The 72089-nt window shown below is 38.3% G+C and overlaps 4 protein-coding genes across 4 annotated transcripts; all 4 read left to right on the top strand.

Annotated features, from left to right (window-relative positions):
- The first annotated feature begins 6341 nt into the window (after positions 1-6341).
- Positions 6342-8054, top strand: LOC100654289 (olfactory receptor 5P6). Its single transcript, XM_064289182.1, has one exon. It carries the CDS (start codon positions 7041-7043, stop codon positions 8052-8054), a length of 1014 nt encoding a protein of 337 aa, XP_064145252.1. The 5' UTR covers positions 6342-7040.
- Positions 8055-33516: 25462 nt separating this feature from the next.
- Positions 33517-34461, top strand: LOC135231949 (olfactory receptor 5P76-like). Its single transcript, XM_064289183.1, has one exon. It carries the CDS (start codon positions 33517-33519, stop codon positions 34459-34461), a length of 945 nt encoding a protein of 314 aa, XP_064145253.1.
- Positions 34462-46743: 12282 nt separating this feature from the next.
- On the top strand, positions 46744-47701 carry LOC100659431 (olfactory receptor 5P76-like). The gene has a single exon (XM_003412033.3). It carries the CDS (start codon positions 46757-46759, stop codon positions 47699-47701), a length of 945 nt encoding a protein of 314 aa, XP_003412081.2. The 5' UTR covers positions 46744-46756.
- Positions 47702-70435: 22734 nt separating this feature from the next.
- On the top strand, positions 70436-71380 carry LOC135231950 (olfactory receptor 5P76-like). Its single transcript, XM_064289184.1, has one exon. The coding sequence runs from the start codon at positions 70436-70438 to the stop codon at positions 71378-71380; it is 945 nt and encodes a 314-aa protein (XP_064145254.1).
- Positions 71381-72089: the final 709 nt, after the last annotated feature.

The following is a 72089-nucleotide window of genomic DNA, read 5'->3' on the forward strand; positions in this document are numbered from 1 at the left end:
TCATTTATTCATTCCAAAATTATACTGGGTACTTCTAATGTGTCTGGTACTGTGTAGGCTATTGGAAATGTAAGTTATAAAAAAAAGGTGTCTGCCTTCCTGAAATTAATATTCTAGCAGAGGAGACAGAAATCAAAACAAATAAGTACTTGATATAGACTATTAGAAGTTCCTGAGTGCAATAGAGAAAGAAAAACCAAAGCAGTCTAAAGGAGACTGACATGTCAGTGTAGACCTTGCTGAGAAGGTAACATCTGAGCAAAGGATAGAGGTAGGTGAAGACACTTCATGCTAGCTGTTGCCTGTGTACACACATACAGTTAAATTTTGAGGCTTCTCTTCTAGCAATGGTACGCCTGGTAATTTTAATCAACTCTCATGATGAACACAACTAAATAAAAGCTTGATAAAATATTAAATATATCATAAAGTCATATTAGATCTTACAGGATAATAAGTGAGAGCCAAAATAAACTGTGATTTCCCAGAGAAATGAGCTGAGTACTCTAAAATTCTTCATAATAAGGATATTTGACAAGTAGGAGAAAAAGCTATGAAGTGGGGCTGTGGATTTAGTGTTCTTTTGGAGTGAGAGAGGCAGAAGTCAAAGCCTAGTGTATGACCAGGTGAGAAGTCTAATTAATACACCTCATATAGACCGTGATGGTAGGGAGAAATATGAAGGAAACAAGTCTTTGCACAGATTTGCATCCCTGGAAATCTAGGAAAATTCAAGCCTGGAACTTGGGTTAAGGTGGTCTAAGAAACAGTGACTCAAATAAATACATGAACACCCTATCTGGAGAAAGATCTTCATTCCAAGCCTTTGTTTTTCCTGTGAATAATTGTGACCCTCAAAGAGCGAAAAATAATGTCCAACACAAAAGGACACAAAAGACTAAACATGGGAACCAATAGGAACAGCAGACTACAGAAACAGAATCACTGAGACTAAGATAGGAAATTAACAGACACTTTATAAAACTGCTAAGAGAGAGGCGGGGCCAAGATGGCTAGTCAGTTGCAAAAGGATAAATATTGTATGAGACCACTATTATACAAACTCAAAAAATAGTTTAAATAGAGAAGAAAATTTTCTTTGATGGTTACGAGAGGGGGAGGTAGTAGAGGAGGGAGAGTACGATTCACTAATTAGATAGTAGACAAGAACTAATTAAGGTGAAGTGAAACACAACACAGGAGAGGTCACCACAACTGGACTAACCCAAAAGCAAAGAAGTTTCCTTAATAAACCGAAGGCTTTGAAGGCCAGTGTAGCAGAGGTGTGGGTTTGGGGACCATGGTTTCAGGAGACATCTAGGTCAATTGGCATAATAAAATCTATTAAGAAAACATTCTGTATCCCGTTTTGGATAGTAGCGTTTGGGGTCTTAAATGCTAGCAAGTGGCTAACTAACTAAGATGCATCAATTGGTCTCAACCCACATGGAGTAAAGGAGAATGAAGAACCCCAAAGACTCAAGGTAAATATGAGCCCAAGAGACAGAAAGGGCCACATAAATCAGAGACCACATCAACCTGAGATGAGAAGAAGTAGATGGTGTCTGGCTACAACTGATGGCTGCCATGACAGGGAACACAGCAGAGAATCCCTGAAGGAGCAGGAGAACAGCGGGATGTAGACCTCAAATTCTCATAAAGAGACCAGACTTAATGGCCTGACTGAGACTAGAAGGACCCCGGAGGTCATGGTCCCCAGACCTTCTGTTAGCCCAAGACAGGAACCATTCCCAAAGCCAACTCTTCAGACAGGGATTGGACATAACTATAAGACAGAAAATGATACTGGTGAGGAGTGAGCCTCTTGGATCAAGTAGACACATGAGAGTATGTGGGCAGTTCCTGTTTGGAGGGGAGATGTGAAGGCTGAGGGGGACAGAAGCTGACTGGACACAGAAATACAGGTAGAGAGAAGGAGTGTGCTGTCTCCTTAGGTGGAGAGTAACTAGGAGTATACAGCAAAGTGTATATAAATTTTTGTAGGAGAGACTGACTTGATTTGTAAACTTTCACTTAAAGCATAGTAAAAATTAAAAAAAAAAGAATCTAAGTAGGAGCAAATTTGGGGACTAACATATGGACTTTGTAGGGATTTATTTTTCAACTCTATTGGCTCACCTGGTACTGGTGTGTCCCTAATATTAAATAAAGCACTCATCACCAAAAAAAAAAAAGAAGAAGAAGAATGTTTACTCAGCTTGGTCTTTAAAAGATGCCTATCTCAAGCATGTCCACGGAGGTTAGGAAATAGGATTAAAATTGATAATGTTGAGATGAAACCTACAACTGTCTTATAACTGTGTAACCAAGATGAGGTAAACATCAATTAACCAAGTATTAATCAAACTACATTTTCACTGACTGGAATCTTCCACTCCATTTCTGCTAACTCTTTGTAAACCTGTAACTAGGTAAAGGATGAGGGAAGATCAAACATACAGCTGTGACTCAAATTATTCCCCCAAAAATGCCTTGTTAAAACAAATATCAAGGAGTAGCAATCTCAGAATGTAACAAATAGACTTACTGGTGTTAAGAAGAACGTCTTGATCAAACATGTTAGAGAGGTTAGAGATTAATGTTAAGAAAGCTTGTAATCTTTTGCCATGTAGCCCTCCCCCCAACCCTCCCACATCTGTAGACATTTGTTTACTCGACCTGACAAAACCTCACTGTTCTCCCTGCAGTTTGGAACATACTGCAGCATCTTGCGTGGGTGCTTGTGTGTTCGTCCGTTTCAAGAAATGTTTTATCCTCCAATAAAATTCTTTGTTCTATTTCTAACGGAGAGAAAATCTGGCATTTCATTATGACACTTCCAAGTTAATCCTGATCCCATGTTACTTCCTTAATAAACCATGTAACTGTGAGTATGGCCTGTGAGTTGTGTGTGGACCTTGCAACAAATTACCAAACCCAGCAGAGAAGTAGAGAGTGCAGTGGGAAGGACAGCTGGTGTCAGAATTAGTAAAAAGTTTGCAGAGTGGAAGTATGTCCGACCTCAATATCATATGAGTCAGCTTTGTGGTGATGCTGATTTTTATTCTCCCTGAAGTTAGACAAGGTCCAACACTATTGCTACGTCATTGCAGAAGGTGAAAGGCTTGTACATAAAACAGTGTAGGACGTTACTAAAAGAAATTAAAGAGGACCTGAATAAATGAAAGGAGAGTATGTGTTCATGGATAGGAAGGCTTAACATAGCTAAGATGTCAATACCACCCAAAGCAATCTACGACTTCAATGCAATCCCCACAAAAATTCCAACAGCCTTTTTTTGCGGAAGTGGAAAACCAATTCTCAAATTTATGTGGAAGGAGAAGAAACCCCAAATAACTAAAGCAATCCTGACAAAGAATGAAGTTGGAGGACTCAGGCTTCCTGATTTCAAAACATACTATAAAGCCACAGTAATTAAGACAGCCTGGGATTGGTATAATAATAGACATATAGACCAATGGAACAGTATTGAGATTTTAGAAATAAAATCATATATCTACGGTCAACTGATTTTCAACAAGGGTGCTAAGTCTACTCAACGGGGAAAGAAGTGGCTCTTCAATAAATTGTGCCGGAAAAATTGGATTTCCACGTGCAGGAAAATGAATCAGAATCCAAGCCTCAGACTATACCAAAAAAAAAAAAAAATCAAAAACCTAGGATCAAACCATAAAATTCTTACAGGAAGATATACAGGACATACTTCTTAATGACAGATTATCAGATATGACAGAAGAAGGATCACTGAAAAGGCCATTCAAATGGCTTAAAAAGCACATGAAGAGATACTCAACATCATTAGTTGTTGTTAGTGCTGACTAGTTGCTTATTGGTATTCGTAAATGGTGGGGTGCTAGGCTATTATTTTTCTTATAAGCCAGTTCCCCACTTCCACCAAGGGGAGTATCAGGAGGACTTTATAAATTGAGAATTAGCAAGAGAATTATATTGAGTCTGTAGGTTGAAGGTACTAGCTTCTACTGTCATTCCCCAGTCACATAAGCCACAAACCAGTACTCATCCCTTTGAGGCACATAGTATGAAAGACCGTCTTATTTGGAAATCATTTTTTTACTTCATAGTTCTCAATCTATACCACTTTGAAGATATTTATTCTATAACTTTTGCTGGAAAAATATGTACATGTCTTAAATAATTTTGTTATTAAAAATTCATGTTTGTATGGTATCCCACCTCTTATTCCCCAAAGTGTCAAATGGAGTCTCTTATACTAACTACCAAATACTTACAAAATGAAGAAGCTGAATGTATGAAGATAAAATTACCTTTTATATATGAACTTTATTTTTTTATATCAAAGTAAATTAAAAACTAATATTTAGTTATGAGAAATTTATTTTATTATTCCCCAATTGTCAAATGAAGTGCACCAACACCTACATGAAAATGAAAATAAATAAACAAACAAATTGATCCCTTGAGATCTGACAGAACCTTAAAGACTAGTCACGTATGTGCGATTTAGCCGCTCAGTTTCCACTGGAGAACGTGATAATGATCTTTGGTGCTTTGAATTCACATTTGAATCTTCAGAGGTTTATCCCCAAGGGCAAACAATAATAGAAAGATAGCAGGGCTGCTGTATAAATACAGGGACTTTGGATTTATCACTGAAAGATGAATGAATTATTTCAAGAGGTAAATTTCGGCATCTGTGAGTGGAACCGCCGTATTGATTATAATTTACCCTTGAGAACACTTTGCTCTCTAAGATTGTGTCTGTGCTCACAAGCCATAGGTGGGTAATCAAGCAGTCAGCTAGCAAGTAACTTTGGTTGAATTCTTAAGTTTCCAGTCAGGTTACTGTGAAAAAATGAGCTTAATTCAAATTACCAGGACTCCTTATTTACCCACCCACAAGTCCAGAAACTCATATAACCTTTAACACTATCCACATGCGACATTCAGCCACAATGCTAATGAATTCACTGGCTTCTAGATTCTTTGGGGATTTATTATTTTAAACACCTTTGCAGAAAGATTGACTTTATTTATGGGTCTGAGTGCTCTAGGATCATGGTCAACAAGACACAATGGACAAAGCCCAGGATAAGGAGTCAGAAAATTTGCAGATGAGGGTCAATCTGGCCACTAGCTGGGTGATCCTGTCTAAACTTCTTAACTTGTGAGGCTGTACTTTATTCAGCTGTGTATTATGTCAATAAAAATATTATTTCATTCTACAATACTCCAGTTAGAAAACATTGTTACAGTAGAAAATGATTTGATTTGTTTGAATAATTGTACTATAATTACATCCTGACTATCAGTCAGATAGTGTTTTGTATGGTGATTAGATTGACATTTCATACTACTTCATAGAACAATATTTTAACTACAAATACGTAATAAATTTATAAAAGGTGACTCTATTCTTACCTAACATGAATTCCTGTGTGATATTAATATCAAGAACAATCGTATTTCTCCTTAAAACATGTTTTTGTCTAACTGATAGACTTCGTGAACTATGTAACAAACTGGGCATCTCTTTCATATATTAGCTGTCGGAGAGCAGAAAAGCTAATCTCTTATCAGCCAATTTGTAAGTGTATTCGACTGCATGGAGATAATCATTTAATTCCATTTACAGCACAGTTACTAAAGAAAAGGACTGGATTCAAACTCTGGGCTTCATATCTTGATTTCCACTAATTCCTATGTAACTTTAGGTAAGTTACTTAACCTTTCTGGTCTCAGTTTCCTGTTCTATAAAATGGGAATAATGAAATACTTAATATTATTTTCTAGAAATTAAAACAGAGCTATGTATATAAAATGCTTAGTCTGTTGTTTAGCCCATTGCCGTTGAGTCGATTCTGACTCATAGCAACCCTACTGGACAGAGTAGAACTGCCCCTTAGGGTTTCCAAGGAGGGCCTGCTGGATTCGAACTACTAACCTTTTGATTAGCAGCTGTAGCTCCTAACCACTATGCCACCAGGGTTTCCAGTATATTATTTAGTAAGCATTAAATAAATATTAGCTATTACGATACTCTCCATTACATAATACTATATTTACACATTTTTCTTTTTTGTTACACTTACCAACCCTTTTGTTATTTGCATGTCTTATGTTTTTTCATCTTTACTTTTAAAGGCACTTGGAATGTATTTTGATTAAAAAAAAATTAAAAGGAAAAAGAAATATATTATTTGAAGCAAGTTATCTAATATTTCTAATAAAAGCAATTAAAAAAAGTAGATAGACTCATCACTGCACATAAATATATATGTTTCTGGGGTTTTAAATAAACACTAAATTTTTAAAAACAAAACTTGGCTGCCTGTGTCTTAAAAGCCTCTAAGCAGCCATCTAAGACACTCCGCTAGTCTCATCCCTTTGGGAGCAAGGAAGAATGAAGAAAACTAAAAATATAACAGAAAGATTAGTTCAAAGGACTAACATACTACCTCTACCACAGCCTCCACCAGACTGAGTCCAGTACAACTAGATGGTGCCCAGCTACCACCGCTGACTGTTCTGACACGGATCATAATAGAGGGTCCCGGACAGAGCTGGAGAAAAATGTGGAACAAAATTCTAACTCACAAAAAAAGACCAGACTTACTGGCCTGACAGAGACTGAAGAAACCCTGAGAGTATTACCCCTGGCCACTCTTTTAGCTCAGTAATGAAGTCACCCCTGAGGATCACCCTTCAACCAAAGATTAGAGAGGCCCATAAAACGAAATGAGACTAAGGGGACATAACAGCCCAGGGGCAATGAAGAGAAGGCGGGAGGTAACAGGAAAGCTGACAATAAGGAACCCAAGGTCGAGAAGGGAGAGTGTTGACATGTCGTGGGGTTGTTAACCAACGTAAAAAAGCAATGTATGTATTGTTTAATGAGAAACTAGTTAGTTCTGTAAACCTTCATCTAAAGTACAATTAAAAAAAAGAAGAATGATAAACTGAAGGAAAAAAAAATTGGCTGCTGGAATGAAAAATTTGTTTATAAAGACTTCCATGTGTGAGTTAACAAAAATGAAACCATGGAATTCATAACTTCTTTAATACAATTTTTTCATCACAGGTCTTTTTTGAACCAGCTACATTGCCTCATGGATTCCCTGGTGGATGGGAACCACACTGCAGTGACAGAGTTCATTTTATTGGGTTTAACAGATAATTCAATCCTTCGGGTCATCCTATTCATGGTCTTCCTATTCATCTACCTAGTGACCTTATTTGGCAATCTCAGCACAATTATTCTTATCAGAATCTCTTCTCAGCTCCATCATCCTATGTATTTTTTCCTGAGCCACTTGGCTTTTTCTGACATAGGCTATTCATCTTCTGTCACGCCCAATATGCTTATAAACTTCCTGTTGGAGAGACGTACAATTTCCAGTCTTGGATGTGCCATCCAGCTTGGTTCAGTTGTTTTCTTTGGGTCAGCTGAATGTTTCCTACTGGCCTCCATGGCCTATGATCGCTTTGTAGCAATCTGCAATCCACTGCTTTATTCAACTAAAATGTCCACGCAAGTCTGTGTCCAGCTGTTCTCTGTGGCTTATGTAGGTGGTTTTCTCAATGCTTGTTGTTTCACTATTTGCTTTGATTCTTTATACTTCTGTGGACCAAATCAGGTCAATCATTTTTTCTGTGACTTTGCTCCTTTAGTTGAACTTTCCTGTTCTGATGTCAGTATCCCTGCAGTGGTCCCCTCATTTTCTGCTGGCTCCATCATTGTGGTCACAGTATTTGTCATAGCCATCTCCTACATCTACATCCTCATCACCATCCTGAAGATGCGTTCCACTCAGGGCCACCACAAGGCCTTCTCCACCTGCACCTCCCACCTCACTGCAGTCACTCTGTTCTATGGGACCATTACATTCATTTATGTGATGCCCAAGTCCAGCTACTCTACTGACCAGAACAAGGTGGTATCTGTGTTTTACATGGTGGTGATCCCCATGTTGAACCCCCTCATCTACAGTCTCAAGAATAATGAGATTAAGGCTGCTCTCAAGAGACAGATTGGTAGGAAAATATTTTCTTAATGAATTCTTTTATTTTCTAGTGTTTGATGTAATAATATATCACAAATAAAAGAAAATCGATTTCTGTGGTTAAAATACATCTACATACCAGTCGCTGGTGTAGAGCCTTGTAGTATATGTGGGGGTGAATTTTCCGGTATCAAATAGTAAATCAGGCACAACAGTGAGTTACTTTTAAGGAAATTAAATTAAATTTATAATTAAGAAATATAAATTGGTTCACATGAAAAAATTCTTAAACTCCTGAAAATCCTTTTAAGTTTTATTCATGTATTATTTTTCAAAAACAGCTCTATGTCATAAAGTTATTATTCCTATAGACTTTTAAGGCTGTGTTCATTATCAATAGCAGCTTGGTATTATCAATAGCTGAGATGAGCTTGGTAACCTTAGTTATGCCTTGATTGAGTAGATTCTGAGGGGAAATAGCAAAGTGGAATCAGAGAGTAAAATTGCCAGAGGCGTTCTACTTGCAGAAAGGTTATGTGCTGGGGTGGGCTTTATGGAATCATAAAATTTTGACCTGTGTCTATGGGCTCTGACTCTGGCCTTTGTTGGGAATTCTGGGCACCCCCACAGAAGAGTATGAGACCTCCTTGACTAACCTGTAACTTTCTCAATCAGGTCATAAGAGATAACTTCCTCTGTGGGAATGAGCAATGTACCTGAAATCTTTAGTTGCTCAATGGATAAAACTCTTGAAATGATTTGTTTATGTCAGACACATCCTGCTCAGGAAGCTCCAGGGGACTGGACTACTTTCCTGGAGATAGTTGATTAACCTCTATATGCTGATGACCATCACATTTATTTTGGTTTTCTTGCCTCTCTTCAGTGTTTTAGACCAAAATATTTTTGTCAATTGACTCTCATGCACAAAGTGCTGAAAACTAATCATCTCCCTTCACCCTCAACCTGTTCCCTTCAATGTTTTGTATCCCAGTTAGAGGCTCCTTTGTGCAATTCAAGGAAGTTTTGTTTTTAATCCTTATTTTACAGAGGATGTAACTGAGGCACAGAAATATTAACTAAAATGATTAGGCTGTAGGGCCCAATAGGGTGATTATCTTATACCCCCCACTGGGAAACCATTAGGAGATATCCCACTTACACTGGGGAACTGTCAAAGGGGCAGGAAAGGGACCTAGGTTTCCACTTCACCTGTCTTTAACAAGGTGATTTGAATCAGTGCTCTGCTTTTGCAGTGTGGTATTGGAAAGACCAACAGGAAGCTGAATATATTCACCTGGCCCTTGCTCTACACCCAACAGGGTGACTGCTGCTAAAAAAATTGATGATGATTGCACAACATGGTGAACATAATGTCACTGAATTATAGATTTTAAAATGATTGAAACAGCAAATATATTGTTATACGTATTTTACCACAATAAAAATTAAAAGAAAAGAAGATTGAATAGTATCCACAAACTCATAATATAATATCCAAAATGTCTAGGACACGATAAAAAATCACTCATTGTCCCAAGAACCAGAAAAATTACAACTTAAATGAGAAAAGACAACGAACAGATGCCAACATCAACACCAAGATGAATCAGATGTTGAAGTTTTCTAATAAGGATTTTAAAATAGCTATAAAAATGTGTCAACAATTAATCATGAATTCTTTTGGAATAAATGAAAAACAAAAAAACCAAAACAAAATCTTAGCAAAGAAATGTCATTGTTAGTTGCTGTCAAGTTAATTCTAACTCACGGAGACCCCATGTGTGCAGAATAGAACTCCTCTATAAGGTTTCCAAAAGTGCGACTTTTCGGAAGCAGACTTCCAGGCCTTTGGATACCAGCCAAAGAATCTAAAACCTGAGGAACCAAAATCTCAGATAGGAAAAAATTGTAAAAGGCAAGCTGATATTCAGCAAGCTATTTTACCTCTTGGGACATTTGCAAATTCTTAACAAGTAGTATAATGGTGAGACTATGGGTAGTGGGTTGAAGCTATGAGGCAGAGAAACAAACAGAGCTATTGACAATTTTATAAAATTGAAGAAAAAACACTGGAGTTTTGGGATGGCCAGACAATCAGGACCGAAGGGATCATGATACTAGAGAAAAGGGAGTGGCAGAAAAATGAACCTGACACTCAGAATCTTTCTTCTCCCATGCATATGTTAGACTCTTAAACTCTGCTAAACAAGAGGATAAGATGCTAAGCAGATATACACTAAAAACAGAGCACAAATTTTAACAGGCTCACAGTACTAAGGAGACAATCAGTGATCAAAACTCACTATGAACTCACTATGAATTCCTAAAAACACCTGAAACTCTTAGTTGGAACTTCTGGAGAGCTACACCAAAAAAGACAGGTGAATTAGAGGTATACTGAGACATACAAACACTGCAATGCAGAGTCAAGTTAGACAAGTCACTGATTGTATTAATGTGACATGTGGCATGTCCCAAATCCAGATATCTGCCTCTTTTAAAAACCTGTAACAATATCCAGAGCCTTTACACTCATTTCATATAAATTGTCTGGCATTTATTAAAATTACCAGGCTTTTTGAGCATAGTATATAGAAATCTAATATGGTCCTTATGTTCTAGATCTACTGGTGTTCTGCACAGGAAAATCCCCACCCCTTGAGTGTGGACAAGACTTGTGACTTACTTCTAGACCACTGGAAGCCCTGGTGATGTAGTGGTTAAGATCTACATCTGCTAACCAAAAGGTTGGCAGTTGGAATCCACCAGGTGCTCCTTGGAAACGATATGGGGTAGTTCTACTCTGTCCTAGAGGGTTGCTATGAGTCGGAATCGACTCAATGGCAATGGGTTAGGTTTTTTGGACTTTCCAGACAATAGAACATGGTAAAAGTGATGGGATGTCATTCTCATGATTCAGTACATTACATTAGATTCTATCTTAGCAGACTAGAGAGATTGAGAATCTCCTAATAGCTCTGAAGAAGAAAACTGACATACTATGAACATGGAAAGGGAAAATAAAAACAGAGAATTAATTGCCAATAGACTTAAACTAAAATAAATTCAAAAGACAATATTTTAGGCAGACAAAAAATGATTCTACATGGAAACGTGAAAATTCAGGAAAGATGAACAATAAAAGAAAGATTAAAGGCATTAGTAGACATAAATGGATGTTGACAGCACAACACAATAAAAATACGTACTATACAGTCTAAAACACATGTTGAATTCAAGTGCATAAAAAAGCATAAAATGCAGAGAAGGTTAATGGATTTATAATTTAAAAAATTGGAGGGCGGGGCCAAGATGGCTGACTAGGTAGAAGCTATCTCGGATCCCTCTTGCAACAAAGACTCGGAAAAACGAGTGAATCCATCACATACATGACAATCTACGAAATCTGACCATCAAACACAGATCTAAAGAGTTGACCTGAGTGACAGAAACTGAGAACGAACAACCACGGGGAAGCAGCGACTGTTTTCGGTGCCTGGAGCCAGCGTCCCAGTCAGGAAACCTTGGTGCCGCTCTTTGGACTGGGCACATGGGAGCTGAGCAGAGCATCCTGAGATGGCACAAACACAGGACGCAGCCCTAGCCCCTAGAATTGACCACGGGGGAAGCCCAGCCAGTGCATGCAGGCAGTGCAGCGACACGGCTGACAGGAGGAGAAGTCACCGGGAGGCAGCAACTGGTTTTGGAGGCAGGAGTGCGGAGTTCCAGCTGGGGAACCTTGGCACTGGGCTTTGGACTGGGAGCGGAGGAACTAACCACAGCTTCCGAGACAGCGCAAGCACGGGACGCGGGCGTGACCCTCGGGGGCAATCTCTACCCAGCCAGCGCACACAGTCGATGTGCCCCTTGGGAATCTCAGATAAAACAGTCATCCCAAGCAAGATAAGTAACTTTGTCTATATTCCAGGGTGCTACTCTCTCCTATTTATCTGAACCCTCTCCTCCCTTTCCCAGGCGGCTTCATTAACATTGGAATTTCCTGAGCTAGAGAGTAAACTGTGCTGCGGTTTTTCTTTCCTTTTTTTTTTTTCTGGTCTTTTCCTAACCCGTTCTGCTGGCCTGAGAGAAGCAGCTACAAAAAACTCAGGGACCAAAAATCCTTCCCTAATTGGACTAAAAACACAGAACCAGCTCCAGACAAGCATATGTGATCCACAGTCTTGGGCTTTCATCTCCACAGGGAACAAGGTGGCTATTATAATGCAAAGGCATTTCTGATAGGGATCTGACTGTAACTGTTTTAGCAGATTACTGGAAAGACAGGTTTCCCAGGTCTGATATCTCTGCATATTCAACAGAGCCCTCACTGACCCACAACAGGGAACTGAGGGCTGAAGCTCCACCCAGACCACATAGTCTCCTGCCTTAGGGGTCTAAGGAGGGTGACACCTACCAATCTGTACAGGTACTTGCACTGGGGGCCTAAGGTACAGCTGCAGAGCCCACCCACCAAAGTGCTTTAGGAATAGAGACACACCTACCTCACTGAGACTTGGGGGAAGCCTGTCAGCATCCTGTACCCCCTGGAGTGTGAACCCCTGCTGCTACTAGAGTCTGGTGCACACAACTATCACCACTACTCCTCTAAGTGAATATGTGACAGTCTGCATCACACACTTGATGACCCAAAATCACATTCTACTCAAGAATAGTGAATGGACTCTTAGGCTTATATATCTGGTAACAGCCCAAACCAGCTGGTAATAGGACATAAGTGATTCAAGGGCTAAAACAATCAAGACAGCGCAATCTAGTAGCCCATCTACGTATATTGAAAGAAAACAAAACAAGATAAGACTCAGTGAGCAAATATAGAATAAATCACTACAATATCTTAGTAATGGCTCAGAGACAGCAGTCGATATCAAACCACATAAACAAGCAGACCATGATTGCTTCTACAACTCCCCAAACTAAAGAATCAAAATCTTTCCCAAATGAAGATACAATCCTGGAATTGCCACATGCAGGATATAAAAAACTAATTTACAGAATGCTTCAAGACATCAGGGATGAACTCAGAAATGAAATAAGGCAATCTAAGGAAAAAGCCAAGGAACACACAGATAAAGCAGTTGAAGAACTCAAAAAGATTATTCAAGAACATAGTGGAAAAATTAAAAAGTTGCAAGAATCCATAGAGAGACAGCATTCAGAAATCCAAAAGATTAATAATAAAATTACAGAATTAGACAATGCAATAGGAAGTCAGAGGAGCAGACTCAAGCAATTGGAATGCAGAGTGGGAGATCTGGAGGACCAGGGAATTGACACCAATATAGCTGAAAAAAAATATGATAAAAGAATTTAAAAAAATGAAGAAACCCTAAGAATCATGTGGGACTCTATCAAGAAGGATAACTTGCGTGTGATTGGAGTCCCAGAACAGGGAGGGATAACAGAAAACACAGAGAGAATAGTTGAAGATCTGTTGGCAGAAAACTTCCCTGACATCATGAAAGACGAAAGGATATCTATCCAAGATGCTCATCGAACCCCATTTAAGACTGATCCAAAAAGAAAATCACCAAGACATATTATCATCAAACTTGCCAAAACCAAAGATAAAGAGAAAATTTTAAAAGCAGCCGGGTAAAAAAGAAAGGTCTCCTACAAAGGAGAATCAATAAGAATAAGTTCAGACTACTCAGCAGAAACCATGCAGTCAAGAAGGTAATGGGATGACATATATAGAGCACTGAAGGAGAAAAACTGCCAGCCAAGGATCATTTATCCAGCAAAACTCTCTCTAAAACATGAAGGTGAAATTAAAACATTTACAGATAAACACAAGCTTAGACAATTTGCAAAAACCAAACCAAAGCTACAAGAAATACTAAAGGAAATTGTTTGGTAAAAAAAACAATAATATCAGATACCAGCACAACACAAGGTCACAGAACAGAACATCCTGATATCAACTCAAATAGGGAAATCAGAAAAACAAATTAAGATTAATTTTAAAAAGAAAAAATGCTGAAAACAGGGAATCATTGAAGTCAATATGTAAAAGATGACAATAATCAAAAAGAGGGACTAAATACAGGTGGCATAGAACTGCGATATGGAGAGGGATACAAGGCAATATAGGACAATACAAGTTAGGTTTTTACTTAGAAAAATAGGGCTAAATATTAAGGTAACCACAAAGAGGTATAACAACTCCATAACTCAAAATAAAAACCAAGAAAAACATAACGACTCAGCAAACATAAATTCAACTATTATGAAAATGAGGAACACACAATTTACAAAGAAAAACGTCTCAGCACAAAACAGTAAGTGGAACAATGAAACTGTCAACAACACACATAAAAAGGCATGAAAATGACAGCACTAAACACATACTTATCTATAATTACGCTGAATGTAAATGGACTAAACGCACCAATAAAGAGACAGAGAGTCTCAGACTTGATAAAGAAACACGATCCATCTATATGCTGCCTACAAGAGACACACCTTAGACTAAGAGACACAAGCAAACAAAAACTCAAAGGATGGAAAAAAAATATATCAAGCAAACAATAAGCAAAAAAGAGCAGGAGCAGCAATATTAATTTCTGACAATATAGACTTTAAACTTAAATCCACCACAAAGGATAAAGAAGGACACTACATAATGATTAAAGGGACAATTGACCAGGAAGATATAACCATATTAAATATTTATGCACCCAATGACAGGGCTGCAAGATACATAAAACAAACTTTAACAGAACTGAAAAGTGAGATAGACATCTCCACTATCATAGTAGGAGACTTCAACACATCACTTTTGGAGAAGGACAGGAGATCCAGTAAGAAGCTCAATAGAGACACGGAAGACCTAATTGCTACAATCAACCAACTTGACCTCGTTGACTTATACAGAACACTCCACCCAAACGCTGCAAAGTATACTTTTTTTTCTAACGCACATGGAACATTCTCTAGAATAGACCACATATTAGGTCATAAAACAAACCTTTGCAGAATCCAAAACATCGAAATATTACAAAGCATCTTCTCAGACCACAAGGCCATAAAAGTGGAAATCAATAAGAGAAAAATCAGGGAAAAGAAATCAAATACTTGGAAAATGAACAATACCCTCCTGAAAAAAGACTGGGTTATAGAAGACATTAAGGAGGGAATAAAGAAATTCATAGAATGCAATGAGAATGAAAATACTTCCTATCAAAACCTCTGGGACACAGCAAAAGCAGTGCTCAGAGGTCATTTTATATCGATAAATGCACACATACAAAAAGAAGAAAGAGCCCAAATCAGAGAACTGTCCCTACAACTTGAACAAATAGAAAGAGAACAACAAAAGAATCCATCAGGCACCAGAAAAAAACAAATAATAAAAGTTAGAGCTGAACTAAATGAATTAGAGAACAGAAAAACAATTGAAAGAATTAACAAAGCCAAAAGCCGGTTCTTTGAAAAAATTAACCAAATTGATAAACCATTGGCTAGACTGACTAAAGAAATACAGGAAAGGAAACAAATAACCCGAAGAAGAAACAGGATGGGCCACACCACAACACACCCCACTGAAATTAAAAGAATCATATCAGATTATTATGAAAAATTGTACTCTAACAAATTTGCAAACCTAGAAGAAATGGATGAATTCCAAGAAAAACAGTACCTACCTAAACTAACACATTCAGAAGTAGAACAAATAAATAGACCCATAACAAAAAAAGAGATTGAAATGCTAATCAAAAAACTCCCCCCAAAAAAGGCTCTGGCCCAGATGGCTTTACTGCAGAGTTCTACCAAACTTTCAGAGAAAAGTTAACACCACTACTACTAAAGGTATTTCAAAGCATAGAAAATCACGGAATACTACCTAACTCATTCTATGAAGCCACCATCTCCCTGATAGCAAAACCAGGTAAAGGCATCACAAAAAAAGAAAATTAGAGACCTATATCCCTCATGAACATAGATGTAAAAATCCTCAACAAAATTCTAGCCAATAGAATTCAACAATATTTCAAAAAAATAATCCACCACGACCAAGTGGGATTTATACCAGGTATGCAAGGCTGGTTTAATATTAGAAAAACCATTAATGTAATCCACCATATAAATAAAACAAAAGACAAAACCACATGATCTTATCAACTAATGCAGAAAAGGTATTTGACAAAGTCCAACACCCATTTATGATAAAAACTCTCAGCAAAATAGGAATTGAAGGAAAATTCCTCAACATAATAAAGGGCATAAATTTTTCTTTTTTTTTTTTATACAAACCCAACAGCTAACATCACTCTAAATGGAGAGAGCCTGAAAGCATTTCCCTTGAGAATGGGAACCAGACAAGGATGCCCTTTATCACTGCTCTTATTCAACATTGTGCTAGAGGTCCTAGCCAGAGCAATTAGGCTAGAGAAAGAAACAAAAGGGCATCCGGATTGGCAAAGAGGAAATAAAATTACCTCTATTTGCAGATGACATAATCTTATACACAGAAAACCCTAAGGAATCCTCCAGAAAACTACTGAAACTAATAGAAGAGTTTGGCAGAGTCTCAGGTTATAAGATAAACATACAAAAATCACTTGGATTCCTCTACATCAACAAAAAGAACATCGGAGAGGAAATCTCCGAATCAATACCATTCACAGTAGCCCCCAAGAAGATAAAATAATTGGGAATAAATCTTACCAAAGATGTAAAAGACCTATATGAAGAAAGCTATAAAGTACTACTACAAGAAACTAAAAAGGACCTACTTAAGTGGAAAAACATACCTTTCTGATGGATAGGAAGACTTAACATAGTAAAAATGTCTATTCTACCAAAAGCCATCTATACATACAATGCACTTCCGATCCAAATTCCAATGACATTTTTTAATGTGATGGAGAAACAAATCACCAACTTCATATGGAAGGGAAAGAAGCCTCGGATAAGTAAAGCATTACTGAAAAAGAAGAAGAAAGTGGGAGGCCTCACTCTACCTGATTTTAGAACCTATTATACAGCCACAGTAGTCAAAACAGCCTAGTACTGGTACAACAACAGGCACGTAGACCAATGGAACAGAATTGAGAACCCAGATATGAATCCATCCACGTATGAGCAGCTGATATTTGACAAAGTCCCAGTGTCAGTTAATTGGGGAAAAGATAGTCTTTTTAACAAATGGTGCTGGCATAACTGGATATTCATTTGCAAAAAAATGAAACAGGACCCATACCTCACACCATGCACAAAAACTAACTCCAAGGCGGAGCCAAGATGGCGGACTAGGCAGATGCTACCTCGGATCCCTCTTACAACAAAGACACGGAAAAACAAGTGAATCAATCACATACATAACAATCTACGATCCCTGAACAACAAACACAGATTTAGAGACGGAGAACGAACTAATACGGGGAAGCAGCGATTGTTTCCAGAGCCTGGAGCCAGCGTACCAGTCAGGTACGGCACAAGCACAGAGACCTGCTCCACCCCCCTGAACTAACCCCGGGAGGGGGACCAGCTGGTTCCACCGGCGGCGTGGGACGCAGCCGGTAGGAGAAGTCCCCGGGAGGCAGCGACTGGTATTGGAGCGGGGAGAACAGCGTCCCAGCTGGGACACTCGGTCAGGGCACAAGCACGGGGAGCTACTCCACCCATCTGAACTAACCCCGGGAGGAGGCCCAACTGGTTCTCGGAGGCGGCACGGCCACGTGGCTGGAGGGACGAGAAGTCCCCGGGAGGCAGCGACTGATTTTGGAGTCGAGAGTGCACCGTCCCAGTAGGGGAGCCTTGACGCTGGGCGTGGGGCTGGAAGCAGAGGATCTGACCGTGACTCCAGCGGGCCAGATCCCCCGGGGGCAATCTCCACACAGCCAGCACACATAGGCGACGCGCCCGCGGGAATCTCAGATATAATAGTCATTCCAAGCAAGACAAGCAACTCTGGCTATATTCTGAGGTGCTACTCTCCTATCTCTCTGTTCCCTCCCCCACCCTCCCCAGGCAGCTTCATTAACATCCGAATAGCCTGAGCCAGAGGGAGAACTCTGATAGGGATCTGACTGCATTTTTTTTTTTTAGCGGATTTTCTGGAAAAACTAGTTTCCCAGTGATGGCTCGGAGACAACAGTCCATATCAAACCACTTAAAGAAGCAGACCATGACAGCTTCTCCAACCCCCCAAACAAAAGAATCAAAATCTTTCCCAAATGAAGATACAATCCTGGAATTATCAGATACAGAATATAAAAAACTAATTTACAGAATGCTTAAAGATATCACAAATGAAATTAGGATAACTGCATAAAAAGCCAAGGAACACACTGATAAAACTGTTGAAGAACTCAAAAAAATTATTCAAGAACATACTGGAAAAATTAATAAGTTGCAAGAATCCATAGAGAGACAACATGTAGAAATCCAAAAGATTAACAATAAAATTACAGAATTAGACAATGCAATAGGAAGTCAGAGGAGCAGACTCGAGCAATTAGAATGCAGACTGGGACATCTGGAGGACCAGGGAATCAACACCAACATAGCTGAAAAAAAATCAGATAAAAGAATTAAAAAAAATGAAGAAACCCTAAGAATTATGTGGGACTCTCTCAAGAAGGATAACCTGCAGGTGATTGGAGTCCCAGAACAGGGAGGGGAGACAGAAAACACAGAGAAAATAGTTGAAGAACTCCTGACAGAAAACTTCCCTGACATCATGAAAGATGAAAGGATATCTATCCAAGATGCTCATCGAACCCCATTTAAGATTGATCCAAAAAGAAAAACACCAAGACATATTGTCATGAAACTCACCAAAACCAAAGATAAACAGAAAATTTTAAAAGCAGCCAGGGAGAAAAGAAAGGTTTCCTTCAAGGGAGAATCAATAAGAATAAGTTCAGACTACTCAGCAGAAACCATGCAGGCAAGAAGGGAATGGGACGACATATACAGAACACTGAAGGAGAAAAACTGCCAACCAAGGATCATATATCCAGCAAAACTCTCTCTGAAATACGAAGGCGAAATTAAGATATTTACAGACAAACACAAGTTTAGAGAATTTACAAAAACCAAACCAATGCTACAAGAAATACTAAAGGACACTGTTTGGTCGGAGAACCAATAATACCAGATATCAGCACAACACAAGGTCACAAAACAGAACGTCCAGATATCAACTCAAATAGGGAAATCACAAAAACAAAGAAATTAAGATTAATTAAAAAAAAAATACACATAACAGGGAATCATGGAAGTCAATAGGTAAAAGATCACAATAATCAAAAAGAGGGACTAAATACAGGAGGCATTGAACTGCCATATGGAGAGTGATACAAGGCGATATAGAAAATACAAGTTAGGTTTTTACTTAGAAAAATAGGGGTAAATAATAAGGTAACCACAAAAAGGTATAACAACTCTATAACTCAAGATAAAAGCCAAGAAAAACATAACGACTCAACTAACATAAAGTCAAACACTATGAAAATGAGGATCTCACAATTTACTAAGAAAAACGCCTCAGCACAAAAAAGTATGTGGAAAAATGAAATTGTCAACAACACACATAAAATGGCATCAAAATGACAGCACCAAAAACTTATTTATCTATAATTACCCGAATGTAAATGGACTAAATGCACCAATAAAGAGACAGAGAGTCACAGACTGGATAAAGAAACACGATCCATCTATATGCTGCCTACAAGAGACACACCTTAGACTTAGAGACACAAACAAACTAAAACTCAAAGGATGGAAAAAAGTATATCAAGCAAACAATAAGCAAAAAAGAAGAGGAGTAGCAATATTAATTTCTGACAAAATAGACTTTAGACTTAAATCCACCACAAAGGATAAAGAAGGACACTATATAATGATAAAAGGGACAATTGATCAGGAAGACATAACCATATTAAATATATATGCACCCAATGACAGGGCTGCAAGATACATAAATCAAATTTTAACAGAATTGAAAAGTGAGATAGATACCTCCACAATTATAGTAGGAGACTTCAACACACCACTTCCGGAGAACGACAGGACATCCAGTAAGAAGCTCAATAGAGACACGGAAGATCTAATTACAACAATCAACCAACTTGACCTCATTGACTTATACAGAACTCTCCACCCAACTGCTGCAAAATATACTTTTTTTTCTAGTGCACATGGAACATTCTCTAGAATAGACCACATATTAGGTCATAAAACAAACCTTTGCAGAGTCCAAAACATCGAAATATTACAAAGCATCTTCTCAGACCACAAGGCAATAAAACTAGAGATCAAAAACAGAAAAACGAGGGAAAAGAAATCAAATACTTGGAAAATGAACAATACCCTCCTGAAAAAAGACTGGGTTATAGAAGACATCAAGGAGGGAATAAGGAGATTCATAGAATGCAACGAGAATGAAAATACTTCCTATCAAAACCTCTGGGACACAGCAAAAGCAGTGCTCAGAGGCCAATTTATATCGACAAATGCACACATACAAAAAGAAGAAAGAGCCAAAAGCAGAGAACTGTCCCGACAACTTGAAGAAATAGAAAGTGAGCAACAAAAGAACCCATCAGGCACCAGAAGAAAACAAATAATAAAAATTAGAGCTGAACTAAATGAATTAGAGAACAGAAAAACAATTGAAAGAATTAACAAAGCCAAAAGCTGGTTCTTTGAAAAAATTAACAAAATTGATAAACCATTGGCTAGACTAACTAAAGAAATACAGGAAAGGAAACAAATAACCCAAATAAGAAACGAGAAGGACCACATCACAACAGAACCAAATGAAATTAAAAGAATCATTTCAGATTATTATGAAAAATTGTACTCTAACATATTTGAAAACCTAGAAGAAATGGATGAATTCCTGGAAAAACACTACCTACCTGAACTAACACATTCAGAAGTAGAACAAATAAATAGACCCATAACAAAAAAAGGGATTGAAACGGTAATCAGAAAACTCCCAACAAAAAAAAGCCCTGGCCCGGACGGCTTCACTGCAGAGTTCTACCAAACTTTCAGAGAAGAGTTAACACCACTACTTCTGAAGGTATTCCAAAGCATAGAAAATGACGGAATACTACCCAACTCATTCTATGAAGCCACCATCTCCCTGATACCAAAACCAGGTAAAGACATTACAAAAAAAGAAAATTATAGACCTATATCCCTCATGAACATTGATGCAAAAATCCTCAACAAAATTCTAGCCAATAGAATCCAACAACACATCAAAAAAATAATTCACCCTGATCAAGTGGGATTTATACCAGGTATGCAAGGCTGGTTTAATATCAGAAAAACCATTAATGTAATCCATCACATAAATAAAACAAAAGACAAAAACCACATGATCTTATCAATTGATGCAGAAAAGGCATTCGACAAAGTCCAACACCCATTTATGATAAAAAGTCTTACCAAAATAGGAATTGAAGGAAAATTCCTCAACATAATAAAGGGCATCTATGCAAAGCCAACAGCCAATATCACTCTAAATGGAAAGGACCTGAAAGCATTTCCCTTGAGAACGGGAACCAGACAAGGATGCCCTTTATCACCACTCTTATTCAACATCGTACTTGAAGTCCTAGCCAGGGGAATTAGGCTAGACAAAGAAATAAAGGGTATCCGGATTGGCAAGGAGGAAGTAAAGCTATCACTATTTGCAGATGACATGATCGTATACACAGAAAACCCTAAGGAATCCTCCAGAAAACTACTGAAACTAATAGAAGAGTTTGGCAGAGTCTCAGGTTATAAAATAAACATACAAAAATCACTTGGTTTCCTCTACATCAAAAAAAAGAACACCGAAGAGGAAATCACCAAATCAATACCATTCACAGTAGCCCCCAAGAAGATAAAATACTTAGGAATAAATCTTACCAAGGATGTAAAAGACCTATACCAAGAAAACTACAAAGCTCTACTACAAGAAATTCAAAAGGACATACTTAAGTGGAAAAACATACCCTGCTCATGGATAGGAAGACTTAACATAGTAAAAATGTCTATTCTACCAAAAGCCATCTTTACATTTAACGCACTTCCGATCCAAATTCCAATGTCGTATTTTAAGGTGATAGAGAAACAAATCACCAATTTCATATGGAAGGGAAAGAAGCCCCGGATAAGCAAAGCATTACTGAAAAAGAAGAAGAAAGTGGGAGGCCTCACTCTACCTGATTTCAGAAGCTATTTTACAGCCACAGTAGTCAAAACAGCCTGGTACTGTTACAACAACAGGCACATAGACCAATGGAACAGAATTGAGAACCCAGATATAAATCCATCCACGTATGAGCAGCTGATATTTGACGAAGGACCAGTGTCAGTTAATTGGGGAAAAGATAGTCTTTTTAACAAATGGTGCTGGCATAACTGGATATCCATTTGCAAAAAAATGAAACAGGACCCATAACTCACACCATGCACATAAACAAACTTTAAGTGGATCTAAGACCTAAACATAAAGACTGAAACTATAAAGATCATGGAAGAAAAAATAGGGACAACCCTAGGAGCCCTAATACAGGGCATAAACAGAATACAAAACATTACCAAAAATGATGAAGAGAAACCAGATAACTGGGAGCTCCTAAAAGTCAAACACCTATGCTCATCTAAAGACTTCACCAAAAGAGTAAAAAGACCACCTACAGACTGGGAAAGAATTTTCAGCTATGACATCTCCGACCAGCGCCTGATCTCTAAAATCTACATGATTCTGTCAAAACTCAACCACAAAAAGACAAACAACCCAATCAAGAAGTGGGCAAAGGATATGAACACACATTTCACTAAAGAAGATATTCAGGCAGCCAACAGATACATGAGAAAATGCTCCCGATCATTAGCCATTAGAGAAATGCAAATTAAAACTACGATGAGATTCCATCTCACACCAACTAGGTTGGCATTAATCCAAAAAACACAAAATAATAAATGTTGGAGAGGCTGCGGAGAGATTGGAACTCTCATACACTGCTGGTGGGAATGTAAAATGGTACAACCACTTTGGAAATCCATCTGGCGTTATCTTAAACAGTTAGAAGTAGAACTACCATACAACCCAGAAATCCCACTCCTCGGAATATACCCTAGAGAAATAAGAGCCTTCACACAAACAGATATATGCACACCCATGTTTATTGCAGCTCTGTTTACAATAGCAAAAAGCTGGAAGCAACCAAGGTGTCTATCAACGGATGAATGGGTAAATAAATTGTGGTATATTCACACAATGGAATACTATGCATCGATAAAGAACAGTGACAAATCTGTGAAACATTTCATAACATGGAGGAATCTGGAAGGCATTATGCTGAGCGAAATGAGTCAGAGGCAAAAGGACAAATATTGTATAAGACCACTATTATAAGATCTTGAGAAATAGTAAAAACTGAGAAGAACACATACTTTTGTGGTTACGAAGGGGGGAGGAGGGAGGGAGAGGGTTTTTTATTGATCAATCAGTACATAAGAACTGCTTTGAGTGAAGGGAAAGACAACCCTCAATACATGGAAGGTCAGCCCAATTGGACTGGACTAAAAGCAAAGAGGTTTCCGGGATAAAATGAATGTTTCAAAGGTCAGCAGAGCAGGGGCGGGGTTCTGGGGAACATGGTTTGCGGGGACTTCTAAGTCAATGGGCAAAATAATTCTATCATGAAAACATTCTGCATCCCACTTTGAAATGTGGCGTCTGGGGTCTTAAATGCTAACAAGTGGCCATCTAAGATGCGTCAATTGGTCTCAACCCACCTGGAGCAAATGAAAATGAAGAACACCAAGATCACACGACAACTAAGAACCCAAGAGACAGAAAGTGCCACATGAACCAGAGACCTACATCATCCTGAGACCAGAAGAACTAGTTGGTGCCCGGCCACAATCGATGACTGCCCTGTCAGGGAGCACAACAGAGAACTCCTGAGGGAGCAGGAGATCAGTGGGATGCAGACCCCAAATTCTCATAAAAAGACCAAACTTAATGGTCTGACTGAGACTAGAGGAATCCCGGCGGCCATGGTCCCCAGACCTTCTGTTGGCACAGGACAGGAACCATCGCCAAAGACAACTCATCAGACATGAAAGGGACTGGTCAGCGGTGGGGAGAGAGATGCTGATGAAGAGTGAGCTAATTAAATCAGGTGGACACTTGAGAGTGTGTTGGCAACTCTTGACTGGAGGGGGGATGGGAAGATAGAGAGAGAGGGAAGCCGGCAAAATTGGCACGAAACAAGAGACTGAAAGGGTTGACTCAATAGGGGGTGAGAAAGTGGGACAAGGGAGTAAGATGTATATAAACTTACATGTGACAGACTGATTGGATTTGTAAATGTTCACTTGAAGCTTAATAAAAGTTAATTAAAAAAAAAAATCCATATGTCAGGTAAAAGGCTGGAAATTCCAGCAATGCCTTTTTACAGTGTTGAAGCTGAATCCTTCTTCAGGAAACCATAGTTTGCTCATAAGGCCTTCAACAGTTTGGATGAAGCATATCCACATTACGGAGGGTAAAGTTTAAGGTTAATTTATATAATGTTAATCACACGTGAATATCTTTATAGCAACATCTAGACTAGTGTTTGTCCCAACAACTGGGCACAATAGCCTATTCATGTTGACATAAAATTAATCATCGCACTGCATTAATCATTTCATTCATTAAAAAAATTTATACTGAGTGCTTCTGATGTATCTGGTACTATGTAGGCTATTGGAAATATAACTGACAGACAACGGTGTATGCCTTCCTAGAATCAATCTTCTTGCAGTGGAGACAGACAACAAAACTAACAAGTCTGTGATATGGACTGTTAGAAGTTGGCGAGTGCTGTGGAGAAAGAAAAAGCCAAGCAGAGTAAGGGAGACTGACATGTCAATGTAGACTTCACTGAGAACGTAACATGTAAACAAAGGATAGAAGAAGGTGAAGACATCTCATACCAGCTGTGGTGCTGCCTGTGTACACACATACAATTGACCTTTGAAGCTTCTGTTCCAGCAATGGCAGGCTTGGTAATTTTAATCAACTCTCATGATGAACAGAACTAAATAAAACTTGATGAAATATTAAGTACAGCATAAATTCACATTAGAGCTAAAAGGATGATAAGTGAGAACCCAAATAAACTGTGATTACACAGACAAGTGACTCAGCACTAAAAATTCTTTTACAATGAGGAGATTTGACAAGTAGAAGAAAAAGCTAAGAACTGGGGCTGTGGATTTAGTATTCTTTTGGAGTGAGAGAGGTAGGAGTCAAAGCCTGGGACATGTCCAGGTGAGAAGTCTAATTCATACACCTCATACACACCATGATGGTAGGGAGAAACATGAAGTAAACAAGCGTTTGTACAGATGTGCAGCCCTGAAAATCTAGGGACAGTCAAGCCTGGAACTTGGGTTAAGGTGGTCTAAGACACGGTGACTTGAATAAATACATGAACATCCTATCTGGAGCAAGGTCTTCATTCCAAGCCTTTATTTTTCCTGTCAGTAATTATGACCAGCAAAGAGTGAAAAAATAATGTCCAACACAAAAGGACACAAGAGACCAAACATGGGAAACAGTAGGAACAACAGAACACAAAAAATGAATCACTAAGATATGGGAATTAACAGAGAGTATAATACTGTTAAACTTGAAGAATTAAAGGAAACTTAAAAATAAATACAATTAACTCAACAAATACTAGCAAACCAAATGAAAAAACATATTTAAGGATTATACACCATGATGAAGTAAAATTTATCTCCGGAATGCAGGGGTGGTTCAACACTACAAAATCAATCAGTGTAATACACCAAATTAATAGGACAAAGGAAAGGACCACTTGTTCATCTCAATCAGCATAGAAAAGGCATTTGACAAAATTCAACACCCTTTCATGATAAAAACAAACAAGATAGGAATATAAGGGAAATGAGTTTCCATGTGTAGCCTTTTGCCTTGCTTCTGCGTAAGAGAGAGAGAGGAATAAATTAGCTTGGCAGATTTTTCTCCTGGGCCCTGAAGGATTGTTATAATTTCCCTTGTTACAGTTACCCAGGGAAGAAGCCAGTCCCTGCCAGTAGAAAATGTCAGTTATTATGCAAATAGATGGAGCAACTTGAGAGGGGATTGGTCAGTTTAGTCCAGTGAGGGGATTGCTCAGTTATTACACACAAAGAGAGTGTGTAAAATCCGTCCATTAAGATTCAGCCACTTGTGTATACAAGCAATCATCCCACAGAGGTTGAGGGGGTACCTCAATAACCTCAAGAAGAGCCTGAAGTGGAGTGGGTCTTTTGGACTTAGGGTTCCTGTGCTGAGAACATCCTAGATCCAGCAGTGAGAGCTGTAGCACTGAAGACCAGCATGAGACAGCATGGTGGGCTTTCTGGCCCATGGAGTGAGGTGGCTATAGAGCACTTGAGGACCCATGAAACAAGAGAACTGAGGGCAGTCAGGTAGGAGGCTTGCTTGTTGCTGTTGTGGGGTGCCTCCAGGTACTTGTTGGTGGAGCTAATCGGCTCCAGGCCAGGCCTGAGCAGGGTCAGAAGCCAGGCCCAGGGGGAGACAGAGGCCAGGCCAGCAGGGGCAGAGGTAGAGGCCATACCCAAGCCCTGAGAGTGAGGACATGGCAGCAGCGGCCAAGCAAAAGTTGTCCTGATTGAAGAACTATATCCTTAGTTATTCCTGTTACTTCTCTGTATGTGGACTTGACACCTTAAAACTAAGTTACTGGCATATGTGAATGGATGACTTCAGGCCTAAATTAAAACTCTATTCTAGATTAAACTGAAATCTTCACTTCTACTGTTCTAAAGAGAAACTTTAGCCTTTTTGTCAAAATTTAACTACTTGGAACCCAAAGGGAGCAAGAATCAGGGTTTATGGCTCAGATGAGGAATTGTTTGTTGAAGGTGTTTATTAAGAGTGTTTATTCACCTTGTTCTTAAAATAATGTCTTTCTCGAGCATGTCCACAGAGGTTGGGAAAGAGGATTAGAATCGGTAATATTAAGATGAAGCCTATAACTCTCTCATAGCTCTGTAACCAAGATGAGGTAAACATCAATTAATCAACCCTTAATCAAACTACATTTTCACTCACTGGAATCTTCCACTCCATTTCTGCTAACTCTTTTAAAACCTGTAACTAGGTAAAATCATGAGCCTGTTACCTTAAAATGAGGGAAGAGGCAAACATACAGCTGTAATTAAAACGGTTCCCAACAAAATGTGTTGTTAAACAAATCTCAGGATATAACAATCTCAGATTGTAACAAACAGACTTACTGATGTTAAGAAGAATGTTTTGGCCAAACATGTTAGTGAGGTTAGAGATTAATGTTAGGAAACCTTGTAGCTTAAGAAACTCCTTGTAATGTTTTGCCCCATATAACCCTCCCCTCCACACCTCGGGTCTGTAGTCCTTTGTTTGCTCTACCTGATAAAACCTCGCTGTTCTCCCTACAATTCAGAACACACTGCGGCATCTTGCCTGGGTGTTTGCCTGTTTCATGAAATGTTTTATCCTTCAGTAAAACTCTTTGTTTTTATTTCTTAAAAAAAAAAAAAAAAAAACAGAAAATCAAACCCATTGCCATCGACTAGTGGAGTGTAAATCTGGTGTTTTACCATGACATTTCCAAGTTAATCCTGATCCCATGTTACTTACTTAATGAACCAGGTCACTGTGAGAATGGTCTGTGAGTTGTGTGTGGGCATTGCAACAAAGTGTCAAACCCAGAAGAGAAGTAGAGAGTGCAGTGGGGAGGACAGCTGGTGGTAGAATTAGTAAAAAGTTTGAAGAGTAGATAAGTCTGACCTCAACCTCATATGAATCAGCTTTGTGCTGATTCTCCTTCTCCCTGAAGTTAGACAAGGTCCGGTACCACTGATACTTCATTGCAGAAGGTGAAAGACTTGTACATAAAATAATATAAGACATTACTAAAAGAAATTAAAGAAGACCAAAATAAAGGAAAGGACATTCTATATTCATGGATTGGAAGACTTAACATAGCTGTTAATATTACCCAAAGTAATCGAGAAATTCAATGCAATCTCCATCAAAATTCCAATAGCCTTTTTTTTTTTTTTTTTTTTGCAGAAATGGAAAAGCAATTCTCAAATTTACATGGAAGGAGAAGGAACCCCAAATAGCTAGAGCAATCTTGAAGAATGAAGTTGGAGGACTCAGGCTTCCTGATTTCAAAACATACTATAAAGCCACAGTAATTAAAACAGCCTGAGACTGGTATAATAATAGACATACAGACCAATGGAATAGCACTGAGCGTTCCGAAATAAAATCATACATCTATGATCAGCTGATTTTTGACAAGGGTGCTAAGACTATTTAGTGGGAAAGAAGTCTCTTCAATAAATTGTGCTGGAAAAATTGGATTTCCATGTGCAGAAAAATAAATCAGAATCCATGCCTAATACTATTAAAAAATTTTAAATAGATGAAGAACCAAAATGTGAAAGAATAAGATTCTTACAAGAAAATATAGGGGCACAGCTACAGGATGTATTTCTTAATGATGGATTATCAGATATGACAGCAAAAGGACCACTGAAGGGGACATTCAGATGGCTTAAAAACACATGAAAAGCTGCTCAACAGCATTAGTCATTGTTGTTGTTAGTTTCTGTCTGGTTGCTTATTAGTATTTGTGTAGGATGGGGTGCTGGGCTATTATTTTTATGAGCCACTTCCCCACTTCCACCAAGGTGAGAATTGGGAGGACATCATAAATCGAGTATTAGCGAGAGAATTATATTGAGTTTTTGGGTTGAAGATACTTGCTTCTACCATCATCTCCCTAGTCACATAAGCCACAAACCAGTAGTCAACCCTTTGAGGCATGAAGTATGAAAGACTGTCTTATTCGGAAATCATGCATAACTTTTTTACTTCATAGTTCTCAATCTATACAACTTTTAAGGTACTTATTTTATAACTTTTGCTAGAAAAAAAGTTCGTCTTAAATAATTTTATTAAAAATTCAGCTTTACATGGAGTTCTACTTCCTATTCCCCAAGGTATCGAACAGACTTTCTTACTCTCACTACCAAATACTTAAAAATGAACAAGCTGAATGAATAAAGATAACGTTACCTTTTATATATGGACTTCAGTATTCTTTAAGATGAAATATCAAATTAAAAACTAATATTTTGTTATAAGAAATTTATTTTATTACACCCCAATAATTGCCAAATGAAAGTACACCAACACCTACATAGAAACAAAAATAAAAAAATAAAATTGGCCACCTGAGAATTGACAGAACCCTTAAGACTAGTCATGTATGTGTGATTTGAATGTTCAATTTCCATTGGAGAATGTGATAATAATCTTTGGCGCTTTGAATTCACGTTTGAATCTTCAAAGAGATTTATCCCCAAAGGCAAACAATAATAGAATGATAGCATAGCTGCTATATAAATACAAGGACTTTGGATTTATTACTGAGAGATGAATGTATTATTTCAAGAGGTAAGATTTCAGCATCTGTGAGTAAACTGGACTTATTGACTATAATTCACCATTGAGAACATTTTGCTTTCTACGATTGTGTCTGTACTCACAAGCCATAGTTGGGGAACCAGGCAGATGTAATCAGGCCATCAGCTAGCAAGTAACTTTGATTGAATTCTTAAGAATCTAGTCAGGTTAGTATGAAAAAATGAGCTTAATTCAAATTACTGGGACTCCTTATTTATCCACCCATCAGTCCAGAAACACATATAGTCTTCAACACTATCTACACATGACATTCACCACAATACTAATTAATTCATAAGCTTCTAGATTCTTTGGGGATTTATTATTTTAAACATCTTTGTAGAACGATTTACTTTATTTATGGGCCTGAGTGCTTTAGGATTACAGTCAACAAGACGCAATGGACAAAGCCCAGGATAAAAAGCCAGAACATTTGCAGATGAGTGTCATCCTGGCCACTAGCAGGGTGATCCTGGCTAAACTTCTTAACTTGTGAGGCTATGCTTTATTTAGCTCTATGCTATGTCACAAATAATATTGTTTCATTCTATAATATTCCCATTAGAAAACATCATTACAGTAGAAAATGATTTGATTTCTTTGGATAAGTGTACTTTACTTACATCTTGAGTATCAATCATATGGCATTTTGTATGGTGATTAGATTGATATTTCACACTCCTTCACAAAAATGATAATATTTAATTAATATTAGTTAATATTTAACTACAAATATTTAATAGATTTACAAAACGTGACTATTCCCTAATTTGAAATTCCTGTGTTGTATTCAAGTCAAGAATAATTGTATTTCACCCATTAGCACATGTTGCTTGAACTCCTCATTCGCAGTATTCTCATGTGAAAAATAAGCATAATAAAAACTGGTAACCTCACAATATTGTTGTAATTGTGAGGATTAAATTTATGTAAAATGCTAAGCATAGTTCTTGGCACAAAATAAGCTCTGAATGAATGTTGGATCTTATTTTGTTGAAGGAAAACCCTGCTTCACTCATTCTTCAGGGAGGGAGATAAGAGTTTCTAAAATTAGGATTAGCAAGAGAATGAGGATAAGGTTTTTGTCTTCAGATTGCCAACACCTGTTTACCACGACTATCCTCCCTATACTGTAAATTACTCCTCAGGGAGCAACATTTTGAGGCACCGACAGTGAGTGAAAGACTATTTCTTATCTGGAATTCCTCCAAGCCTCTTTTTATACTTATGCTCTCTACCTTAAACAATTTTCAAGATGTGTATTTTCTAACTTTTGCTGTAATAATTAACATACATGTCTTTATAATTCATGTTATTCAAAATTAAACTTTACTTAAAGTTCCACCTCATATTCCCCAAGGTACTTAATGACTTGTCTTGTAATATTAGTAAAAAATGTTTATCAATGAACAATACAGAATGGATAAAGCTAAGTTTACCGTTTTAAATCTGTAGTTTAGCAATGAATATCCCTTAATCAGAAATATCAAAGTAAATTTGGGACCAATATTTAGATATAAAACCAAAACCAAACCAGTTGCTGTCGAGTCGATTCTGACTCATAGTGACCCTAAGACAATTTGTATTATACTCCTAATAATTACTAAATGAAAGTTATAGAACTATGCATGAACATCTATGGGGAAACAAAAGAATAAATTGACCACTTGAGAATTTACAGAATCATCTGTGGAAACCCCGGTGGCATAGTGGTTAAGAGCTCGGCTGCTGACCAAAACATCAGCAGTTCATAATCCACCAGCTGCTCCTTGGAAGCTCTACAGGGCAGTTCTACTCTGTCCTATAAGGTCACCATGAGTTGGAAAGGACTTGCCCCCAATTTTTTTTAGTGGTTTTAAAGACCCCAAACTCAGACTCTTTCAGCACTGGACAACGAGTTGGATACAGGCAGGTGACTCAGATGACGTGGCTCTGGGCATGGGCTCCTCGGGTTTTGTCAGGCGGTGGCTAAGGCTGGGGCTCCGGGCCCTGGCTGCTCCTGCAGTTCAGGCTGGCAGACCATCGGGTCGGGCTGAGGGCGCTCTGCCTCCTCCCTCCTGACACCCTCACTTCCTCTGACTCAGCTCCTACCACCACCTGTTCCACTGGCCTCCACCCGCAGCTCCAGCAGCAGCAGCAGTGGCAATAGCAGTGACAAGGATGACTGGAAACTGGCTCCCTTAATTTATTTAATATACTGTTAGCATAACGTCCACATCACATAACATCCTATTTCACAGAATGTATCATGGACCAATGCACATTTGTATTATGTTAAAAACGATGTCATTTTATTCTTAAAAAAAAAAACAAAAAACCTTACAATGCTCCAATTAGAAAACATTGTTACAGCAGGAAATGATTTTATTTGCTTGAATAAATGCACTTTGCTAATGTCCTGATTATCACTCACACAGTATTCTGCATAGTAGTTAGATTGATATCTCAAACCAGAGGTAGTCCCCGATTTATGAGTTACGGATGAACCACACTCAGGACCGCCTGTTTTTGTTTTATCTTAGCTTTAGGAATATGCACTATATACAATGTTGCAGGGCATAATTTACTGATTTATTATTCTCCAAAGTGCACTCAAAGATGTTCAATGTTATGATTTACTGTTCAAAACACTGCTGTATAGCAGGTGAAGAAAACTTAAGAAAAAATGAAGTACTTGACTTGCGTCAGAACCAATTTACACAGGGTTTCTCAGAATGGAAACTCTTCAAAGCCGGGGGGTACCTGTACTTGAGAAAACAATAATATTTTCATTACAAATGTTAACAAATTGAATAAATTTACAAAGGTGACTATATTCATCCCTGATTTGAAATTTCCTTCTGGTACTATTATCAAAAGCAATAGCATTTCTATTCTTCTTAGATGATTGTATTTAACCAATAAACCAAAAATCAAACCCATTGACTTTGAGTCAATTCTGACTCATAGTGACCCTACAGGACAGAGTAGAACTGCCCCACATGGTTATCGAGAAACAGCTGGTGGATCTGAACTGCCAAACTTTTGGTTAGTGCCTAGCTCTTAACCACAGCACGACCAGGGCTCCATAGTGACCCACGGACATTGTAAAATATGTAATTAATTAGTCTCCTCTCTTATCTATTAGCTGTCAAAAAGCTTAAAGAATAATCTATTGTCTACCTGTTGGCAAGTGAATTGGACTTTGAGGTATTATTATTCTTTAACTGCATTTACACCACAGTGACTAAAGAAATGTCAAACTTCTGGCATTCACATTTTGACTCCACACTTGGTATGTAACCTTGTGCAAGTTACAAAATTTCTTTCACTTGGTTTCCTCGTCTACAAAATAATAATATGAGCACTTACTATTATTTTACAGAAAATAAACTGAAACTGTATGGTGGTGCAGTGGTTAAGAGCTACAGCTGCTAAAGAAGAGGTTGGCAATTCAAATCCACCACCCACCCCTTGAAAACCCTATGGGGCAGTTCTACTCTGTCCTATAGGGTCACTATGAGTCAGAATTGACTCAGTACATAGGGGTTGTTTTCAGATATAAATATATTTTTAGCCCTATTCTTATAATTTACTAAGCTTGTAATAAATGATGGCTTTTTAACACTGTTTCATTAAAAAACCTATGTTTTTCTTGATATTATACTCAGCATTCCTTTTTGTTATTCTAATCAGTTTCCTTTTTTATTCTTAAGCTTCAAAACCACTTAAAATGCATATTTGGAAAAATGTCATATAAAAAGGAAAATCGTATGTTGAATTTTCTGGTATTTTTGTCGATAACTACATATATATATATTTTGAATATCGACATGTAAAGATAAATATATATTTGTCATTACATGTTAATATGCAATGACACTTGAATGATATCTTTATTTATAATGACTTCCCGTATGTGTGTTAATGAAAATGGAGCCATGAAATTTATAAATTCTTTAATGCAATTTTTCATCACAGATTTTTTTTTGACACCAGCTACATTGTCTCATGGATTCCCTGGTGGACAGGAACCACACTGCAGTGACAGAGTTCATTTTATTGGGCTTAACAGAAGATCCTACCCTTCGAGGCACCCTCTTCATAGTCATCCTGTGCATCTATCTGGTGACCATATCTGGCAATCTCAGCACAATCATTCTGATCAGAATCTCTTCTCAGCTCCATCATCCTATGTATTTTTTCCTGAGCCACTTGGCTTTGGCTGATGTAGGCTTTTCATCCTCTGTCACACCCAATATGCTTGTAAACTTCCTGGTGGAGACAAATACAATCTCCTATCTTGGATGTGCCATCCAACTTGGATCAGCTGCTTTCTTTGGGACAGTTGAGTGCTGTCTTCTGGCTGCCATGGCCTATGATCGCTTTGTAGCAATCTGCAACCCATTGCTTTATTCAACTAAAATGTCCACAAAAGTCTGTGAGCAGTTATTATGTCTGTCTTATGTAGGTGGTTTTCTCAACGCTTCTTCATTTATGATTTCCTTCTTTTCTTTATTCTTCTGTGGACCAAATCGAGTCAACCATTTTTTCTGTGATTTTGCTCCTTTAGTTAAACTTTCTTGTTCTGATGTCAGTATCCCTGCAGTGGCCCCCTCATTTTCTGCTGGCTCCATCATTCTGGTCACAGTGATTGTCATAGCCATCTCCTACGTCTATATCCTCATCTCCATCCTGAAGATGCACTCCACTGAGGGCTGCCACAAGGCCTTCTCCACCTGCATCTCCCACCTCACTGCAGTCACTCTGTACTATGGGACCATTACATTCATTTATGTGATGCCCAAGTCCAGCTACTCTACTGACCAGAACAAGGTGGTGTCTGTGTTTTACATGGTGGTGATCCCCATGTTGAACCCCCTCATCTACAGTCTCAGGAATAATGAGATTAAGGGTGCTCTCAGGAGAAAGCTTCATAGAAAAATATTTTCTTAACAATCCTCTAGTTTTCTAAGGTTTGAGGCAATAATATGCTATGAATGTAATATTAAAAAAAAAAATTTCATTTCTAAGAGCAAAATATATCTGTACATAATTAGCCCATATGGAGCTTTGTAGTATATGTAGCGGTGGACCTTCAGATAGTATATCAGAGACAATAGTGAGTTAACTTTAATAAATTAAATTTAGAATTAAGAAACACAAATTGGTTCACATGAAGAAAATCTTAATTTGCTGAAAATACTTTTTAATTTTTACTCATGTATTATCTTTCAAAAGCTATTTTATGTCACAGGTAAAGGTTACTGTACATCTAAACCTTTAAGGCTGTGTTCATTTTCAACAGGAGATTATGCTGAGATGAGTCTGATAATCCTAGTTTTGCCTTCCCTGAGTACCTTCTGAGGGGAAATAACAAAGTGGAACCAGACAGTACAATTGTTATAGACATGGAACTTGGAGAAAGCTTATCTGCTGGGGGTGGTCTTTACGGAGTCTTAAAATTCCAGCCTGTGTTTCTGGGTTCTGACTTTGGCCTTGGATATAAGGGGTCCCCAGAGTCTAAGCGGATGAGACCACCCTGGCTAACCTGTGAATTGCTCAATCAGATCAGAAGAGATGACTTCCTCTGAGAGAGTAAACTGTTCCCAAACTCATCAGGGGCTGAGCAGAGCAAAAGCAAAAAAAAAAAAGATTTCCAGGAGAATCCAGCAAACTGGTGACATTGAGTCTGAGGAAGAAACTCTTGGAGAAATTTATGATCAGGCCCATATCCTGCTCATAAAACTCCAGGGGACGGGACTGTTTGTCAGCAGAAATACTGACTGCCCCTCTGGACAGGCTAAGTTCACCTCTATATGCTGATGACTGCTACATTTATTTCTGTTTCCTGTCCCCACTTAATGATTCAGACACATATTTCCTGTTTGTATAAACAGAAACACAGGGCATGTCTTATTTAGCATTCTTTTTTTTTTTTTTTTTAGAGAAAAAGTCAAGAGACAAAATGAGAGAAGAGAACTTTGAGGCTTCCTGTTCCAGCAATTGCAGGTTTGGTCATTTTAAACAGCTCTCATGGTGAACAGAGCTAAATAGAGAGAGGGGGTTTTTTCCAAAGAAATTGGCTCACACGATTATGGGAGCTAAAGCTGTTGCTGTCAATCTATTGAGACTCATGGTGACGCCATGTGTTACAGTCTAGACTGCTCCATATGGTTTTCTTGGCTATAATCTTTATGGAAGCAGATTGCCAGGTGTTTCATCCACAGCACTGTTGGGTGGGTTAGAACTGTTAACCTTTAGCTTAGTAGCCGAAAGCAAACTGTTTGCGCCACCTAGGGCCGGAAATATTTGTAAATAACCTTTTTGCAGTCCAAGCGATTTCAACTGAACAGCCCCATAGAGTTTTCAAGGGCTGTAATCTTTATGGAAGTGGACTGCCAAATCTTTCTCCTGCTTCGTGGCTGGTGAGTTCTTACTGCCAACATTTTGGTTAGTAGCAAGTGCTTAATCACTGCACCATCTTAGAAAGAGAGAGTGGTTTTGCAAATTGGCTGTGAGGATTAAGCAGGCTAGGAAATCCAAAATCCGTATGTCAGGTAAAAGGCTGGAAATTCCAGCAATGTCTATTTACAGTGTTGAAGCTGATCCTTCTTCTTCAGGAAACCACAGTTTGCTTATAAGGCCTTCAACAGTTTGGATGAAACATATCTACATTATGGAGGGTAATCTGCTTAATTTCCAGTTAATTGATTTAATATTAATCACATGTGAATAGCTTTATAGCAACATCTAGACTAGTGTTTGTCTGAACAACTGGGCACTATTCATGTTGACATAAAATTAATCACCATAGGGCATTAATCATTTCATTCATTACAAAAATTTATACTGAGTGCTTCTAATGTATCTGGTACTATGTAGGCTATTGGAAATATAAGTGACAGACAAAGGTGTTTGCTTTCCTAGAATTAATCTTCTTGCAGTGGAGACACACCACAAAACTAACAAGTATGTGATTTGGACCGTTAGAAGTTGGAGAGTGCTGTGGAGAAAGAAAAAGCAAAGCAGGGCAAGGGAAACTGACATGTCAGTGTAGACCTCGCTGAGTAGGTAACGTCTGAACAAAGGATCGAAATAGGTGAAAACACTTCATGCCAGCTGTGTTGCTGCCTGTGTAAAAAGTGAACACACATAACACACATACAATTGACGTTTGAGGATTCTGTTCCAGCAAGGGCAGGCTTGGTAATTTTAATCAGCTCTCACGATGAATACAAACTAAAGAAAACTTGATAAAATATTAAATACATCATAAAATCACATTCGAGCTTACAGGCTAATAAGTGAGAACCCAGATAAACTGCGATTACCCAGAGAGGTGAGCTCAGCACTCAAAAATGCTTTTTCAAGGAGGAGATTTGAGAAGAAGAAGAAAAAGCTAAGAACTGGGGCTGTGGATTTAGTATTTTTGTAGGGAGAGAGGCAGAAGTCAAAGCCTAGGGCATGTCCAGGTGAGAAATGTAATTCATACACCTCATATACACCGTGATGGTAGGGAGAAACATGAAGTAAATAAGCCTTTGTATACATTTGAACCCTGGGAAATCTAGGGAAAGTCAAGCCTGGAACTTGGGTTAAGGTGGTCTAAGACAAGGTGACTTGAATAAATACATGAACATCCTACCTGGAGAAAGGTCTTCTTTCCAAGCCTTTTTTTTCCTGCCAATAATTACGACCATCAAAGAGTGAAAACTAATTGCCAGCACAAAAGAAATCAAGAGACTAAACACGGGAACTAGAAGGAACAACAGGCCACAGAAATGGAATCACTAAGACTAAGATAAGTGAATTAACAGACTGAGACTATAATACTGCTAAACTTAAAGAAATAAAAGAAACATAGAAATAAATACTATCAACTCAACAAAATACTAGCAAACCAAATCAAAAAACATAGTAAAGGATTATACACCATGATCAAGTGAGATTTATCCCAGGAATGCGAGAGTGGTTCAATATTAGAAAATCAACCAATGTAATACAGCAAACTAATAGAACAAAGGAAAGGACCACTTGTTCACCTCAATCAATATAAAAAAGGCATTTGAGAAAATTCAACACCCTTTCATGATAAAAACACCAAACAAGATAAGGAATATAAGGGAAATGAGTTTCTTTGTGTAGCCTTTTGCCTTGCTTCCGTATAAGTGAGAGCAAGGAAGAAATCAGCTTGGGAGATTTTTTTTCGTGGGCACTAAGGAGTTGTTATAGTTTCTTTTGCTATACTTACCCAAGGAAGAAGCCAGTCCCTGCAAGCAGAAGATATTAATTATGCAAATAGAGTCACTTGAGAGAGGATTGGTCAGTTTAGTCCCCTGAGGAGACTGGTCAGTTATTATGGAAACAGCGTGTATAAAATGTACCCAATTGATTGAGCCACTTGCCTATATAAACACCCATCCCTTAAAGGTTGAGGGGATACCTCACTACCATCAAGAAGAGCCTGAAGTGAAGTGTATCTTTTGGACATGGGGTTCCTGTGCTGAGAGCGTCCTAGACTCAGGAGACTGAAAGAGCTGTAACACTGAAGACCAGCATGAGATGGCATGGTGGGCTTCCTGGCTCAAGGAGTGAGGTAGGTACAGTGCACTTGCTGACCCATGGAACAAGGGAAATGAGGGCCTTCAGGTAGGAGGCTTGCTGTTGTTGTGGGGTGCCTCCAGGCACTTGTTGGTGGAGTTAATAAGTTCTAGGACAGGCCTGAGCAGAGGCAGAGTCCAGGCCCGGGGGTGGGGGGTGGGGGAGGTGGTGGGGCGGACAGAGGCCAGGGCAGCAGGGGTAGAGATAGAGGCCATACCCAAGCCTTGATAGTGTGGGCCTGGCATCAGCGGCTGAGGAGAAGCTGTCCTGATTGAAGAACTATATCCTGAGTTATTTCTGTTGCTTCTCTGTATGTGGACTTTAAACCTTAAAACTGAGGTATTGGCATAACTGAAATGGATGACTTCAGGCCTAAATTAAACGTCCAGTTTGAATTAAACTGAAATCTTCACTTCCACTGTTCTAAAGAGAAAATTCAGCCTTTTTGTCAAAATTAACTACTTGGTACACAAAGGGCGCAATAGCAGATTTCTGGCTCAGATGAAGAATTATATGTTAAAGGTGTTTACTAAGAGTGTTTATTCAGCTTGTTCTTAAAAGGATGCCTATCTCAAGCATTTCCATGGAGATTAGAAATGGGATTAGAATTGATAATGTTAAGATGAAGCCTGTAACTGTTTTATAACCCTGTAACCAAGATGAAGTAAACGTCAGTTAACCAAGTCTTAATCGAGCTACATCTTCACTCAGGGAATCTTCTGCTCCATTTCTGCTAACTCTTTGTAAACCTGTAACTAGGTAAAATCATAAGCCTGTTACCTTAATATGGGGAAAAAGGCAGGCATACAGCTGTAATTAAAATTATTCCCACAGCATGCCTTGTTAAACAAACCTCAGGATGTAACAATCTCAGAATGGAACAAAAAGACTTACTGATTATAAGAAGAATGTCTTGGTCAAATATGTCAGAGAGGTTAGAGATTAATATTAGGAAAGCTTGTAGCTCAAGAAAATCCTTGTAATTTTTTGCCACGTAATCCTCTCTACCCCCATCTGCACTCATTTGTTTGCTCCACTTGATAAAACTTCACCATTCTCCTTACAGTTTGGAACACATCACAGAATCTTGCCTGAGTGCTTGTATGTTTGCCCGTTTCATGAAATGTTTTATCCTTCAATAAAACTCTGTTTTTATTTCTTAAAAAAAAAAAACCCAAACCCATTGCTATCCAGTCAATTCCAACTAGCAGAGTGTAAATCTGGTTTTTTATCATGACACTTCCAAGTTAATCCTGATCCCATGTTACTTCCTTAAGAAACCGTGTAACTGTGAGTATGGCCTGTGAGTTGTGTGTGGTGGTTGCAACAATTTATCAAACCCAGCAGAGAAGTAGAGAGTGCAGTGGGGAGGACAGCTGGTGTCAGAATTAGTAGAAAGTTTGAAGAGTGGAAGTGTGTCTGACCTCAACCTCATATGAGTCAGCTTTGTGCTGATGCTGATTCTCATCCTCCCTGAAGTCAGACAAGGTCCGACAATGTTGCTACCTCACTGCAGAAGGTGAAAGGCTTGTACATAAAACAGTGTAGGACGTTACTCAAAGACATTAAAAATGACCTTAATAAATGAAAGGACAGTCTGTGTTCATGGATTGGAATTCTTAACATAGCTAAGATATCAATACTACCCAAAGCAATCTACAAATTCAATGCAGTCCCCATCAAAATTCCAACAGACTTTTTTTTGCAGAAATGGAAACCAATTCTCAAATTTATATGGAAGGAGAAGGAACCCCGAATAGCTAAAGCAATCTTGAAGAACGAAGTCGGATGATTCAGGCTTCCTGATTTCAAAACATACTGTAAAGCCACAGTAACCAAAACAACCTAGGACTGGTATAATGATAGACATACCGACTAACGGAATAGCATTGAGAGTCCAGAAATAAAATCATACATCTGTGATCAACTGATTTTTGACAAGGGTGCTAATCTATTTAGTAGGAAAAGAAGCTCTTCAATAAATTGTGCTGAAAAGATCAGATTTCCATGTGCAGAAAAATGAATCAGAGCCCATGCCTCATACTATACAAAAAATAAAATAAAATAGATGAAGAACCAAAATATGAAACCATAAAATTCTTACAAGAAAATATAGGGGCACAGCTACAGCATGTACTTCTTAATGATGGATTATCATATATGACAGCAAAAGGGTCACTGAAGAGGACTTTCGGATGGCTTAAAAATACATGAAAAGATGCTCAAAGTCATTAGTCCTTGTCATTGTTAGTTGCTGTCTACTTGCTTATTAGTATTTGTGTAGAATGGGGTGCTGGGCCATTATTTTTCTTATGAGCCACTTTCCCACTTCCGCCATGGGGAGCATCAGGGGGACTTTATAAATTGAGGAGTAGCAAGAGAATTACATTGAGTCTTTGGGTGGAAGATACTAGCTTCTACCATCATCTCCCTGGTCACATGAGCCACAAACCGGTAGTCATCCTTTTGAAGACTGTCTTATTTGGAAATCATGCATAACTTTTTTACTTCATAGTTCTCAATCTATACAACTTTTAAGGTACTTATTTTTAAAAACTTTTGCTAGAAAAAATATGTACGTCTTACATAATTTTGTTATAAAAAATTCAACTTCACATGGTGTTCTACCTCATATTCCCCAAGGTATCAAACAGAATTTCTTACTCTCACTACCAAATACTTACGAATTGAACAAGCTGCACGAATGAACATAACGTTACCTTTTTTATATGTGAACTTTAGTCTGCCTTAAGATTAAATATCAAAGTAAATTAAAAGCTAATATTTAGTTATGAGAAATTTATTTTATTGTATACCAATAATTGCCAAATGAAAGTGCACCAACACCTACATAGAAACAAAAATTAAAAAAATAGGCCGCTTGAGAATCGACAGAACCCTAAGGCTGGTTGGCCTGTGGGATTTGAACTGCTCAGTCTCCCCTGGAGAACGTGATGATGATCTTTAGTGCTTTGAATTCACATTTGAATCTTCAGAGATTTATCCCCAAAGGCAAACAATAATACAAAGCTAGAAAGATTGCATGGCCGCTATATAAATACAGTGACTTTGGATTTATTACCGAAAGATGAATGAATTATTTCAAGAGGTAAGATTTCAGCATCTGTGAGTGAAACTGAGTGGAAACCCTGGTGGCATTGTGGTTAGGTGCTACGGCTGCTAACCAAAGGGCTGGCAGTTCAAATCCACCAGGGGCTCCTTGGAAACTCTATGGGGCAGTTCCACTCTGTCCTATAGGGTCGCTATGAGTTGGGATCGACTCGATGGCACTGGGTGTGTGCTTTTGGAGTGAAACCGACGCATTGTTTATAGTTTACCGTTGAGAACACTTTGCTCTCTAAGATTGTGTCTGTGCTCACAAGCCATAGTTGGGTAACCTGGCCGATGTAATCAAGCAGTCAGCAAGCAAGTAAGTTTGAATTCACTTAAGTTTCCAGCCAGGCTAGTGTGAAAAAATGAGCTTAATTCAAATGACCAGGACTCCTTATTTATCCACCCGTTTGTAAGTCCAGAAACTCATATGATCTTTAACACTATCTACACGTGACATTCACAGTGTTAATATATTCATTAGCTTCTATATTCTTTGGGGATTTATTTTAAACATCTTTGAAGAAAGATTTACTTTATTTGTGGGTCTCAGTGCTCTAGGATCACAGTAAAGGAGACATAATGGACAAAGCCCGGGATAAAAAGCAAGAAAATTTGCAAATGAGAGTCAACCTGGCCATTAGCTGAGTGATCCTCACTAAACTTTATAATTTGTGAGGTTACACTTGATTCAACAGTATATTATGTCGAAAATAATATATCATTCTATGATACTCCAATTAGAAACATTGTTACGGTAGAAAAGGATTTTATTTTTTTGAATAATTGTACTTTAATTACATCCTGGTATCAGTCATATAGTGTTTTGTATGCCGATTAGATTGATATTTCACACTCCTTCATAAAGCAATATTTTAACTACAAATATTTAATAAATTTACAAAAGGTGACTATTCCCTAATTTGAAATTCCTGTGTTGTATTAATATCAAGAATAAATGTATTTCTCCCATTAGCACAAGTTGCTTAAACTCCTCATTCTCAGTCTTCTCATGTGAAAAATAAGGATAATAGAAGTAGGTAACGTCACGAAATTCTTGTGAGAATTTGAACTTATGTAAAATGTTAAACATAGTTCTTAGCACAAAATAAGCTCTGAATGAATGTTGGTTCTTACTTTGTTGGAGGAAAACCCTACTTCACTCATTCGGGAGGGAAATAAGAGTTTCTAAAATTAGGATTAGCAAGAGAATTAAGATAAGATTTTTGTCTTCAGATCAACAATACCCGTTTACCATGACTATCCTTCCTACGGAAACCCTGGTGGTGTAGTGGTTAAGTGCTATGGCTGTTAACCATAAAGGTCAGCAGTTCAAATCCACCAGTTGCTCCTTGGAAACTCCATGGGGCAGTTCCACTCTGTCCTATATGTTTGGTGTGACTCAGAATTGACTCGATGGTAACTTTTTTTTCTTTATCCTTCCTATACTGTAAATTACTCCTCAGAAGGCAACCCTTTGAGGCATTGACAGCGACTGAAAGACTATTTCTTATTTGGAATTCCTCCAAACCTCTTTTTACAAGTTACCTATCTATACAATTTTCAAGATGTGTATTTTCTAACTTTTGCTATAATAATTATCCTACATGTCTTAAAAGTTCTTGTTATTTAAAATTCAACTTTGCATAAAGTTCCACCTCATGTTCCCCAAGGTACTTCAATGACTTGTCTTATAAATATCAGGAAAAATTTTCATCAATGAACAACACAGAACAGAAAAAGCTAAGCTTTCGTTTTTATATCTGAAGTTTAGCACTGAGTATCCCTTAATCAGAAACCCTGGTGGTGTAGTGGTTAAGTGCTACGGCTGCTAACCAAAGGGTCGGCAGTGTGAATCTGTCAGGTGCTCCTTGGAAACTCTATGGGGCAGTTCTGCTCTGTCCTATAGGGCTGGCTGCTATGAGTCGGAATTGACTCAACAGCACTGGGTTTGGTTTTTTGGTTTTATCCCTTAATCAGAAATATCAAAGTAAACGTGGAACCAATATTTAGGTAGAAAACTGAAACCAAACCAGTTGCCATAGAGTTGATTCTGACTCATACGTGCCCTAAGACAATTTATATTACACTCCTCAATAATTATTAAACAAAATTTATAGGCCTGTGCATGAACATCTACGGAGAAACAAAAGAATACATTGACCACTGGAGAATGTACAGAGTCCTGTGAGGACCGCACCTGCTCAGTGTGCACTCCAGGACGTGGTAATGCTCCACGGTGCTTCTGAATTCACAGCTGAATCTCTAGAATCTTCAGAGATTTATTCCCAAAGGCAAACAATAATAAATGATAATCTATGTAACCACAGTTACTTTAGAATTATTACCAAAGATAAATGAGTGTTTTTCCAAAAGTTTGTGTGTGTGTGTGAATGAATCTGAACTATTGATTTTCATTTACCATCTGAGGACACATCACTTTACAAGGCAGTCTGTACTCACAAGCCAAGGGTGGGAAAGAGGACACACGTAATCAAGCAATCAACCAGCTAGTAAGAATCTTTGGCTGAATTCCTGTTTCCACATTCAGTTTCATGTAAGTAAAAAGAGATAATCCAAGTTACCAGGATTCCATATGACCAGAAACTCATAGGATCGTTCAACACTATCTAAACAAGATATTTAGCCATTTTAAAAAAAAAAAAAAACCCACTGCCATGGAGTGGATTCTGAGATGCATTGGGTATTTATTGTTAGTAAATAGCTTGGCAGATAAACATACTCTGCTTGTGGGTCTGAATGCTTTTAACAGCGGACAAAGCTCAGAATATAAAGCCAGAAAATTTGGAGATGTGAGGAAACCTAGCCCACTAGCTGGGTGATCCTGGGTAAACTTTTAAAATTTTTAGGTTGTACTTTTTTCAGCTGTACACAGTGTGTGTGGCTTAAAACATTGGACAGCAAATAGTCCATGGTCCCACGGTGTTTCTTTTTTCTAATAGAAGGCAGCTCTCCTTTTATTTATTTCCCCCTAATCATTTTAATGGAGCTCGGTTGGACCAGTAGTTAAGAGCTGACTGCTAACCAAAACATCAGCAGTTCAAATCCACCAGCTGCTCCTTGGAAAACCGATAGGGCAGTTCTACTCTGTTCCACAGGGTTGCTATGAGTAGGAATTGACTTGCCTGAAATGAGTTTTATTATTGTTTTTTTTAACAGATTTAAAGACCCCAAATTCAGAGTCTTGCAGCACTGGACAACAAGTGGGATACAGGTAGGTGAATCAGAGGACATGGCTCTGGGCTGGGCTCTTGAGTATAGTCATACAGTGGCTGAGGCTGGGGTTGCGGGGGGCCTGAGTTGCTTCTACTATTCAGGCTTGCAGAACAGAGGGTGGGGCTGGGCGCCTCTGCCCTCTCCCCTCTTCATTCCCTCACTTCCCCTGGATTGGATCCTACCACCACCGGTTCCACTGCTCTCTGCCTGCAGTTCCAGGAGCAACAGCAGTGACAATAGCTGTGACGAGGACGACTGGAAGCTGGCTCCCATAAGGTTTTTAACATGGTGTTAGCATAACGTCCAAATCACATAACATCCTGTTTCACAGAACATATCATGGGAACCCTGGTGGCGTAATGGTTAAGTGCTACGACTGCTAACAGAAGGGTCAGCAGTTCAAATCTCCCACACGCTCCTTGGAAACTCTGTGGGCCAGTTCTACTCTGTCTTATGTGGTCACTATAAGTTGAAATTGAATTGATGGCACTGGGTTTGGTTCTCATTATCATGGACCGATGCATACTTGTATTATGTTGAAGACAACAAAAGTTGATTCTACAATGCTCCAATTAGGAAACGTTATTACTGTAGGAAATGATTATTTGTGTGAATAAATGCACGTTACTAATGTCCTGATAAAAATAGTGTTTTGCGTAGTAATTAGACTAATATTTCAAACACTAAGTAGTCCCCGATTTATGAGTTACAGATGAACCACACTTAGGACTGTTTTTGTTTTTTCTTTATCTTATTATTAGTAATATGTACTACATACAATGCTGCAGGGCATAATTTGCTGATGTTTTCATTCTCAAAAGTTCACTCAAAGATGTTCAATGTTATGATTTACTGTTTAAAACACTGCTGTATAGAGAGCTATGAAAACTGAAAACAAACAAACAAAAAGAAGTATTTGATTTGCCTCAGAACCAATTTACACAGGGTTTCTCAGAATGGAAACTGGTCAAAGTTGGGGGCTATCTGTACTTGATAAAACAATAATATTTTAATTATAAATTGAATACATTTAAAAAAGCTGACTCCATTCATCCCTAATTTGAAACTCCCTTCAGGTACTATTATCAAAAGCAGTTGCATCTCTATTCGTTTTAGATGATCTTATTCAACCAATAAACCAAAAATCAAACCCATTGCTGTGGAGGTGATTCTGACCCATGACGACCCTATAGGACAGGGTAGAACTGCCCATTGGTTACCGAGAAGCAATCAGTATATTTGAGCTGCCAACCTTTTGGTTAGCAGCCTAGCTTTTAGCCACTGCACCACCAGAGCTCCATGGTGACCCACAGACATTGTAAAATATATTAACTAACTAGTCCTTATATATGAGCTGTGAAAATCCTTAAAGGATAATCTAATATCCATCTATTGGCAACTGTGTTGGATTTTGAGGTATTATTTAACTTCATTTATAGAATAGTTACTAAAGAAATGTCAGGCTTGCTGGCCTTCACAATTTGACTCCCCACTTGCTATATACCCTTGCGCAAGTTACATAATCTCTTTCGCTCGGTTTCCTCATCTACAAAATAATAATGACAGCATTTAGTATTATTTTATAGAAAATGGAACTATGTATGGTGGTGCAGTGGTTAAGAGTTACAGCTGCTAACCAAAAGGTTGGCAGTTCAAATCTAAAACTCGCTCCTTGAAAACCCCATGAGGCAGTTCTACTCTGTCCTATAGGGTTACTATGAGTCAGAATTGACTCAATAGCAAAAGGGTTGTTTTGATTTTGGATATGTGTATATATATACACACACACACACATATATATATATACATACAGATATATATTATATATATATAAATCTTAGCCATCTTCTTATTTATTAAGCTTGTCATTAATCATAGCTTTTTCTTAAGTTTTCATTTACAATCCTGTATTTTGTTTGGAATTATACTCACCAGTCTTTTTGTTATTCTAATCAGTTTCTATTTTTTTATGTTTTAGCTTTAAAACCACTTTAAATGCATTTTTGGAAAAAAACATGAAAAAGAAAATCATCATATGTTGAAATTTCTGGTGTTTTTGCCAATGACAAAAATGTGTGTGTATGTGTGTGTATATATATATATATATAATTGCATATGAACAGGTAATGACAAATATATATTTGTCATTACCTGTTCATATGCAATGACATTTGAATGATAACTTTATTTATAATGACTTTCCATATATGTGTTAATGAAAATGGAGCCATGAAATTTATAACTTCTTTAATGCAACTTTTTCATCACAGATCATTTCTCATACCAGCTACATTGTCTCATGGATTCCCTGGTGGATGGGAACCACACTGCAGTGACAGGGTTCATTTTATTGGGCTTAACAGAAGACCCTACCCTTCGGGTCATCCTCTTCACGGTCATCCTTTGTATCTATCTTGTGACCATATATGGCAATCTCAGCACAATCATTCTGATCAGAATCTCTTCTCAGCTCCATCATCCTATGTATTTTTTCCTGAGCCACTTGGCTTTGACTGACATAGGGCTTTCATCCTCTGTCACACCCAATATGCTTATAAGCTTCCTGGTGGAAGAAAATACAATCTCCTATCTTGGATGTGGGCTCCAACATGGATCAGCTGCTTTCTTCGGGACAGTTGAGTTCTTTCTTCTGGCTGCCATGGCCTATGATCGCTTTGTAGCAATCTGCAACCCACTGCTTTATTCAGCTAAAATGTCCACGCAAGTGTGTGATCAGTTATTCTCTGTGGCTTATGTAGGTGGTTTTCTCAATGCTTCCTCTTTTACCATTTCCTTCTTTTCTTTATTCTTTTGTGGACCTAATCGAGTCAACCATTTTTTCTGTGATTTTGCTCCTTTAGTTGAACTTTCCTGTTCTGATGTCAGTATCCCTGCACTGGTCCCCTCATTTTCTGCTGGCTCCATTATTACGATCACACTGTTTATCATAGCCGCCTCCTATGTTTATATCCTTATCACCATCCTGAAGATGCCCTCCACCCAGGGCCGCCACAAGGCCTTCTCCACCTGCACCTCCCACCTCACTGCAGTCACCCTGTACTATGGGACAGTTACATTCATTTATGTGATGCCCAAGTCCAGCTACTCTACTGACCAGAACAAGCTGGTATCTGTCCTCTACACGGTGGTGATCCCCATGTTGAACCCCCTCATCTACAGTCTCAGGAATAATGAGATTAAGGCTGCTCTCAGGAGACAGCTGGGTAGGAAAATATTTTCTTAGCAATACCTCTTATTTTGTAGGGTTTGATGCAATAATATTCTATTAATGTAATATTAAAAGAAATTTGGTTCCTGTGAGCAAAATATATTTGCAAATAATTAGCCATATGAGGCTTCACGGTATACATGGGGGTGGATTTTCAGACAGTAAATCTTAGACAATAGTGAGTTAATTTTAATAAATTAAATTGAATTTCAATTTAAGAAACACAAATTGGTTCACATAAAAAAATCTTACTCTACTGAAAATCCTTTTCAAGTTTTATTCATATATGATTTTTCAAAAGAAATTCTATGTCATAAGTCACAGTTATTGTACTTACAAACCTTTAAGGCCATGCTCATTTTCAACAGCAGATTATGGTGAGATGAGCCCGATAATCCTGGTTTTGTCTTGACTGAGTACCTTCTGAGGGGAAATAACAAAGTGGAACCTGACAGTAAAACTGCTGTAGACATGGTGCTTGAAGAAAGCTTATCTGCTGGGGTTGGTCTCTATGGACTCTTAAAATTCCAGCCTGTGTTTCTGGGTTCTGACTCTGGCCTTGGATATAAGGGGTCCCCAGAGTCTAAGAGGATGAGACCACCCCGACCAACCTGTGAATTCCTCTATCAGATCAGAAGAGATGAATTCCCCTGAGGGAATGAACACAACTCCCAAACTCATCAGCGACTAAGCAAAGCAAAAGCAAAAAAGGATTACCAGGAGAATCCAGCAAACTGGATGACATTGAGTCTGTGAGGAAGAAAATCTTGGAGGAATTTATGATCAGGCCCACATCCTGCTCATAAAACTGAAGGGGACGGGGCTGTTTCTCAGCTGAAATAGTGACTACCCCTCTGGACAGGCTAAATGAATCTCTATATGCTGATGACTGCTACATTTATTTCTGTTTCCTTTCCTGACTTGGTGATTCAGACACAAATTCAATCTTTTGGTAAATAGAAACACACAGCATGTCTTATTCCGGTTTCTCTAGAAAAACAGAACCAGTAGAGAGAGAAAAACGGAGAACATACCTTTGAGCCTTCTGTTCCGGCAACTGCAGGTTTGGTCATTTTGAGGAAATCTCATGGTGAGCACAGCTAAAGAGAGAGAGGGATTTTTCTAGAGGAACTGGCTTACATGATTATGGAAGCTAAACCTGTTGCCATCAATCAATTGAGACTCGTGGTGACACCACGTGTTACAGACTAGAATGCTCCATATGGTTTTCTTGGCTATACTCTTTATGGAAGTAGATTGCCAGTTCTTTCATCCATAGCACTGTTGGTTGGGTTAGAACTGTCAACCTTAGTTGGCAGACCAAAGCAAACCGTTTGCATCACCCAGAGCTGCATATATATTCTGGAATATATGTAAATAGCCTCATGGTGGTCAAGTTGATTTCAACTGAACTGCCACATAGAGTTTCCAGTGGTGTAATCTTTAGGGAAGTAGACTTGCACAACTTTCTCCTCCTGACTGGCTGGTAGTTCCAAATGCCAACCATTTGGTTAGTAGCCAAGTGCTTAGCTGCTGTGCCACCAGAGAGACTGATTTTGAGAAACTAGCTCACAGGATTAGGCAGGCAAGAAAGTCCAAAATCCATATGTCAGGTAAAAGGCTGAAAATTCCAGCAATGTTTACTTACAGTATTGAAGCCAAATCCTTCTTCAAGAAACCATAGTTTTCTCATAAGGCCTTCAACAGTTTGGATGAAGCACATCCACATTTTGGAGGGTAATCTGCTTAGTTTAACATTAATTGGTTTAATGTTAATCCCATGTGAATAGCTCTATAGCAACATCTAGACCAGTGTTTGTCCAAACAACTGGGCACCACAGCATATTCATGACATAAAATAATCATCACAGGGCATTAATCATTTCATTCATTACAAATTTATACTGAAGAATGAAAACATTTCCTGTGAGAACCTTTGGGACACAGTGAAAGCAGTGCTCAGAGGTCACTTTATATCAATAAATGCACACATACAAAAAGAGGAAAGAGCCAAGATCAAAGAATTATCCCTAAAACTTGAACAAATGGAAAGACAGCAACAAAAGAAAGCTTTAGGCACTAGAAGAAAGGAAAAAATAAAAATTAGAGCAGAACTGAATAAAATAGGAAACAGGAAAATAATTGAAAGAGTTAACAAGACCAAAAGCTGGCTCTTTGAAAAAATTAACAAAATTCATAAACCATTGGCCAAACTGACAAAAGAAAAACATGACAGGAAGCAAAAAACCTGAATAAGAAATAAGATGGGTGATATTACTACAGACCTAACTGAAATTAAAAGAATCATGTCAGATTACCATGAAAAATTGTACTCTAAAAAAATTGAAAACCTAGAAGAAATGGATGAATTCCTAGAAACACACTACGTACATAAACTAACACAGAGGTAGATCAAATAAATAGACCCATAACAAAAGAAGAGATTGAAAAGGTAATCCAAAAACTCCTAACAAAAAAAAGTCCTCACACAGATGGCTTCACTGCAGAGTTCTACCAAACTTTCAGAGAAAAATTAACACCACTATTACTAAAGGTATTTCAGAACATAGAAAAGGACGGATGACTCCCAAACTCATTCTATGAAGCCAGCATATCCCTGATACCAAAAAAAAAAAAAAAAGATACCAAAGCCGGGTATAAACACCACAAAGAAAATTACAGACCTATATTCCTTATGAACTCATATGCAAAAATCCTCAACAAAATTCTAGCCAACAGAATTCAACAACATATCAAAAAAACAATTCACCATGATTAAGTGGGATTCATACCAGGTATGCAGGGTTGGTTAAACATTAGAAAAACAATTAATGTAATCCATCATGTAAATAAAACAAAACACAAGAATCACATGATTTTATCAAACAATGCAGAAAAGGCATTTGACAAAGTTCAACACCCAGTCATGATAAAGAAAACTCTCAGTAAAATAGAAATAGAAGGAAAATTCCTCAATATAATAAAGGGCATTTATACAAAGCCAACAGCCAACATCATCCTAAATGGACAGAGTTTGAAAACATTCCCTTTGAGACTGGGAACCAGGCAAAGATGCCCTTTATCTCCACTCTTATTTAACATTGTGCTGGAGGTCCTAGCCAGAGCTGTTAGGCTAGATAAAGAAATAAAAGGCATCCAGAATGGTAAGAAAGAAGTAAAAGTATCTCTATTTGCACATGACATGATCTTATACACAGAAAACCCTAAGGAATCTTCAAGAAAACTACCGAAACTAGCAGCAGAGTTCAGCAGAGTATCAGAATATGAGATAAACCTACAAAAATCAGTTGGATTCCTCTACACCAACAAAAAGAACATCGAGGAGGAAATCACCAAATTGATACTATTTACAGTACACCCAAGGAGATAAAACACCTAGAAATAAATCTTACCAGAGATGTAAAAGAGCTACATAAAGAAAACCACAAGACGCTACTGCAAGAAACCAAAAGAGACCTACATAAGTGGAAAAACATACCTTGCTCATGGATAGGAAGAATTAACATTGTAAAAGTGTCTGTTCTACCAAAATCAATCTATAGATACAATGCAATTTTGATCTAAATTCCAATGACATTTTTTAATGAGATGGAGGAACGAATCACCAACTTCATATGGAAGGGAAAGAGGGCCCGAATAAGTAAAGTATTACTGAAAAAGAAGAACAATGTGGGAGGCCTCACTCTACCTGATTTTAGAACCTATCATACCGCCATAATAGTCAAAACAGCCTGGTACTGGTACAACAACAGATACATAGACCAATGGAGCTGAATTAAGAATCCAGACATAAATCCATCCACATATGAGCAGCTGATATTTGACAAAAGCCCAAAATCAGTTAGATGGGGAAAAGACTGTCTCTTTAACAAATGGTGCTGGCATACCTGGATAACCATCTGAAAAAAAATAAAACAAGACCCATACCTCACACCATGCATAAAAACCAACTCAAAATGGATCAAAGACCTAAATATAAAATCTAAAACAATAAAGATCATGGAAGAGAAAATGGTGACAACGCTAGGAGCCCTAATACATGGCATAAACAGTATACAAAACATTGCTAACAATACAGAACAGAAACTTGATAACTGGGAGCTCCTAAAAATCAAAAACCTATGCTCATTCAAAGACTTCACCAAAAGAGTAAAAAGGTTACCTACAGACTGGGAAAACGTTTTTAGCTATGACGTTTCCGCTCAGTGCCTGATCTCTAAAATCTACATGATACTGCAAAAACTCAACTACAAAAAGACAAATAACCCAATTAAAAAATGGGCAAAGGATATGAACAGGCACTTCACTAAAGAAGACATTCAGGTGGCAAACAGATACATGAGGAAAATGCTCATGATCGTTAGCCATTAGAGAAATGCAAATCCATCTCACTCCAACAAGACTGGCATTAATCCAAAAAACATGAAACAATAAATGATGGAGAGATTGTGGAGAGACGAACACTTCTACACTGCCGGTGGGAATGTAAAATGGTACAACAACTTTGGAAATCGATTTGGCACTTTCTTAAAAGGCTAGAATAGATCTACCATATGATCCAGCAATCCCACTCCTTGGAATCTACCCTAGAGAAATAAGAGCCTTTACACAAACAGATATACGCACACATCCATGTTCACTGCAGCACTGTTTACAATAGCAAAAAGATGGAAGCAACTAAGGTGCCCCTAACGGTACAATGGAGAAATAAATTATGGTATATTCACACAATGGAATATTATGCATCAATGAAGAACAATGATGAATCCATGAAACATTTCATAACATGGAGGAATCTGGAAGGCATTATGCTGAGTGAAATTAGTCAGTTGCAAAAGGACAAATACTCTATAAGACAACTATTCTAAGAACTGGAGAAATAGTTCAAACAGAGAAGAAAATATTCCTTGATGGTTACGACAGGGGGGAGGGAGTGATGGAGGGAGACGGGTTTTCACTAATTAGATAGCAGATAAGAACTATTTTAGGTGAAGGAAAAGAAAACACACAATACAGAAGAGGTCAGCACAACTGGACTAAACCAAAAGCTAAGAAGTCTCCTGAATAAACTGAATGCTTCGAAGGCCAGGAGAGCAGGGACAGGGGTTTGGGGACTATGGTATCAGGGGACATCTAAGTTAATTGGCATAATAAAATCTATTAAGATAACATTTGGCATCCCACTTTGGAGAGTGGTGTCTGGGGACTTAAATGCTAGCAAGAGTTGCATGAATTGGTCTCAACTCACCTGGGACAAAGGAGAATGAAGAACACCAAAGTCATGAGGTAATTACGAGTCCAAGAGACAGAAAGGGCCACATAAACCAGAGACTAAATCAGCCTCAAACCAGAAGAACTAGATAGTGCCCAGTTACAACCGATGACTGCTCTGACAAAGAACACAACAGAGAACCCCTGAGGGAGCAGGAGAGCAGTAGGATGCACACCCCAAATTCTTGTAAAAGGACCAGACTTAATGATCGGACTGAGACTAGAAGGATCCCGGTGGTCATGGTCCCCAGACCTTCTGTTAGCCCAAGACAGGAACCATTCACAAAGCCAAGTCTTCAGACAGGGATTGGACTGGACAATGGGATAGAAAATGATACTGGTGAAGAGTGAAGTTCTTGGACCAAACAGACCCAAGAGACTATGTTGGCATCTCCTGTCTGGAGGGGAGATAGGAGGGTGGGTGGGGTCAGGAGCTGGCTGAATGGACTAGAAAAGAGATGCAGGATATGAGTGTACTGTCTCATTAGGCGGAGGACAATTAGGAGTATATAGCAAGTTGTGTATAAATTTTTGTATGAGAGACTGACTTGATATGCAAAATTTCATTTAAAGCACAATAAAATTAAAAAAATAAATTTATACTGTGTGCTTCTAGTATTTCTAGTATTGTGTAGGCTATGGCAAGTATAAGTGACAAACAAAGGTGTCTGCCTTCCTTGAATCAATATTCTAGCAAAGAGGACAGACAACAAACTAGAAATTACCTGATATAGACTATTAAAAGTTGGGGAGTGCTACGGAGAAAGAAAAAGCAAAGTAAAGGAGACTGACTTGTCAGTGTAGACCTCACTGAGAAGGTAACATCTGAACAAAGGACCGAAGTAGGTGAAGACACTTCATGCTAGCTGTGGTATTGCCTGTGTGCACACATACAATTGACCTTTGAGGCTTCTGTTCCAGCAGTGGCAGGCTTGGTAATTTTAATCAAATCTCTTGATGAACGCAACTAAATAAGACTTGATGAAATATTGAATACATCATAAAATGACATTATAGGGTACAGGATAATAAGTGAGAACCCAAATAAACTGTGATTTCCCAGAAAAGTGAGCTTGGCACTCAGAAATGCATTTATAATGAGGTGATGTGACAAGTAGAAGAAAAAGCTAAGAACTGGGGCTGTGGATTTAGTGTTCTTGTGGAGTGAGGGAGGCAGAAGTCAAAGCGTAGGGCATATCCAGGTGAGAAGTGTAATTCACACACCTCAGATACACCGTGATGGTAGGGAGACCAAGAAGTAAACAAGCCTTTGTAAAGACTTGCAGCCCTGGAAATCTAGGGAAAGCTAAGCCTGGAACTTGGGTTAAGGTGGTCTAAGACAAGGTGACTCGAATAAATATACGAACATCCTAAACAGAGCAAGGTCTTCATTCTAAGCCATTATTTCTCCTGCCAATAATTATGATCATCAAAGAGTGAAAAATAATGTCTAACAGAAAAGGAAACAAAAATCTAAACATAGAAACCAGTAGGAACAACAGACCACAGAAACAGAATCACTAAGATATGGGAATTAACAGAGGCTATATAATATTGGTAAGCTTCAAGAAATAAAAGAAACTTAAAAATAAATACAGGAGGCGGGGCTAAGATGGCTGACTAGGTAGAAGCTACCTTGGATCGCTACATGACAATCTACAAATCCTGACCATCGAACACAGATCTAAAGAGTTGATCTGAGTGACAGAGACTCAGCCAGTGCAAGCAGACTGCACACTGATGCGCTAATGAGAGAATGAGCAACCACGGGGAAACATTGACTGTTTTCGGAGCCTGGAGCCAGCATCCGAGTCAGAAAACCTTGGCGCCGGGCTTTGGACTGGGCTCAGGGAAGCTGAGCACGGCTTCCTGAGATGGCGCAAATGCGGGATGCAGCCCTAGCCCCCAGAAGTGAACTCGGGGGAAGCCCAGCCAGTACATGCAGGCAGTGCAGCAACGCAGCAGACAGGAGGAGAAGTCACTGGGAGGCAGCGACTGGTTTTGGAGCCTGGAGTGTGGTGTCCCAGCTGGAGAACCATGGCGCTGGGCTTTGGACTGGGAGCAGAGGAACTGGCCACGGCTTCTGAGACAGCACAAGCACCGGACTCGGGCCTGACCCTCAGGGGCAGTCTCGACCCAGCCAACACACACAGGCTACACACCCCTCGGCAATCTCAGATAAAACAGTCCTCACTAAGTAAGATAAGTAACTTTGTCTATATTCCTGGGTGCTACTCTCTCCTATCGATCTGATCCCTCACCTCCCCTTCCCAGGCGACTTCATTAACATTGGAATTTCCTGGGCCAGAGAGTGAAGTGCTCTGCGGTCTTTTTTTTTTTTTTTGTCTTTTCCTAACCCATTCTCCTGGCCTGAGAGAAGCAGCTACAAAAAATCCAGGGACCAAAAAACCTTCCCTGACTTCCCGAAATTAGACTAAAAATACAGAACCAGCTCCAGCCAAGCGTATGAGATCCATGGTCTTAAGCTCTCATCCCTACAGGGAACAAGGTGGCTATTATAATGCAAAGGCAATTTTGATAGTGATCTGACTGTAATTGTTTTAGCGGATTACTGGAAAGACAAGTTTCCCAGGTCTGATATCTTTACCTATTAAACAGAGCCCTCACTGACCTACAATGGGGAACTGAGGGCTGAAGCTCCACCTAAACCACCTAACTTCCTGCCATAGTGGTCTGAGGATAGTGACACCTACCAATCTGTAGAGGTACATGCATTGGGTGCCTAAGGTACAGCTGCAGAGCCCACCCATGAAAGTGCTTTAGGAATAGAGACACACCTACCTCACTGGCACTTGGGGGAAGCCTGTCAGCACTCTGCCCTCCCCCCCAGAGTGTGACCCCCTGCTCCTACTAGAATCTGGTGCACACAACTATCACCACTACTCCTCTAAGCGAATAGGTGACAATCTGCCCCACACACTTGGTGACCCAAAATCAGATACTAATGAAGAATAGTGAATGGACTCTTAGGCTTATATACCTGGTAAAAGTCCAAACCACCTGGTAATAGGACATAAGTGTTTCAAAGGCTGCAACAATCAAGACAGCGCAATCTAGTAGCCCATCTACATATATTGAAAGAAAACAAAACAAGATAAGACTCAGTAAGCAAATATAAAATAAATCATTACAATATCTTATAGCTGGCTCAGAGACAGCAGTCGATATCAAACCACATAAAGAAGCAGACCATGATTGCTTCTACAACTCCCCAAATTAAAGAATCAAAATCTTTCCCAAATGAAGATACAATCCTGCAATTGTCAGATGCAGAATATAAAAAAACTAATCTACAGAATGCTTCGAGACAGCAGGGATGACCTCATAAATGAAATAAGGCAATCTGAAGAAAAAGCCAAGGAACACACTGATAAAGCAGTAGCAGAAATCAAAAAGATTATTCAAGAATATAGTGGAAAAATTAATAAGCTGCAAGAATCCATAGAGAGACAGCATTCAGAAATCCAAAAGATTAACAGTAAAATTACAGAATTAGACAACTCAGTAGGAAGTCAGAAGAGCAGAATCAAGCAATTGGAATGCAGAGTGGGGGAGTTGGAGGATAAGGCAAATGATACCAATACAGTTGAAAAAAAATCAGATAAAAGAATCAAAAAAAATGAAGAAACCCTAAGAATCATGTGTGACTCTATCAAGAATAACTTGCATGTGTTTGCAGTTCCAGAACAGGGAGGGATAACAGAAAATACAGAGAGAATAGTTGAAGATCTGTTGGCAGAAAACTTCCCTGACATCATGAAAGACGAAAGGATATCTATCAAAGATGCTCATTGAATCCCATATAAAATTGATCCAAAAAGAAAATTACCGAGACATATTATCATCAAACCTACCAAAACCAAAGATATAGAGAAAATTTTAACAGCAGCCAGGGATAAAAGAAAGGTCTCCTACAAAGGAGAATCAATAAGAATAAATTCAGACTACTCAGCAGAAACCATGCAGTCAAGAAGGCAATGGGATGACATACATAGAGCACTGAAGGAGAAAAACTGTCAGCCAAGGATCATATATCCAGCAAAACTCTCAAATATGAAGGCGAAATTAAAACATTTACAGATAAACACAAGCTTAGACAATTTGCAAAAACCAAACCAAAGCTACAAGAAATAGTAAAGGAAATTGTTTGGTCAGAAAACCAATAATATCAGATACCAACACAACACAAGGTCACAGAACAGAACATCCTGATATCAACTCAAATGGGGAAATCACAAAAACAAATTAAGATTAATTTTAAAAAGAAAAAAAAAATGCTCAAAACAGGGAATCATTGAAGTCATTATGTAAAAGATCACAATAATCAAAAAGAGGGACTGAATATAGGAGGCATAGAACTGCCATATGGAGAGGAAAACAAGGCGATATAGGATGATACGAGTTAGGTTTTTACTTAGAAAAATAGGGCTAAATATTAAGGTAACCACAAAGAGGTCTAACAATTGCATAACTCAAAATAAAAACCAAGAAAAACATAACAACTCAGCAAACATAAATTCGACTACTAAGAAAATGAGGAACACACAATTTACAAAGAAAAATGCCTCAGTACAAAAAAGTAAGTGGAAAAATGAAATTGTCAACAAAACACACATAAAGGCGTCAAAATGACAGCATTAAACACATACTTATCTATAACTACACTGAATGTAAATGGACTAAATGCACCAATAAAGAGACAGAGAGTCACAGACTGGATAAAGAAACACGATCCGTCTATATGCTGCCTACAAGAGACACACCTTAGACTTAGAGACACAAACAAACTAAAACTCAAAGGATGGAAAAAAATATATCAAGCAAACAACAATCAAAAAAGAGCAGGAGTAGCAATATTAATTTCTGAAAAAATAGACTTTAAAGTTAAATCAACCACAAAGGATAAAGAAGGACACTACATAATGATAAAAGGGACAATTGATCAGGAAGATATAACCATATTAAATATTTATACACCCAATGACAGGGCTGCAAGATACATAAAACAAACTTTAACAGAACTGAAAAGTGAGATAGATACCTCCACAATTATAGTAGGAGACTTCAACACACCACTTTCGGAGAAGGATAGGACTTCCAGTAAGAAGCTCAATAGAGACAGGGAAGACCTAATTGCTACAATCAACCAACTTGACGTCATAGACTTATACAGAACACTCCACCCAGCAGCTGCAAAGTATACTTTTTTTTTCTAGTGCACATGGAACATTCTCTAGAATAGATCACATATTAGGTCATAAAACAAACCTTTGCAGAATCCAAAATATCGAAATATTACAAAGCATCTTCTCAGACCACAAGGCCATAAAAGTGGAAATCAATAACAGAAAAATCAGGGAAAAGAAATCAAATACTTGGAAACTGAACAACACCCTGCTCAAAAAAGACTGGGTTATAGAAGACATTGAGGAGGGAATAAAGAAATTCATAGAATGCAACGAGAATGAAAACACTTCCTATCAAAACCTCTGGGACACAGCAAAAGCAGTGCCCGGAGGTCAATTTATATTGATAAGTGCACACACACATAAAGAAGAAAGAGCCAAAATCAGAGAACTGTCCCTACAACTTGAACAAATAGAAAGCGAGCAACAAAAGAATCCATCAGGCACGAGAAGAAAACAAATAATAAAAATTAGAGCTGAACTAAATGAATTAAAGAACAGAAGAACAATTGAAAGGATTAACAAAGCCAAAAGCTGGTTCTTTGAAAAAATTAACAAAATTGATAAACCATTGGCCAGACTGACCAAAGAAATACAAGAAAGGAAACAAATAACCCAAATAAGAAACGAGATGGGCCACATCACGACAGACCCAACTGAAATTAAAAGAATCATATCAGATTATTACAAAAAATTGTACTCTAACAAATTTGCAAACCTAGAAGAAATGGATGAAGTCCTAGAAAAACACTACCTACCTAAACTAACACAATCAGAAGTAAAACAACTAAATAGACCCATGACAAAAAAAGAGATTGAAAAGGCAATCAAAAAACTCCCAACAACAACAAAAAAAGCCCTGGCCCGGACGGCTTCACTGCAGAGTTCTACCAAACTTTCAGAGAAGAGTTAACACCACTACTACTGAAGGTATTTCAAAGCATAGAAAATGAGGGAATACTACCTAACTCATTCTGTGAAGCCACCATATCCCTGATACCAAAACCAGGTAAAGACATCACAAAAAAAGAAAATTACAGACCTATATCCCTCATGAACATAGATGCAAAAATCCTTAACGAAATTCTAGCCAATAGAATACAACAACATATCACAAAAAATAATCCACCATGACCAAGTGGGATTTATACCAGGTATGTAAGGCTGGTTTAATATTAGAAAAACCATTAATGTAATCTACCATATAAATAAAACAAAAGACAAAAACCACATGATCTTATCAATTGATGCAGAAAAGGCATTTGACAAAGTCCAACACCCATTCATGATAAAAACTCTCAGCAAAATAGGAATTGAAGGAAAATTCCTCAACATAATAAAGGGCATCTATACAAAGCCAACAGCCAGCATCATTCTAAATGGAGAGAGCCTGAAAGCATTTCCCTTGAGAGCGGGAAGCAGACAACGATGCCCTTTATCACCGCTCGTATTCAACATTGTGCTAGAAGTCCTAGCCAGAGTAATTAAGCTAGACAAAGAAATAAAGGCCATTCAGATTGGCAAGGAGGAAATAAAATTATCTCTATTTGCAGATGACATGATCTTATACACAGAAAACACTAAGAAATCCTCCAGAAAACTACAGAACCTAATAGAAGAGTTCGGCAGAGTCTCAGGTTATAAGATAAACATACAAAAATCACTTGTATCCCTCTACATCAAAAAAAGAACAATGAAGAGGAAATCACCAAATCAATACCATTCACAGTAGCCCCGAAGAAGATAAAATACTTAGGAATAAAGATATAAAGATATAAAAGACCTATGGAAAGAAAAGTACAAAGTACTAGTGCAAGAAACTAAAAGGGACCTACATAAGTAGAAAAACATACCTTGCTCATGGATAGGAAGACTTAACACAGCAAAAATGTCTATTCTACCAAAAGCCATCTATACATACAATGCACTTCCAATCCAAATTCCAATGACATTTTTTAATGTGATGGAGAAACAAATCACCAGCTTCATATGGAAGAGAAAGAAGTCCCGGATAAGTAAAGCATTACTGAAAAAGAAGAAGAAAGTGGGAGGCCTCACTCTACCTGATTTTAGAACCTATTATACACCCACAATAGTCAAAACAGCCTGGTACTGGTACAACAGGCTCATAGACCAATGGAACAGAATTGAGAACCCAGATATAAATCCATCCACATAGGAGCAGCCGATATTTGACAAAGGTCAGTTAATTGGGGAAAAGATAGTCTTTTTAACAAATGGTGCTAGCATAACTATATATCCATTTGCAAAAAAATGAAACAGGACCCATACCTCACACCATGCACAAAAACTAACTCCAAGTGGATCAAAGACTTAACATAAAGACTAAAATGATAAAGATCATGGAACAAAAAATAAGGACAATGTTAGAAGCCCTAATACAAGGCATAAACAGAATACAAAACATTACCAAAAATAACAAAGAGAAACCAGATAACTGGGAGCTCCTAAAAATCAAACACCTATGCTCATCTAAAGGCTTCACCAAAAGAGTAAAAAGACCACCTACAGATTGGGAAAAAAATTTCAGCTATGACATCTCCGACCAGCGCCTGATCTCTAAAATCTATATGATTCTGTTAAAACTCAACCACAAAAAGACAAACAACGCAATCAAAAAGTAGGCAAAGGATATGAACACACACTTCACTAAAGAAGATATTCAGGCAGCTAACAGATACATGAGAAAATGCTCTCGATCATTAGCCATTAGAGAAATGAAATTAAAACTACGATGAGATTCCATGTCACTCCAACAAGGCTGGCATTAATCCAAAAAACACAAAATAATAAATGTTGGAGGGGCTGCGGAGAGATTGGAACTCTTATACACTGCTGGTGGGAATGTAAAATGGTACAACCACTTTGGAAATGTATCTGGTGTTTTCTTAAAAAGTTAGAAATAGAACTAGCATACAACCGAGAAATCCTACTCCTTGGAACACACCCTAGAGAAATAAGAGCCTTTACACAAACAGCTATATGCACACCCAGGTTTATTGCAGCTCTGTTTACAATAGCAAAGAGCTGGAAGCAACCAAGGTGTCCATCAATGGATGAATGGTTAAATAAATTGTGGTATATTCACACAATGGAATACTACGCATCGATAAAGAACAGCGACCAATCTGTGAAACATTTCATAACATGGAGGAACCTGGAAGGCATTATGCTGAGTGAAATTAGTCAGATGCAAAAGGACAAATATTGTATAAGACCAGTATTATAAGATTTTGAGAAATAGTATAAACTGAGAAGAACACATTCTTTTGTGGTTAAGAGAGGAGGGAGGGAGGGAGGGTGGGAGAGGTTTATTTACTGATTAGTTAGTAGATAAGAACTACTTTAGGTGAAGGGAAAGACAATACTCAATACAGGGAAGGTCAGCCCAACTGGAGTGGACCAAAAGCAAAGAGGTATCCAGGATAAACTGAATGCTTCGAAGGTCAGTGGAGCAAGGGTGGGGGTTTGGGGACTATGGCTTAAGGGGACTTCTAAGTCAATTGGCAAAATAAATTCTATTATGAAAACATTCTGCATCCCACTTTTAAGTGTGGTGTCTGGGGTCTTAAATGCTAACAAGCAGTCATCTAAGATGCATCAATTGGTCTCAACCTACCTGGATCAAAGGAAAATGAAGAACACCAAGGTTACACGATAACTATGAGCCCAAGAGACAGAAAGGGCCACATGAACTAGAGACCTACATCATCCTGAGACCAGAAGAACTAGATGGTGCCCAGCCACAACCAATGACTGCCCTGACAGGGAACACAACAGAGAACCCCTGAGGGAGCAGGAGAACAGTGGGGTCCAGACCCCAAATTCTCATAAGACCAGACTTTGTGGTCTGCCTGAGACTAGAAGAATCCCGGCGGTCATGGTCCCCAAACCTTCTGTTGGCCCAGGACAGAAACCATTCCCGAGGACAACTCATCAGACATGGAAGGGACTGGACAATGGGTTGGAGAGAGATGCTGATGAAGAGTGAGCTACTTGTATCAGGTGGACACTTGAGACTGTGTTGGCATCTCCTGTCTGAAGGGGAGAGGGAAGGGTAGAGAGGGTTAGAAACTGGCAAAACGGTCAGGAAAGGAGAGACTGGAAGGAGGGAGTGGGCTGACTCATTAGGGGGAGAGTAAATGGGAGTATGTAGTAAGGTGTATATAAGCTTATACGTGACAGACTGACTTGTAAACTTTCACTTAAAGCACAATAAAAATTATTAAAAAGAAAGAAAGAAAAAATACAATCAACTCAACAAAATACTAGCAAAACAAATCAAAAAACATATTAAAAGATTGTACACCACAATCAAGTGAGATTTATCCCAAGAATGCAAGGGTGGTTCAACACTAGAAAATCAATCAATGTCATACAGCAAACTAATAGAACAAAGGAATGATATCAGCAATGATATCCCTGGTTCCACTTCCTCTTCCGAAACTGGCCTGAATTTCTGGCAGCTCCCTGTCGATACTGCTGCAGCCATTTTTTGAGTAATATTCAGCAAAATTTTGCTTGCGTGTGATATTAATGGTATTGTTCTATAATTTTCACATTCGGTTGGATCACCTTTCTTGTAAATAGGCATAAAGATGGATCTCTTCCTGTCAGTTGGCCAGGAAGCTGTCTTCCATATTTCTTGGCATAGACGAATGAGCACCTCTAGCGCTGCATCTGTTTGTTGAATCATCTCAATTGATATTCCATCGATTCCTGGAGCCTTGTTTTTTGCCAATGCCTTCAGAGCAGTTTGGGCTTCTTCCTTCAGTACCATCAGTTCCTTATCATATGCCACCTCTTGAAATGGTTGAACATCGACTAATTCTTTTTGGTATAATGACTCTGTGTGTTCCTTCCATCTTCTTTTGATGCTTCCTGCATCGAATAATATTTTCCCTATAGAATCCTTCAGTATCATGAGTTGAGGCTTGAATTTTTTCTTCGGTTCTTTCAGCTTGAGAAACACCGAGCATGTTCTTGCCTTTTGGCTTTCCATCTCCAGCTCTTTGCACCTGTCATTATTTTACTTTGTCTTCTTGAGATGCCCTTTGAAATCTTCTGTCCAGTTCTTTTACTTCATCAATTCTTCCTTTTGCTTTAGCTGCTGGACACTCAAGAGAAAGTTCCAGAGTCTCCTCTGACATCCATCTTGGTCTTTTCTTTCTTTTCTGTCTTTTCAATGACCTCTTGCTCTTTTCATGTATAATGTCCTTGATGTCATTCTACAACTCATCTGGTCTTGGGTCACCAGTGTTCAATGTTTCAAATCTATTCTTCAGATGGTCTCTAAATTCAGGTGGGATGTACTCAAGGTCATAGTTTGGCCCTTGTGGACTAGCTCTGATTTTCTTCAGTTTCAGTTTGAACTTGCATATGAGCAATTGATGGTCTGTTCCACAGTCGGCCCCTGGCCTTGTACAAACTGATGATATCGAACTTTTCTATTATCTCTTTCTGCAGATGTAGTCAGTTTGATTTCTGTGTGTTCCATCTGGCGAGGTCCATGTGTATAGTTGCCGTTTATGTTGGTGAAAGAAGGTATTTGCAATGAAAAAGTCGTTGGGCTTGCAAAATTCTATCATTCGATCTCTGGCATTGTTCCTATCACCAAGACCATATTTTCCAATTACTGATCCTTCTTCTTTGTTTCTAACTTTCACATTCCAATCGCCAGTAATTATCAATGCATCTTGACTGCATGTTCGATCAGTTTCAGACTGTAGCAGCTGATAAAAATCTTCTATTTCTTCATCTTTGGCCCTAGTGGTTGGTGCATAAATTTCAATAATAGTCGTATTAACTGGTTTTCCCTGTAGGCGTATGGATATTATCCTATCACCGACAGCGTTGTACTTCAGGACAGATCTTGAAACGTTCTTTTTGACGATGAATGCAACACCATTCTTCTTCAAGCTGTCATTCTCAGCATAGGAGACTATATGATTGTCTGAATCAAAATGGCCAATACCAGTCCATTTCAGCTCACTAATACCTAGGATATCTATGTTTGTGCACTCCAGTTCATTTCTGAATGATTTCCAATTTTCCTAGATTCATACTTTGTACATTCCAGGTTCCCATTATTAATTGATGTTTGCAGCTGTTTCTTCTCATTTTGAGTCGTACCACATCAGTGAATGAAGGTCCCGAAAGTTTTACTCCATCCACATCATTAAGGTCCACCCTACTTTGAGTCCATACTTAATACTATTAAATTTTTTTTTAAATAGTTGAAGAACCGAAATACAAAACCAGAAAATTCTTACAACAAAATATGGGAGCACAGCTATAGGATGTACTTCTTAATGATGGATTATCACATATGACAGCCAAAGGATCACTGAAGAGGACATTCAGATGGCTTAAAAACACATGAAAAGATGTTCAACAGCATTAGTTGTTGTTGCAGTTGCTGTCTAGTGGCTCATTAGTATTGGTATAGGATGGAGTACTGGGTCACTATTTTTGTGAGCCACTTTCCCACTTCTACCAAGGGGGCATTGGTAGGACTTTATAAATTGAGGATTAGGAAGAGAATTATATTGAGTCTTCGGGTTGAAGATACTTGCTTCTACCATCATCTCTCTAGTCACATAAGCCACAAACCACTAGTCAGCCCTTTGTGGCAATGCAGTAAGAATACTGTCTTATTAAATCATGGATAACTTTTTTATTTCATAGTTCTCAATCTATACAACTTTTAAGGTACTTATTTTATAACTTTTGCTAGAAAAAATATGTACATATCTTAAATAATTTTGTTATTAAACATTCCACTTTACATGCTGTTCTACCTTATGTTTCGCAAGGTATCGAACAGACTTTCTTATTCTCGCTACCAAATACTTACAAAATGAACAAGTTGAGTGAATGAATGAAGATAATGTTACCTTTTATGTATGAACTTAAGTATTCCTTAAGATGAAATATCAAAGTAAATTAAAAACTAACATTTAGTTATGAGAAATTTATTTTATTATATCCCAATAATTGTTAAATGAAAGTGCACCAACACCTATATAGAAACAAAAATAAATTAATAAACAGGCCACTTGAGAATTGACAGAACCCTTAAGACTAGTGGTGTATGTGTGATTTGAACTGTTCAATTTCCACTGGAGAATGTGACAATGATCTTTGGTGCTTTGAATTCACATTTGAATCTTCAAAGAGCTTTATCCCCAAAGGCGAACAATAACAGAATGATAGCATGGCTGCTATATAAATACAATGACTTTGGACTTTTCACTGAAAGATGAGCGAATTATTTCAAGAGGTAAGATTTCAGCATTTATGAGTGAATCGGAAGTATTGACTATAATTCACCATTGAGAACACTTTGCTCTCTAAGATTGTGTCTGTACACGCAAGCCATAGCTGGGGAACCACGCAGATGTAATCAGGCCATCAACTAGCAAGTAACTTTGATTGAATTCTTTAAGATTCTAGTCAGAGTAGTGTGAAAAAATGAGCTTCATTCAAAATACCAGGACTCCTTATTTATCCACCCATCAGTCCAGAAATTCATATAATCTTTAAAACTATCTATACACGACATTCACCGCAGTGCTAATTAATTCATTAGCATCTAGATTCTTTGGGGATTTATTTTTCTAAGCATCTTTGCAGAAAGATTTACTTTATTTATGGACCTGAGTGCTCTAGGATCACAATCGACAAGACACAATGGACAAAGTCCAGGATAAAAATCAAGAAAATTTGCAGATGAGGGTCAACCTGGCCACTAGCTGGGTGATCCTGGCTAAATTTCTTAACTCGTGAGGCTATACTTTATTCAGGTCTACACTGTGTCAAAAATAATATTATTTCATTTTACAATACTCCAATTAGAAAACATTGTTACAGTAGAAAATGATTTGATTTATTTGGATAATTGCACTTTAATTACATCTTGAGTATTAGTTGTATGGTGTTTTGTATGGGGATTTGATTGATATTACACACTCCTTGATAAAAAAATATTTTAATTACAAATATTGAATGCATTTACAAAAGGTGACTATTCCCTAATTTGAAATTCCTGTATTGTACTAACATCGAGAATAATTGTATTTCACCCACTAGCACAAGTTGCTTAAACTCCTCATTCTCCATTTTCTCATGTGAAAAATAAGCATAATAAAAGCAGGTAAGTTCACAAAATTATTGTAATTGTGAGTATTAAATTTATGTAAAACATTAAGCACAATTCTTGGCACAAAATAAACTCTGAATGAATGCTTGTTCTTATTTTGTTGGAGGAAAACCCTACTTCCCTCATTCTTCAGAGAGAGAGGGATAAGAGTTTCTAAAATTAGAATTAGTAAGAGAATTAGGATAAGATTTTTGTCTTCAGATTGACAGCACATGTTTACCACGACTATCCTCTCTACACTGTAAATTACTCCTCAGGAGGGAACCCACGGAGGCATTGACAGTAGGTGAAAGAATATTTCTTGTCTGGAATTCCTCCAAGCCTCTTTTTATACTTTAGCTCTCTAACTTATACAATTTCCAAGATGTGTATTTTCTAACTTTTGCTATAATAATTACTGTACATGTCTTGATAATTCTTGTTGTTTAAAATTCAACTTTACATAAATTTCCATCTTATACTCCCCGAGGTACTTAATGACTTCTCTTGTAAATATCAGTAAAAAATATTTATCAGTGAACAATACAGAATGGATAAAGCTAAGACTACCTTTTTATATCTGTAGTTCAGTACTGAGTATCACTTAATCAGAAATATCAAAGTAAACTTGGAACCAACATTTAGGTAGAAAACCAAAACCAAACCAGTTGCCATAGATTCGACTCTGACTCACAGAGACCCTAAGACAATTTACACTGTATTCCCCAATAATTATTAAATGAAAGTTATAGAACTGTGCATGAATATCTATGGAGAAACAAAAGAATAAACTGAGCACTTGAGAATTTACAGAATCCTGGGCGGAAAGCCTGGTGGCGCAGTTGTTAAGCGCTATGGCTGCTAACCAAAGGGTCAGGAGTTTGAACCTGCCAGGTGCTCCTTGGAAAGTCTGTGGGGAAGTTCCGCCCTGTCCTACAGGGTCGTTATGAGTCAGAAAACCCTGGGCGGCAGTGGGTTTAGTTCTGGTTCTGTGTGGCCGGCAGCTGCTCAGTGTGCCCTCCAGACTGTGATAATGCTCCGTGGGGCTTCGGAATTCACATCTGGGTCTCCAGAGTCTTCAGAGATTTATCCCCAAAGGCAAACGATAGTAAATGATGATCCATGTAACCACGGTGCCTTTAGAGTTGTTACCAAAGATGAGTGAGTTTTTATTCCAAGAGGTAAGAATTTCTTTTTTTGTAAATAAATCTGAAAATTGATTTTCATTTACCATCTGAGAAACATTACTTTCTAAGGCTGTCTGTACTCACAGGTCAAGGACGGCAAACGGCATAGGTAATCAACCAACCAACCAGCTAGTAAGAATCTCTGGCTGATTTACTCTGTTTCCACAATCAGTTTCATGTGAATAAAAAGGGATAATCCAAGTTACCAGGATTCCATATGACCAGAGATTTATACGATCATTCAACACCATCTAAACAAGGTATTTAGCCAGTTAAAAAACAAAAACAAAAAAACCACTGCCATGGAGTGGATTCCGAGATGCGTTGGGTATTTACGGTTAGTAAATAGCTTGGCAGAAAAACTTACTTTACTTATGGGTCTGAATGCTTTTAACAGTGGACAAGTTCAGAATGTAAAGCTGGAATATCTGAAGATGTGAGCCAACGTAGCCACTAGGGGGGTGATTCTCGGTAAACTTTAAAAATTTTTAGGTTACGCTTTTTCAGCTGTACACACGCATGTGTGGCTTAAAACATTGCACATCATATAGTCCACGGTCTCATGAAGTTCTTTCTTTTTTTTTTTTTTTAATGGAAAGCTTTTGTGTATTTCCCCCCTAATGGTTTTAGTGGAGCTCTGGTGTCTTAGTGGTTAAGAGCTGGCTGCTAACCAAAACGTCGGTAGTTCAAATCCACTACTTGCTCCTTGGAAACCCTATAGGGCAGTTCTACTCTGCCCTGTAGGTCACTGTGAGTTGGAATTGACTTGCCTGCAACAAGTTTGTTTGTTTGTTTTAAATCATTTTAAAGATCCTAAACCCAGACTCTTGCAGCACTGGTCAACCAGTGGGATATAGGCAGGTCAGTCAGAGGACTCGACTCTGGGCACTGGCTCTTGGGTTTTCTCAGGCAGTGGCTGCGGCTGCGGCTGTGGGGGCCGTGGGTACTCCGGCAGTTCAGCCTGGCAGACCATCCGGCTGGGCCCACTCTGCCCTCTCCCACCTGACTTCCTTACCTCCTGTGACTCTGCTCCTACCACCACCTGTTCCACTGGCCTCTGCCTGCAGCTCCAGCACTAGAAGCAGTGGCAATAGCAGTGACAAGGACGACTGGAAGCTGGCTCCCAAAAGGTTTTTAACATGGTGTTAGCATAATGTACAAATCACCTAACATCCTATTTCACAGAACGTATCATGGACCAATGCGTATCTGTATTATGTTAAGAACCGTATAATCTTATTCTACAATGCTACAATTAGAAAACATTATTAGAATAGGAAATTATTTTATTTGCTTGAATAAATGCACTTGACTAATGTCCTGATTATCAACCATAGAGTGTTTTGCATAGTAATTAGACTGATATTTCAAACTAGAGGTAGTCCACGAGTTGAGTTATGGATGAACCACGCTTAGGACCACCTGTTTCTAACTTTTTTTGTACCTTGCCATTAGTGATATGTACGACATACAATGATGCAGCGCATAAGTCGCTGATGTTATCATGCTCAAATGTTCACTCAAAGACATTCAATGATATGATTTACTGTTCAAAACACTGCTGTAGAGAAAGCTATGAAAACTACAAAAAAAAGAGGAAGCATTTGACTTGCATTAGAACTTACTAACACTGAGATTCTCAGAATGCAAGTGAGTCAAAGCCAGGGGGCTACCTATACTTGATAAAACAATAGCATATTGATTACAGATATTTACAAATTGAATAAATTTACAAAAGGTGACTCCATTCACCCCAAATTTGGTACTATTTTCAAAAGCAATTGAATTTCTATTCTTTTTAGATGATCTTATTTAACCAATAAATCAAAAATCAAACCCATTGCTGTCGAGTCAATTCTAACTCATAGCCACCCTATAGGATGGGTAGAACTGCCCCATAAGATTACTGAGAAGCACTTGGTGAATTAGAACTGCCGGCCTTTTGGCCAGCAGCCCAGCTCTTAACCACTGCACCACCAGGGCTCTATAGTGGAGCCATAGACCTTGTAAAATCTATAACTAACTAGTCTCTCTCATATATTAGCTGTCAAAAAACTTTAAGGATAATCTAATATCCACCTATTGGCAAGTGCATTGGACATTAAGGTAAGTATTATTTAACTTCATTTATACTAGCGTAGTTACTAAAGAAATGTCAGACTTGCTGGCAATTACATGTTGCTATGTAACCTCTTGCAAGCTACCTAATCTCTTTAACTCAGTTTCCTCATTTACAAAATAATGACAGCACTTACTGCAATTTCATAATAAAAAGGAACTATGTCTTGAGGTGCAGTGGTTAATAGCTATACCCATAACCTAAAGGTTAGCAGTTCAAATCCACCACCCACTCCTTGGAAACCCTATGGGGCAGTCCTACTCTGTCCTATAGGGTCACTATGAGTCAGAGTCGACTCAACAGCAACGGGGTTGTTTCGGTTTGGGATATGTATATATAATTCTAAGCCCTATTCTTATCATTTTAGAATCTTATAATAAATGATAGCTTTTTCTGAAGGTTTCATTACAAAACCTGTATTTTGCTTGGTATTATGCTCAGCATTCCTTTTGTTATTCTAATCAGTTTCTTTTTATTCTTCTTTAGCTTTAAAACCACCTTAAATGCATTTTTGGAAAAATATAAAAAGGAAAATCATCATATGTTGAATTTTTTGGTGTTTTTGCCAATAACAATAAATGTATATATATATAATTGCATATCAACATGTGGAGACAAATATATATTTATCATTAATGTTAATATGCAATGACACTTGAACGATATCTTTATTTATAATGACTTTCCATACACGTGTTAATGAAAATGGAGCCAAGACATTTATAACTTCTTTAATGCAATTTTTTCATCACAGATCTTTTTTGATACCAGCAACATTGTCTCATGGATTCCTTGGTGGACGGTAACCACACTGCAGTGACAGAGTTCATTTTATTGGGCTTAACAGAAGATCCCACCCTTCGGGTCATCCTCTTCATGGTCATCCTGTGCATCTATCTGGTGACCATATCTGGCAATCTCAGCACAATCATTCTGATCAGAATCTCTCCTCAGCTCCATCACCCTATGTATGTTTTCTTGAGCCACTTGGCTTTGACTGACATAGGGCTTTCAACCTCTGTCACACCCAATATGCTTGTAAACTTCCTGGTGGAGACAAATACAATCTCCTATCTTGGATGTGCCATCCAACTTGGATCAGCTGCTTTCTTTGGGACGGTTGAGTGTTTTCTTCTGGCTGCCATGGCCTATGATCGCTTTGTAGCAATCCGTAGCCCACTGCTTTATTCAACTAAAATGTCCATGCAAGTGTGTGATCACTTATTCTCTGTGGTTTATGTAGGTGGTTTTCTCAATGCTTGCTCTTTTACCATTTCCTTCTTTTCTTTATTCTTCTGTGGACCAAATCAGGTCAATCATTTTTTCTGTGATTTTGCTCCTTTAGTTAAGCTTTCCTGTTCTGATGCCAGTATTCCTACAATGGTCCCCTCATTTTCTGTTGGCTCCGTCATTGTGCTCACAGTGCTTGTCCTAGCTGTCTCCTACGTTTGCATCCTCATCGCCATCCTGAAGATGCGCTCCACTGAGGGCCGCCAGAAGGCCTTCTCCACCTGCACCTCCCACCTCACTGCAGTAACTCTGTACTATGGGACCACTACATTCATTTATGTGATGCCCAAGTCCAGCTACTCTACTGACCAGAACAAGGTGGTGTCTGTGTTCTACATGGTGGTGATTCCCATGTTGAACCCCCTCATCTACAGTCTCAGGAATAATGATATTAAGGCTGCTCTCAAGAGGCAGCTTGGTAGAAAAATATTTTCTTAACAAAACCTGTGATTTTGTAGGGTTTGATGCAATAATATACCATTAATATAATATTAAAAGAAATTTGGTTCCTGTGGGCAAAATATACCTGCATATAAATAGCCAGTATGGGGCTTATAGTATATGCGGGCGTGGGTCTTCAGATAGTAAATCAGAGACAATAGTGAGTTAGTTTTAATAAATTAAATTGTATTTAGAATTAAGCATCACAAATTGGTTCACATGAAAAAAACTTAATCTGCTGAAAATCCTTCTTATGTTTTATTCATATATTATTTTTCAAAGAAATTCTATGCGGTAAGTTAGGGTTATTGTACTGCCAAACCTTTAAAGATATGTTCATTTTCAACATCGGATTATGCTGAGAGAAACCTGATAATCCTAGTTTTTCCTTGACTAAGTACCTTCTGAGGGGAAATAACAAAGTGGAACCACACAGGAAAACTGCTAAACCCATGGTGCTTGGAGAAATCTTATCTGCTGGGGTTGGTCTTTGTGGACTGTTAAAATTCCAGCCTGTGTTTCTGGATTCTGACTCTGGCTTTGGATATAAGGGGTCCCCAATCTAAGGGGATGAGAACACCCTAACTAATCTGTGAATTGCTCAATCAGATCAGAAGAGATGACTTCCTCTGAGGGAATTAACAAGGTTCCCAAACTCATCAGGGACAGAGCAGAGTAAAATCAAAAAAGGATTTCCAGGAGAATC

The sequence above is a fragment of the Loxodonta africana genome, chromosome 7 (genome assembly GCF_030014295.1).
Source record: "Loxodonta africana isolate mLoxAfr1 chromosome 7, mLoxAfr1.hap2, whole genome shotgun sequence".
In the NCBI taxonomy this organism is placed as follows: Eukaryota; Metazoa; Chordata; class Mammalia; order Proboscidea; family Elephantidae; genus Loxodonta; species Loxodonta africana.

What these genes read in the sequence shown, in the direction of transcription:
- LOC100654289 (XM_064289182.1), top strand. Translation starts at nt 7,041, where the DNA reads ATGGAATTCATAACTTCTTTAATACAATTTTTTCATCACAGGTCTTTT.
- LOC135231949 (XM_064289183.1), top strand. Translation starts at nt 33,517, where the DNA reads ATGGATTCCCTGGTGGACAGGAACCACACTGCAGTGACAGAGTTCATT.
- LOC100659431 (XM_003412033.3), top strand. Translation starts at nt 46,757, where the DNA reads ATGGATTCCCTGGTGGATGGGAACCACACTGCAGTGACAGGGTTCATT.
- LOC135231950 (XM_064289184.1), top strand. Translation starts at nt 70,436, where the DNA reads ATGGATTCCTTGGTGGACGGTAACCACACTGCAGTGACAGAGTTCATT.